Here is a 70470-nt window from a genome sequence, read left to right on the forward strand (position 1 = left end):
ATACTAGATATAGATATAATTTCACTATTAAAATAAAAAACAAAAAATATAATCGATTCAACTCGCGAGCTATTGAACTGAGTTTCTCTATACTCGACTTGACTTTGATAGCTCGACTAGGTTGGCACGAACTTAACGATTCGAACTTTAATCGAACCAACTCACGATTAGTTTGATTCGTTTGCAGCCCTGCACCGGCTGCAACGGAAGAATTGGGCGCATTTAAAGTTAAATATGATGGCAAGCGACTTTATCCAAACTATTGGACGTGGAACAATGGTGGCTACATCCTTCCTTTTCTCATTTTCTTTCCACATTTTCTGCAAAAAAGTTTAAAAAAGAATCACCAGGGCTTAGTTTATCTCGTAAAAACTAAAAGCCCAATATATTTGGGAATTTTTCAGTTTCAAATGAGATCTTTTTTTCTTGGGAGTCACCTGGATGGTAGGTTCTTCTACTCTATCACAAGACTATTATCTACATTGTGGGATAATTATGGCTCTCCCCAGAATTGGCCAGTTTGAGAGGTTTCCACAGTACAAGTCGCAAGATTTTTACATATATAGCTGGAGAAAGTTATGCTGGTCATCATATACCTTAACTAAGCAAATGAATAGCACTATCATCAATTTGATAGGCATACAATAATTTGCTTCACAGTTTTACTTTAATACTCCACTAGCAGTATTATAACTTTTTTTTTTGTGTGATTGACAAGTGTTTTAGTATTTTGATCTCTTGTGGATTTGGGATTTTCAGATTGGAAATGCATTGATTGATTATCAAACACTTCGAAAAAGGGAAGCTATTATGTTAAGAGTTAATCTGATATATATACATATATTATTGACAGACAGTGTAAATTTTAAATTTTAATTCAGATGACTGGATGAGTTGTTTTGCATTTAACGAAGATGGTGTATATATTATCAGTATATAGAAAATTAATCTTCCAAAATTAAATTATCAGGACCTCAATGTCTTGCCTGCATGAATTTTTTCGCACATGGTACATCAAAATAAGGGCCGACAAAATATTGGTTTTCAATTATGCCAAACAAAGTCCAACAGATTCCCTCAAAATTTATATATTTTGAAAAACTTTCCCCGTGGAGGATCATCACTAAAGATATTTCAACGGTAGTGGTCCAAATTAATTAACATGGGGACTATATTCACATGATACTATGAGGATGCTAATTTATTTTTTCAAAGGCTAAAGCCACAAGGTTGATTTATGCATGTGGCTTGATTGAAGGGCCTGATTGGAACAGTCCACCAGCTTTTCTCTTTGGCAGTCAATAATTGAATGAACTTTTTAGGTAGAGGATACACATGAAAACTATTTATTAGTTTGACTCTTTGCTACTACTTTGTTAGGAAAAGTTCAATAAAGCAGATGTCCAAGCTGCTATTCACGCAATACCCACAAACAGGGGTCTTTGCAGGTAAATTGAAGAATACAATGAACTTGTATAGCACAAGTCCACTACTTATTTTTATACCTTAATTTGTTAATGTTATAATTGAATTGCTCATAATTTTCAATTACCAAAACGTGGAGTTCAATCGACTCATGGATTGAATCACCAATGTTCCATTCTCCCAATTATTAAGGAGCTCACCAAAATGGCATTAGGGTTAGGTTGTACAGGTAACTATCAACTGTTTAAGAATTGGATAACTTTTTTACGCGTTGTCAGTGTATACACTTGTCAGTCAAGATGTACGTCACAAATTCAAAATTTAGTATTTAAATTTAAAGTTAGATGATGTAGAATGCATTTCGACCCGTCAATATATACACTGACGATGCAAGCAAGATTAATTCATTACAATTTATGTGATAAATGAAAATCCAAGGATTTGTCATATGTTGTTCTGCAACTTATTTAGAAGTAAAAGAAAGGCCAGCCCAACTAATTTTGGCAAAAATTTCTATATTTGCGGTGGTGACACTGATGGAGTTATTGTAGTTACAGCAAATAGTGTGCTATAAACACTCTTGCTATGCTGATGATGATGAGGTACTATTTTTCTGTGTTGCACCATAACTTTCTTAAGCTTAGACGGCTTTAATTTTTTACTGTTTCTTGGATGTTTCTCGTTTTAGAAACCTCAATTCCATGATATTTTCTGTGCTAATTGGCAGGTGGGAGGATACATAGCAGATTATGGTCAAGGGCAAACATTTGCAGCTTGTGAAAGGAGCTGGACAAATGGGTCCATTTGACAAGCATCTGAGTGCATTGGCAGCTAAACTGATCTGGTTTTGCTTTGTCATGTGACAATGCTAGTCAAGAAATGTGTTTCTGAGCTAGTGAAAAAATAAAGTATAAAGCCCTACCCCAAGCCGCTAGATCCACCTTTACTAGTAACATGCAGTGCATCTTAGGTAGGTTTTGTACCGTCGCAGGGGATTATTTTTGTCCAACAAACGTTAACATTTTTATAGATATTAACAATTGATAATACAAGAGCTAATTACAAAAAGGGGTAAATACCCCCTATCTTTTCTGACTAAATCTAATAGCCATGTTGGGAAGGATTCTTCCCACTCAATATTCCTAATCAACTTGATTGCAAATTGAGCTAGCAAATGACTACAACCATTTGCAGCTCTGGGAACACGAGAATATGCAATAGTCAAAAATCTGTTTTAGATCCTCAATGTCTTCCAGGATTGTTTGTAAGATAACAATCCTGAACATTGCCTGTGTTAATTTGGCTTACAACACTTTTGCAGTTAGATTGGACCTCTATGTTTGTCCATCCTGCATCTTTTACCATTTCCAGTGCACTTCTTATAGCTAGTGCTTCCTCTTTAGCTGCTTCCCCTCTCCTACTTTCAGTGATTCCTTTCGCTTTCACAATCCCTCCACGCCAATTCCTAGCTATTATCCCCAGCTCTGTTCTTACCATTTTAGCTGAGATTGCTGCATCAGTATTTATTTTGATCACCCCTTCCTTAGGTGGTTCCCAACCATGTTGCAGCTGTTTGTCCACTTCTGATGAAGCATTTGTTCTTGTATCTGTTTCAGTCTCAGCTTCATATTCAGTCCATTCCTGCTGTGCTTTGTCTACTATCAGTTTTGTATCCACGTTCACACTCTGGAATGTCATCCTATTCCTAGCCTTCCAGATTTGCAATAATATATTGACCGTAAGCTTGATTCTGTCCATTCCTTGTTCCTTCTTAGCAGATTGCATCACTGCATCCTACCATCTCCATATGTTACTTTGCAACTCAGTTATCCCCTCCCAACTCACAGGAGCTATCCTCCACACCACTTGAGCCTTTGGACAAAAGAAAAATATGTGCTCAATGGTTTCAGTATCCTCACTGCAGCAATTACATAGGCTGCTTCCCTACCCAATTCTCTTATAGATGGCTTCATTACCTGGCAAGCTATTCTGCTGGCACCTCCAAAAAAATGTTTTAGCTTCATCTTGATGTTTAGACTCCATAGACTCTTCCACACACTGTTTCCTAATTTCCTAACTAGTTTCTGAGCCCAGTTCTATCCTTCGACTCTGAGTCTCACCTTTCACTTTTGCTACAGCATATCCAGTCTTCACTGTATACACACCAAATTTGCTATGTTTCCAGTAGAGTCTGTCTTTTCTTCTAAATAGACTGAGGGGAATGCTAGTTATGTATTCCACATCTTTTGCATTAAACCATTTTTGCAGGCAATCCGTCTTCCACTTCCCTCCCTCTATCAACTCATGAACATGACATAACTGGCAATCAGCAGGCCTTATAGTTAATACTCTTCCATTCTCCAAGCCAAGGATCCATCTATCCTGCCAGATCTTCACTCTCCTTCCATCTCCCACTCTCTTCCACAATCCCTTTTGCAATAACTCCCCCCCTTTGTGGATACTTTTCCAGCACCAGGATGCAGTATTTGGAGGGTTCTTCTCTAGCCACTCTTCATCTTTCATATATTTAGCTTTCAAAACTTTGTTTACTAACAAATTTGGATTGGTAATAACTCTCCATATTTGTTTTGCAAGCAGAGCTAGGTTGAAAGCTTCCAAGTCTCTAAAACCCAACCCTCCTTTCCCTTTAACTTCTGACAGTTTACCCCATCTAACCCAATACAACTTGTTTTCTTTATCCCCATCCACCCACCAGAATCTGGCAATTCTAGCACATATCTCCTTACACATACCTTTAGGTAATTTAAAGCATGACATAATGTATGTTGGCATTGCCATGAGAATTGATTTGATCAGAACCTCTTTCCCCCCATGACTAAGCACCTTCTGTTTCCATCCTTGTAACTTACTGTTTATTTTATTTTTCAGATATCCAAACACCTGGTTTTTAGCCCTCCCTATAGTCATAGGTAAGCCTAGATATTTTCCACTGTGTGCCTCCCTCATGCTATCCAAAGCCTCACTTATCTCCCCTCTTATCTGGTTGGGAGTGTTTCTGCTAAAAAACATTGTCAAAGTTAACTACCTGTCCTGATGCTTGTCCATATTGCTGGAGGATTTCCTTCACCTTCAGTGCTTCCTGCTTACTTGCTTTGCAGCAATAGTGAATCATCTGCAAAAACACAAGTGAGAGACCATAGGGCTATCTTTGCCAATTTTAATGCCAGTTAACTGCTTCCCTTCCACAACTTTCTTGAGTAAGTTAGAAAGCCCTTCAGTACAGATGATAAACAAGTAAGAAGATAAAGGATCCCCTTGTCGAATTCATCTGGAAGGCTTTATATATCCCACCTTATTCCACAATTATTCAGATTAAAGGAATAAGAGACTGTGGAAATACAAGCCATGATCCAGTGAACAAAAGTAGGACAGAATCCCATGTGCATCATAAGCCTTCCTAAAAATTTCCATTCCACCCCTATCACAGGCTTTAGACATATCTAACTTTAGGGTCATGAAGCCTAAAAATTATCACTCTGATGAAGCTATAGATATATTGCACTTTGGCCCGATCAGTGTTGAAAATGATCAAAACATGGTCTAGTGGATAGACTAAAGAAAAGGACGAGATAATTATTATACACACATGTATACTATCAATATAATTATATAACATATATTATAAATATATTAATATTATACTAATATATTATATAATATATATTTATAAATATATAAATATATTATAAAATTATAAAAATATATATTTATAAGGTTGAGAGCAAATTATATAAATTTAGTGCAGAGAAAAGGAGGAATTGAAAAAAATAAATGAGAAAGTTCCTTTGCACTATTTTTTGTTTTAAATTGGAGGTATATTTGAAATTCTTATTTTTATTTGGAGTAAACGATAAAGTTAATGATTGTAGTCTTCAAGTATACTTTTGATCAGCACATGTTGAAAAGCCTAAATTCTTTGCCATCAACTTTACTATATTGACTTTGAACATGACTTGAAAAACACATTAGAGGTTCACAGTGTGAAATAAGCACATCCCATGTCCCACCTTTCTCTTTCTCTTAATAATAAAAAAAAAACACACTTAAAAAAATATAGAAGAATGGAATGTAATGTTTGTGGGGTAAAAAAGTTATTGAAAATTGTATAAAAAAATATCAATTACAAAATTGTGCTTGCTTTCTTGCTTGTGTGTTTGGCTGTATTTTTCCCTAAAAGGGACAGTAACAGTTGGTACTATCAAAACTTCTTTTAACTCGCCCTATATGGATAGTTATTTTTAAGACTTTTTGTAAGAAGATGTATTGTAGCGATTTGATGTATGCGAGATAAGAAGGTGATTAAGAAATGTATTCACGGAAAACTTAAAATTTTTTTTTTTTGTAAAAAATTACAATCCAAACAAAAATTAAACCCATTTAGATAATCTCCTTATAAACCAGCTTGCTTGTTGCTTTAGATTAACCATTTGATATCCATATTCACTAATAAAACCTGTCGAATACATGCATCTAAATAGTTTTAAAAATCTCGAACTAAATTTTATTAAACTAAAATTTTGTTGCATCAAAACAGACACACTCATAAGAAAAAAAAAAAATAAATTACAACCATAGTTCAACAACGTCATCACATACAATTTGGAAATAAAAACATCACTTCAAAGATGGTGTTCAAATAGTCACGACCAAATATGAATAGCAAAATGATACACAATAACTTTGAAGATGGACTCGTGTATTCTTTATTCTAATCCCACAGCATGAAGTCTTGAACATTTTCAAGAACCTAAAAACCTACAAATCAAAGAACATTGAGAAAAATGAGGAGGATTTGACTCTTGTTTTTAGTAATTGCCATCCTATGGCGTAAATTATATAAATACATATGTATAAGTATCGAGATTTTAAGAATGTCTTATTAAACCCAATCTAATTACTTGTTACTGGCTTAACTTTTTTTAATATCAAATTTTAGTGAATAACCCTTTAGTCGTTTAATTGGATTAATCATTGAGTCGAGTATAAATTCTTCCGGATTATTTATTACTAACTTCTACTAATACCATGTTTGTTGGGTTCAAAGAGATTGATATGATTTGGAATGGATTGGAAATTTATAAGGTAATAGTTATAATTTTCTCATATCTAGTGTCTCTGTATCATTTAAATCTAATATTTTTGTGATATGTATGACGATATATTTCATAGATGAAATGATAATTTCAATCAAAAAAATTTCACAAATATAAAATTCTAACGAATAACCCATCAAATCACATAACCGGATCAATCCACAGTACCTAATTTCATTATAGTGCATATTTCACAAATGAAATGATAATTTCTATAAAAAAAATTCACCAATACAAAATTCTACCGAATAACCCATCAATTGAATAATTGGATCAATCCGCAGTATCTGATTTCATTTCACTCGATTCCATTCTATAGAAACTTGCTGTCCTTTCGCAATCAAGAAAATGGAAACGCAAGAAAATGGAAACGTGGGGAGTGCGTGCTGCCTAGTGGACCATATGTGCAGACAACGATTTTGGACTTGGGAAGGACTTTCATCTTCTACTTCCAAGTTTAACCACCATTATTAGCATTCAACATTCAACATTGTCAAGCTGGCCTGGCCTAGTTTGGAGGAGAGGGCCCCTCCCAAGTCCTACAGCAGAAACAGGACAGGGACAATTCTTATTCCAATGCATCTTTTGTCTGTCATCCTCAATAATTCCTTCTAAAATACTCCAGACTTCCAGCTTTGATCAATTATCTGGACATCAACCCTCTTCATATTGGGTGATGATTTCTGTCTCATTCATCTCCAAGCTTTCTTTTTTCCTTAATCAAGCTTAATTACCCCCTTTCTGAAGTTCAAGAAATTGAAGCATCTGGGGCATAGCAATTGGGCTTCAGCTGATTAGGGAAATCTTTCAAGAATCCAAGGCAAACCCTTTTGATGTTGTTCTCAATTTTTCTCTCAGTTGGATAAGCTGTGAGAATAGCTATAGCTATAGCTTTTTAAAGTATGTGCTACTCTTTTCATCTTGAAGAGGTATGAGCTATAGCTTTTTCAGTCTGTACTACTCTCGAGTTCCTGGAGGTTTTTAAAGTTATAGATTTTTTGTTTTTCCTTTATTTGTTGCGGGATTTGCAATTATATGCCCAGAAAAGAACATAGCTTTTGTTGCTGAAGTTTGAAACCTGAAAGGGTATGATTACATTGCTTTTTTCATGTACAAAAGGGGATTTTTATAGCTGAAGTTTGAAGCCTAAAAGAGAATTTGTGGTGTTGTTTCGTCATGTTGCCTGATCAGTGTGGATCTAGCTTGCTTCTGCATCTACCAGATGATGTTCTAATCATAGTCACCAGGTCCCTCACTCCCAAGGATTTATGTAATCTTGGTCTTTGCTGTCGAGGGCTGTGTGAATTAGTGGCCTGTGAGAAGGTCTGGCTTGCACAGTGTGATAAGCTGGGGGTAGTTCCTTATAAGGATCTTAGTGAGTGGAGGAAAGGAGTTTCATCCTACAAGGCGATTTGCCGGTTTCTTGTTGGTGTCTTTCCTCTGCTTGGAATATGGGTTCACCAAAATCCTGAGCTTGGCAATGTAGTTTATGTCATGCCTGGTTTTGTGTCGGTTGTTGGGTGCCGAATTATACCTCAAGAAATTGGACCTTTAGGGATTGAAGATGGCCCAATTTTATGGGCGCCCGTATTTGAGATTCTTTGTGATTTTGAGGGCTCTGCTGAATTTTTCTTGCATGGAAGGGAGAGAGACCATGACTATGTCTATCCTGGTTCACTCAAGGCAGTTGATAGGACTTGTAATGTGCTCTTACTTGAGGTTGAGCCTCGGCAGCAGAGGAATGTGGGTATATTGGCCCACAGCAAAAGTTTTGCCCATGATTTGGATAAGGATTTCTCACGGAAGATTTCTCGGTCGGATAGTGGTATTTCAAAGTCAAACAGAATTGTTGGACACAATGCCTCAATGGTGCCTTTTAGCAGAATGGCATTTGGTGATAGGAGAAAGCTTCTAGACCTTGTCACTGGTCAAGTCCGGCTGCAGGTCCGAGACGCAAAAAATTCACTCCTGTTTCCTCGTTTAAGGGGTGATGTTGATTTATCAGAGGATATAGCAATCCTATCTGAAAGAAGATTGCTGCTTATGCAGATGTATAATCTTGGTAGCAGCCCCAGTGATAGGAAAGCTGGTGCCAGATTGCTGTTGGATCCTACTCAATTAGAAATGAGTGAAATCAGAAAGAATATGAATTGTACACATGGCTGTGAAACTTCATGGTATGGTGATGGCAGCCGGACTCAGTGCATGAAAAAGAAAACTCTTACTGGATATTTCAGGGATAGTTTTAGGCATATGCTTGGGAAATCAAACTCAATTAATGGTAGCCGTGAGACATTGAAAAAGAATTTTTCTTCCGGGGGAAACAGACATGCACAGCTTCATGAGTTTCTGCATTCTGGTGACACAATAGGACTGACGTTACATGCTTCAACTGTGAAATTATCGTCTTACAGGGCATGGCCTAATATGCATGATAGTCGGTTTGCTCTTTACAAGCTGCCCATGCGGGAGCCAGTAGCAGGCCAAGAATATTCTGGTCTTTGGGGAGGTACATTTGGTTGGCCTCCTGGGCGGCCTAGCGAAGACAAGCTTGGAAAGGCTCTCTTTTTCCTTTTGCTCTCTTATGAGAAGTCACAGGGCCAGACTTTACTCATAGCTACCAAGATATTAGAAGGTACTCATTACGTTCTTCATCCAAATGGCTCTGCTATGTTCATAGTCAATATTGATGAATCTTCACTGGAGCCATTTCCTTGGGAGGCTGATGAAGATGGCCGTGTTCTTAACGTAGAGTGTGCTTATAATGGGGAAGGTATTGCAAATGGGTACGGTTTCAGATATCCTGGTTCAAAACCTGGCTCTTTATTTGTGATTCAAGATGGACTGCTCGCTTTTGTATGGAGGGAGTCTAAATCAGTTTTGACCTTACAGAGGCTTAACTTAGAGAAGCTTTTGAAGAAAGGTGAACGGATGCATGCACTACCTCCAGTTTCCAATTTCGCTTATCTGACCCGGTCCTATTCCAATGTGTTTGCTGCCTTCTCTAATTCTGCTAATAGTTTGTCTTCACAAAGGTATGCATTGTGAGCCCCACATTTTTTGCTTCTGTCTCATTCTTGTCTTAAGTTAATTGGAATATCTTGCTTGACAGTATGCCGATATAATTGTGTGTCGACAATCCTATTTTATGTGTTTAAGGTGGCTTATATTGTGTACATGTTTGCCAGTGTGCATCTGTCACAGCTATACCGTTTGATATGTAGTGCTTACTAAGAAACTTACTTTGCTGGCCTTCTACGCACTTTTCTTTGTTGTTTTAGCTGCATATATGGCATTTTTAAATGCAAAACCTTATATTTAATTGACAATTCATCTATGTAGTTTTAGATTACAAACTCAACCTCCTTGTTCGCTCAACCTCCTCCTGCCAAACAAGTATCTATCGCTCTCCCTAAACTATATATGTTTCTTAATCTGTGATTTTGTTGATTCTCAGTCATGTTGTGTATCACTTAATAGTAAAAAATATTTAGCAGGTAAAAAAAAAATGTAGAAGTCGATATTTCCAGGCCAAAGGTGAAACTAACATTTAAGTAATCAGTCAAACCTATCTATAATTCTCACTCTGTCCCATCCCTTTTTTCTTTTTTTGTGTATATCTTTATTTTCCAGACTTTTGATTTTGTAACATTATAATCCCTTGACTCTAATCTTATATTTGACTTCAAATTTGCTTTTCTTCTTCAGGGATCAACAATTAGTAGTAACCATGGGATTCTGTAGTCTGTATATCTGTATTTTCCGCACTCTTTTGATTTTGTAACATTATAATCCCTTGACTCTAATCTTATATTTGATTTCAAATTTGCTTTTCTTCTTCGGGGAACAACAATTAGTATTAACCATGGGATTCTGTAGTCTGCTATTGTCATTTAATTAGATTTGTAGAAGGTGGACACTGCATCTCTAATCAGAAATCTTATTAACTGATTGCTTCGGGTGCTAGAAAAGGAAAAAAAACTAATTGTCCACCTAAAACAGAATATCTTGAGGATCAGAGGAGAGGGGACATAGAGATAATAGGCATAATCGGTTTTCAGAGGCATTCCTTCCTAAATAAAAAACTAATGAAATTGCTGCTAAGTTTGTGTGATTGTCTCAACCTCCTGTATATTGGACAACAAGTTGCTCTATAAAACAAGGGAAAAAATGGATTTCATTTTCCTGTACCTCCAACATCCTCCAATTCTTTGTTGCTTTCTTCTTATTTTCTGCTTCCAAGTGCCATGTTTCCTATACTTTCTTTTGATATGTCTCTAGGGAAGCAAAATTTAAAAAGAAAGTTTAATGCTTGGCAAATTATGGAGCAGGGAAGAATATCCTTTGAGCATTGCTATTGTCTATATTATAACACAATTTAATGAACTTCAACACTACTTTAAGCTGCTGATAAGTTGTGAGAAGTTAGAATCAACAACTTTTCAGGAAAACAGGGTAGAGTAATTCCTTCTCTATCTGATGTTGAATCCTACACATCAGCAATCCACTTGAGGTAGTATAATGTTAACCTTAGGATCTTAAGCTTCTCTAACCCTGTATTACCTTATCAATATTATGGCTTTAAAATGGAATTAAATAGAAATTCCAGCTTTGTCCAGTGCTTAAACTGGTTGCAGTGACTGGACAGGAGAAACTTGGTTAGAGCACAATGAAGTGGTTAAGGATCTTTGAAAAATAAGATATCCGTTGTGTGAATAGCAAATTGTCAAAACTTGAAGTTAAAGAGTGATACTGCATAGTAATTCTATTTTCTTCTTATTAGCAGACAAGATAAAGCAAATCTAACCTTTACTTTATACTTTGGTCGACCTCCTTTTCCCTCATCTTGTCCCGGTTTTTTATAATGATTTAGTGTCTTGTGTTTTATCAGGGCAAAGAAAGAGCACATTAAGGGCTTTATTTTGTATTCCAAAATATAGAAAGTCATCATGTAAGAATTGAATTTAAAGTTGATGATACTCAAATAAAAGGGGTGTATCCCCAGAAATCAACTTTCACCTGTAATATTTTAGAAGTGAGACAACTATTTTTCTGTCTAATTTCCTAATAGCTGCCATGACTGTTTAATATCAGTATATGGGTACTTGTGGCATTTTCTTTTTCCTTTTTTTGGTGATTATTATTTCTTAAAGTTTCGATCATTACACTCTTTTCAACCAAGGCTTTACGGTTTACCAGATTGAATCTTAAGATGCTTTCTGTAACAACTGTTTTGAGCATGTGTGGTTGTTGATTTGGATGGAGTACTATAGGTACAGTTATGTTGGTGTTAAATTTGGGAGTGTGAGAGAAGATGATATTGAGGAATTGGAGAGAGGAAGTAGTCCAGATGATGGAGAGAGAACTGAGGGTTCTCTGCAAGGGGGGAAGAACTATGGTTGAGAGAGGGGGAGAGATGAAGATATATGATCTTATTTAGAAGTCGATCTCTAAAGATTAATTTTTCTATCTAGCATTAAAAAAAAAAAGAATAAGTGTAACTATTTTTGTCTATATAATCCCTCTTTTGCCCTTAAGTGGCCTTCCATTGGGTTGCTTAGGTTTCCTTTACCAAGGTGAGAATCTTTTTGAATTCTTTCCATGATGAGCATTTTTTCCCTTCCTTAAAGCAATGCTTAATAGTAATTTTGGTACTGATTCTGGTTGAATTACTCCCTTCCTTCCAGAGTTGGCGCCAATAATTAGAATGGAATGAGACCTTTTCAACCACGGTGTTTGCTATTGTGTACATTTGGAATTTTTACCACGAAAAAGATACCTGTTGGACATAACCTGCTGTGCATGACAACTATACACTGAAGAACATAGTGGTGCCTGCCATAATCCATCATCATGGATTAGTGGATTGATGGAGGTACTGGCATTTGGAGGGAAGGGAGCAGGGTGGAAGGGAGTGCCATGGATGGTGGAAGGCAGTGAGAAGGATAGGATTGGGGGGTGGGATGAAACTGGTCTTTGTCATAATTAGCTTTAGAGTCGGGAAGAAAATTGAGAAAAGAAGAAAAGCAAAGGTAGGAACAAAAAGAATAGAGAAAGGAAACATATGTGAATTTACATTTATGATAATAGGTTCGAAGTAAATTCTTTTAAGGCTTTTTAGTGCTATAAAAAATTACATTTAAATTCTGAGATTTTATAAATGAGTCCCTGCATCATTTTAGCAATTTAGCCTTCACCCAAAGATAAACTGTTGAAAAATCAATAATAAACTGTATAGGATCACAAACATTAGAAACTGACTAGATAAGCATCAAAAGATGGAATTGCCTCACAATGCTGACCTTCATTTGTACTAGTGTTTAACATTTTGCAAAGTACCACCTGTTTAATCAATGAATTCCTGGTTTCTTTTAACACTTTAATCTTGAAACATGTTACTCAGAAACTAAGAGGTATATCAGTATCTGGAAAGTACTTCCCAGGGCTTCTTTTCGAGTTCTAATGTACCGGTCCTCCTATATGCAGGTAATGTCTTATACTGTAAATTTAGCATTGCCAACAATTCTGAGACAGCTTTGATTACTGTTGTTCAAGATATGCAGCAAAGACGCTGATGCATGTAATGTATTTAGGGCAGGGTATGATGCTATTTGGGGTATGAGCAAATGCCAATTCCTGTTATACTTTAATGAAGCAATTTTCCAGTTGTTCTATGGTTGTCTAGATTAATAGCGCTGATTCTTCAAATATGTTAAAGTAATATTTAGTTTCGAGAGCTTGAATTTTTGGCATTGAATGTAAAGTCATCTTCTTTTACATCGTGTAGGTAATCATGGGTACCGTGCATGCTAGAGTGAAGTTGATTAAGCTGCAACATATCTCTCTCGGCTATATTCTGGAAAGGCAACGAGGATATACAGATAGTTAATGACTTCCAAAAGCACTTACTGATGTCGAGGGTCTACTATTTTTCGTGGGACATCATAATAACATTGAGAAGTTAAGCTGACCAGTACAAAATTCCCAATCTTGGTAGTAATACATAATTTGGTATCTGTCAATACAATCTTCCGTGTATTCTTGCATTTGTTGGGGTGTCTCCTTTGCTTTTGACAAGAGCTCCTAGTTTGGGAAGGAAGTTTGCTGTTAGAGAATGGTAGAAGTTCGAGTTTGTTGATTTTTCAGAGCACATGAAGGTGCTCATTCTGTACGTCTTCTAGATGATCAAATACAGTTGAGACAGAAAGTACCATGATGTAGATGTTATCAGAGTGACAATTCTGTTGAGATTTATATGTATACTTTCCAGAACAAAGTTGTCAATAATATGCTGCTCCTTGATTTTGCAACACTCATAATATTCCCCACGTTTGAATTGTGGACCATTATGGATTCTGCCCAGCAGTTATAGCTCAACAGCTGAAGGTAGGCCTAAACAGCCTTCCTCCGCTCTGCAGTCACTTTACTACCAAGATTAAGTCTTCTCTTCATTGTTTAATTACTTTCATGAACTTTGGTACAAGACAAAGCCCTGTTGAATTCCATTGGTTTCTTCACTTTACTTTCATTGTTGACAGTAGAAACCTTCAATAGTGTAGATGTCCTATGCTAGCAGCAAGATACTCAGGCCCAGGTGATAAAACCTTGAGAAATGATACCTCTGAATTAAACCAAAGATCAGTAGCTCTCTCATTACTTCTGTCTGAGAACTTAAAAACACTCTTCAGCTGAACGTAATTATTTTTATCACCTAAAAGATAATTATTCTCTTTGCTAAGCAAAACTAATTTCTCTTTTGCAACTTGGATGATTAAAAAAAGTTGCCTGCTCGGATATTACATGTCCTCTTTAACAAAAGATTGGGGATTTGGGGGTTTGAAGAAAAGTTACACTTAATTGAAATGAAAGGATATGGTTGATGTAGTCTGCTATAAGAAATTAGCAAATGCAAAGGTAATTAAAGTTGAAGTGGTAGATTGCACTTGATCCAAAAGAAATATGGAACATGCAAAGATAAGGTATAAAAAAGAAAAGGGAAAAAAAGCCAGCAAAGAAAAGCAGTCTTTGTTTTCATACATATAAATATCATGGCATGAGATGATGGCAGGAATGTATATGCTTGCCCAGCTGCCACCAAGGAGAGTACCAATATTCTTGGAGGAGTATTAACAAAACAAAGAATAGTTCCACTTTAGCCATGAAAGCTGCAACAAGAGAATTAAACTAGTAAAATTATACGCTCATAGAACATGAACAGATAAAGCAATCATGGTTAGCTGTTTTGCCTTTCCCACAAGTAAAAGTAATAGGAACATGTCTTTTTACAAAAGAAAAGCGGAAGGTATCAAACAAAGAAAGTGAAGATATAGCTAGTAAGAAAAAAAAAGTGTATGTATTAAGTGAAAATTGTATTAAAAAGTTATATATACATAGATGAACCGACTGGCTACACATCCCATTCACCACAGGAGTCTTTAGAAACCAGCTAATCAATATACATGTATCTTGAGTGAAGAAAGCAAGTCCAAATTCTTGAATTTACTCGGGGAATGGAGGCTGCTGCACCTGCATCTCTCATGTATGAAGAAATTGAACCACTAACTGAAACTGTGGAGGCAAAAGATTGTGACACCATTCTTCTCCATGTACCTGGTATATATAGTCCTTTTATTTCGCCCCACCCCCCCCCCCCCACCTCCTCACCCTAGTGGGATTTTCTTCTTCCTTTTTTCCTTTTTTTTTGGGACTTTAACACCTGTTTCCTAACATTTTATGCTTAATTGCTATGAACCATTTAATTAGCATATGACTTCATGTTCTTTTCTACTTCGGGAAATGTTATGCACTGTTGGATTATTCTTTATGTGAAGGTTTTTCATGTTCACAATATGTATGCTTGTGAAATCTAGTTTTGACAGACAATGTCCTCAATGGACTGTAATCTTCCTGCAATTTAGCTGATTATCTTGTTTACCAAATCTTGTGAGTTGTGATTGGATATATGCTACTCTTAGAGGCTAATGTATTTTGATCAACCCCAACTCAGTCTCTTACATATATTACATTTGATCTTTGACATATTTCTCCTGTATTTCTATACAAGAAGATAGAAGATTGATATCAGCTTTTCATGTGGAGCAAACAAAAAACTAAGATGAAACCTGCTATGGTTTCTACTCTTTGATTTAATTTCATTATTTTTGGAGTATAGAGTGAATTTTACTCACTTTGCTCCCATGTCCAGTTCATTCTGATATTTGAAAGGTTCACAAGTACTTTAATTCAGACCATAGAAACTTACAAACTGAATCCGGCAGGTTTCAGAAAGGAGGAACTGAAGGTCCAACTGACTTCAGTAAATACTGTAAGGATCAGAGGACAGAGAGAGGATGAAAACAATAAAACTATCAGCTTTCGGAAAGATTTCTCTGTTTCATCTGATTATGATTTAACAGAGTTAGTGCTAAGTTTGAAGATGGCATCTTGTATGTTAGACTACCAAAAGTCACCGCTCCAGAAGGCAAGCAAGATAGCAAATTGCCTATCCCTGAGCCTCCAACACCTCAGACTCCTGCAGACAAGCCAGAATCTTGGATGCCTGCAGATAAGCCACAGCCATCCCAGAAGCCTGCAGATGAGGTTGACAAAGGAACTAATGAAAATGCAAATGGATAGAAAATTACATGAGGACTGCACTTGATCTGGCAGCAAAACTGAAGATGTCAAGGAGAGTAAAGAATGTGGTTTTGGTTGGTTTTTTTGGTGTAGTACTTGGTCTATACTTCCCTAATTTCATCAGGTCTTTCTGGAGGAAAGCTCAAGACTGAGGCTTATTTATTGCTGTCTAGTGGTTGCGCTCGTGCACGACAATTGCAGTTTTATCTTTTTAGTTTGCTTTTTTGATTGATTTTTGAGTGGTTTAATTTAGTTCTTTCATTGTACCGATTGGACATTAAAGTAGAGCTTACAATTTGGACAATAAAGTCTTGAAACATGTTAGAAGGTATAGCAAAACTGAAGTAATTGAAGAAAGAAAGAGAAGGGCAGAAGAAGAGAGGTTAAGACAAGAATTAGCTCCATGATCAGATGCTCTGCCTCTGCCTGACATGTTTGATAGTGGAAGGGCCAAATGACTTGACTGACTGCATTCGCCATACCACTGTCCAGGAAGGCGAAGCTCGAGGCATCTAGCAACAAATTGGTGCGAACATGTGTTTGCAGAAACATTATCCAGTCTTGACCAAACCAAGGAACTAGAGCAACTGCATTTGTAGTGACCAAACCACTACTAGCGCCATGGTTATTAAACTCCTGATCCTGCTGTTACGATCCTAATTCAAAATTTATGAATTCGATCACGACACTAGTAGGATCATTAGAGTTTGTAGATTATAGTTAGATCACTAGAAGATTAAAGATTTAAATACATAGTATTTGAACCAAGAGATATCCTAATAATTTGAAATTAAAATTTTTTTTTATCTGATGAGTTTGTATCATCTACACTTGGCTAAAGTTGAATCAATTTTGGAGTGACTTGAACTTTTGTATTATTGATTGTTCGAATTAGATAAACAGATTGATGGAAGGACAAAAAATGAAAGACAAAAGAAATATCATGTTAAAAGGAAAGTCAAAATGAAAAACAAAAGAAATATGGATTAATGAAAGATCTACGTCCCAAAAGAACGCACCAAGTAAAAAGATGAAACGGGAGAAGTACTTTGTCATGGTAGATGGCAAAAGATTCTTTTATGGAGTGAGAATTTAGAAGTTGTAAGCACGAAGATTTTTAGAAGTTATGTGATGTTTAGCTGTTTAATTTGATATATAATTGGGTGGTGAGGAATTTATAATCGTAAAGAAGTAGTTGTGTAGTTTAAAGAGTTGGAGTACATCGACAATTAAGCAGTTAAGATTTAGTTGTATACATGATTATTGGTTAATAGTTAATTCGAAGGATAAAATTGAAATCACAAAAGATGGCACTAAATTGTTTACATCAAACCAAACTCCCGCTCTTGTTTTATTATTGTAGAGATATGATGATAGAATTAAAAATCCTAGTTGAAGAAATTTATTTTTTTGATGCATTTTTCATATCTATTTCTATGTGTTCATGAATTATAAGCATACAATTGAACGAAATGTTGGCTGTTTGCATTTTTAGTAGGGTTGTACGATTTTATGATTCCACTAATATAGAGTTTTGTTGCCATTATTTCAATTGACTAATGGAAAATGTTTCTTTAATAAATGTTTGGAAGGTGCTTCGTTGAAAAATATTTTCTATTCAAAGCATTGGACTTTAATTTAGACAAATTTTGATGTCCATTTTGTAATTACCACAAATTTCAGGGGACAACAAATGTGATTAACTCAAAGTGTGCAAGGGTGACAGAGAGATTAAGCTCTAGCATAAATGTCATTTAGCTTGAACTTAATAGATTTCCATTTACTCCCAATACTACTGGTAATTTCATTAAAGGACTTTATTTATGCTTAATCCATCACATAGATTGCCAGAGCTATTAGAATTATAAGGTTTTCCACAAATCACTTATCCAAGCAAAATCACTAAATTTTCTAATTGATATAAAATGTGGACACGAACATTGCACTAGTTAGGTTCGGGGAACACTCATATCTCTATTATTTTTCCAATTCTGTCAAAGGTCCTACGTTACTGATTTTTTGTAAAGATAGGGGACTAATTAATATTTGATGATAGATGAAGGATCACATTGCTAAGAATGGAGTTAAAAAATATATAATTTTACTAAAACTAGTAGTACAATTATACCCTCAAGGAAAATGAATTGCTCAAGCAATCCCGTTTTGGCTCTTTGCCTTTCCCCTCAAGGAAAAGTAGTGGGAACATGCCTTTTCCCGAGGAATAGTGGAAGATTATCAAACAAAGAAAGGGGAGATGTAGCTAGCAAGAAAATAAAAGGTATATTTGACATCAAAGGAAACTCAAAATGTATAAAGCCCTGATGAAAAATGGATGTATAAATACATAGATTATCTGACTTGCTGTATATTCAATTGATCATAAAAGTCTTTAGAAACCACCAAATCCATACAGATACATATTTATATATATTTATAAAAGAAAGCAAATCCAAAATCTTGAATTTACTCGAAGGATGGAGGCTGCTGCACAAGCAGTTATCAAGGATGAAGAATTTGCACCATTAGTTGAAACTGTGAAGGATAAAGATTATAGTACCATTCTTCTCCATTTACCTGGTATACTCCTCATTCTCTTAGATTCATTCTTTTCTTTCTTTATTTTTGGCTGACTATCCTTTTTATTTCTTTTTTTTTTTTTATCAACCTTAATCTCTCACATGTATTCAATTTGATCTTCCAACACATTTCTCTTGTATATAAGAAGATTGATACCATTTTCCTGTTTGAAGCAAACAAATTAATTCAATGAAACCTTGAATGCAAAGTATATTTTGCCTTAATTTCCTTTGATGAGTATTCTTTTCGGATATTTTTTTGGGGCAAACAATCAGTAAAGTTTTTACATGTATTGTGGAACATTTGCTGTCCCTTAAGTATGATCTTATCTTGGAATCTGAGGATCATCCAATAATAGCACCCAGATAAATCACATGCTTTCCTCCTGTGTCCATTCTAGTCTGATTCATGGAGGGTTCACAAGCACTTTTAAGTCTTGAAATCTTACAAACAGAATTCTGCAGATTTTAGAAGGGAGAAACTAAACGTCCAGCTGACTGCAGGCGCAAAGTTGAGGGTCAGTGGAGAGAGAGAGGCTGAAAACAATAAAGTTATCCGCTTCCAGAAAGAATTTCGTATTTCATCTGATATTAACACTAAAAAAATTGCTGCCAAGTTTGACGGAGGCATATTGTACGTTAGACTACCAAAACTCATCGCTCCAGGAGGCAAGCAAGATAGCAAATTGACTATCCCTGAACGTCCCACACCTCAGAAGCCTGCAGATCATAAGCCTGAATCTTTGAGGCCTACAGATGAGTCACGAGGATCCCAGAAGCCTGCAGATCATAAGCCTGAATCTTTGAGACCTACAGATGAGTCACGAGGATCCCAGAAGCCTGCAGATGAGCCACAACAATCCCAGAAACCTGCAGATAAGTCTGACATTTCGAGGCCTACAGATGAGTCAACAGTATCCCAGAAGCCTGCAGATGAGCCACAACAATCCCAGAAACCTGCAGATAAGTCTGACATTTCGAGGCCTACAGATGAGTCAACAGTATCCCAGAAGCCTGCAGATGAGCCACGGCAATTCCAGAAGCCTGCGGATGAGGCACGACCTCAGGAGACTGTTCAGCAAAAAACTGCAGACAAAACCAGTCCAATAGATGGTCCATCTAAGCAGACTGATGTTCAAGATGTTACTCAGAAGAAGCCAGAGAAAGAAGAAGCAAAGGCTGCAGATATGAAGGACAAAGGAACTAGTGAAACTGTGGACGGAAGTGGAAAAACAAGTGTAGATAACTACAACCAATCTGCAGTTGATCCGGCAGCAAAACTGAAGATGTCAAGGAGAGCAATGGATGTGGCTGTGGTTGTTCTATTGGCTGTTGTAATTGGCCTATACATCATTAATTGCCTCAGGTGTTTCAGGAGGACAACTGAAGACTAAGGCTAAGATATTTGCTGTATCGTGATTTGCGCTTGTACTTGTGTTTGTATAATTCTGGATCAATACCTGTATTTTTCTGACCCTAGAAATGAATAAAAGATTCTAGAATTGCATTTCATTGATTACTACCTGCAGTAACATCATTTTTTTTAGTTTGTTTATGTTATTTTTTCTTGGGGGGGTTAATTTAGTTCTTTCAAACGTCAAAGTAGAAGGCTTAGAAGTTATTGGACAAGAGAATCTTTGAAACGTGTTGTGTCAAGAAAGAGTAGCAAAACTGAAAGAAATTATAGAAAAAAAAAGGAAGGGGAGAAGAAGAGAGCCCAAGACAAGAATTAGTTCCAAAATCAGATGACATTGCAATCCTGGTTGTGGATGCAGGGGTTGGAGCCGCAAATCACTCCATCTTGTGAAGATCTGAGGCTGAAAAAGCTTTTTTAAGAGAAATTCATTGGGTGCTTTATAGAGCAAGTATTATTGTTGCCTTTTTCTTAAACCTTTAACCTGCATCTTCTCTTATTCATCTCCAGATGCTTCAACCAAAGCTAAAATTAATTTATAATGTTAAAATTGTGTTTAGGACATAATTAGTTATTCTATGAATGAATTTTATTTTTGTTTCCATTAATGTCTAATTGTGTGAAATGCACTTATATGCATATGATTAGGAGCGGATTGTTTAATTGCATGAAAAATATTAATATGATAAGATTATTATGGTCATTTTATAGGGTCGAGGTAGGCAAGTATAACATTGAAAATCTGTGAAATTGTCATGGACTTGGAGGGAGGTTACTGAAACTATCCCTTTCTTTTAATCACTTCCCCATGCAGTCGCTGCTGACAGTTTTGTAATTTTACTTTTCACTTGCAACACTCCCACGTGCAAAGAAGAGGCAATAGACAGTTAAAATCTTAATAAATTTAAACAGAATAAAGTTGTTATTTTGATGTACAAATCTTCCATCTGGAGTTGTTTCATAACTAGATTACGAAACAAAAAAAAATTAAATTGAACTTTCTTGTAATAGGATTAGCCAAAAAAATCATTAAATTCTGAGATTTTAAGGACAATAAATGACCCAAATCACTTGAATATTCGATAATCAGTTTAGAAATAAGCACCCTAAGGTGGAAAACCTTAGGCCATCATGGGAGAACTAGCTAAAATTAGTGAAAAGATTGGTCCATATGATACAAAACTCCCAAGTCATAATTTATTTATAGAATATAATTGAGATTTTAAAGTTATCTTCTTCTTTTTTTTTTGACAAAAATATCATAATTTCATTAAAATCTGTACTAATGGCAGAAATTACATCATCAAACATACACAGATATCAAAGAACAGATATAAAGAAATAGAGCAAAACTCTTCTCCAATTCTCGTCCCAATCAAAGAAATTAAACTTTGGTGTCAATGTGGATTAACTAGGAATTAGAATAAATGTCCTGTAAAAAAAAAAAAAAAATCCATCTAAGAATGAGTACTCCATCTCTTTCTTGTGTTATCTTATCAAACATAAATGGTGATATTATTCATCTATATATTGACATGAACAGAAAATGAGAAGTGTTTCAACAATCGAACCATTTAAACCTAATAACGGATTATATAATTGATGCATCGGACCTTTCACATAGAAACATCAAAATTTACATAGAAAAAAGGAAAGGAATTAACACTTGAATACATAGAAACATCAACCCTAGGCAACCTGCTTTAAAACTCTCCAAAAACCCTGGAAATTTAAGCAGGAAAAAACCAAAAAGGAAGTGAATTAACACACTTAATCCTTGAAACATTTATAGGGCAACTTCTCCCATAACCTCCCCAAAAAAGAAAACATAAAATTTGTTCCCTTTTCTAAAGATTGAACATGACCTTGATAGCGTTACTGCCACGAGCACTCGTCTCAAATGCATCTACAACCTCCTCCTGAGAGAAGCCATACCTATGGGTTATCAATGGCTTCACATCAATTTTGCCACTGCTCAAAAACTCAAGGCATTGAGGCCATGTGTTCTTGTAGCGGAATACCCCAAGAATATCAACTTCCCTGTTAATTATCAACACAGAAAAACCCCATCAATCGAGTTGTTTCAAAACATTTGCAGGAAAAAAAATAATATGCCAGATGCAAAGTTGATAGAGAAAGTTACACAAAAGTAACTTTGGAAAACATATTCGAAATATTCCAATACAAACATTTTTCCAAAAGAACACTTATCCAAATAAACACCAACCTTGCTGCAGCTGGGGTGAGGGGAATAGTCATATCACAGTGTCCCATTCCCACAAGGCAAACTTTGCCACCACTTCTCGTGGCAGATAGAGCTGTGCTCATAGTTTTGCTGAAACCAACACAATCTAGGGTTACATCGATGCCAACTCCTCCCACTGCCTTTTGGATTTGTTCCACCTCTTTCTCAATATCCTTCCATATTGCCCAAAAAAAAAAGGATAAAAAAAATTGCATTAAGACATAATTAAATTGGATTAATCTTGTATATTGGTTGGATATAGAAGCATGTCATCTAATCCCAAATTGAATTTGAACTTTGATTTTATATAAGTGACATGCATCCACACTGATTGAAAAATATACTGTCAGTCCATGCAAGATTTATTGTAACGTGGGACAAACCTCAGTTTTGGTTGAAACTTGTACCGTCGCAAATGCTCCAAGCTCTTTTGCGACGGACAGACGGTTGCGATCAACATCAACAACGACAATTCTTGGAGCACCAAATGCACGAGCAGCTAGCAAAGAGACGAGGCCAATTGGTCCTGCCCCCATCACCAAAACATTCGTCTCAGGGCCAATCTGAGCACGACGGCAAGCGTACACACCCACACTTAATGGTTCACACATGGCCCCTTCCTCCAAGCTCACATTGTCCGGCAACTTGAAACACAAATCCGCCGGATGCACAATCTATTGGGAGAAAGAAAATGTTGCAAAAATCTTTAGTGTTCAACAAGACAAGGCTGGAAATCAAATAGGATATATTACCAAGTATTTTCAACAGGCAGATACCTTATTGGCAAGAGAGCCATGGATTGGTGGGGTGGCGAAAAATTTCATATCAGGGCAAAGGTTGTACCGGCCTTCTTTGCAACGATCACATCGCCAACAACCAGTTCCGGGTTCGAGTGCAACGCGGTCGCCGGGGGCTAGTGTTGTCACCTCCGATCCAACTTCATCTATGATTCCAGCGCTCTCATGACCAATTACCATTGGTTCTTTCACAAGAAAGTGCCCACAACTCATAGTCTAGGAATATATTTTCGTTATAAGCATTAAGATTAATTTTTTCTACATTGACAACAGTATTAAAAATTTCTATATAATCAAATGTCAGACAACTTAAAATTAATCGTTGCATATGAAATACAACAAGGATTTGTGTATTGCTACAATGGGATCAGTGACCAAAAGCTCCCAACAAATAATTTCATAAGTTTTAAAGCACACGAAATAAATTGGTGACTGGACAATTCCTCTTATATAAGGGATGTCAGCCCTTTAATTTTATTGATAAATGTTTATACAAATAGAAAAAAAAAAAGAGAAAAGAGAAAGTTATAGTACCATAGTTAAGGGGGTTTTACCTTGAGATAATGAACATCACTCCCACATATACCAACAGCTTTCATACTGACCCTAACATCACGAGGACCTGGAACAAAATTTAAAAAAAAAAAAAATTAGCCAAAAAAAAAAAATGAAACAATGCATGTTCACAAAAAAGAAAGGAATAATAGACTGGAAAAAAAAAAACTTTTCAATATCTTCACCTAATAGAATTTGGGAAGGACTTGCTAAAATACTGTCATGAACAGATTCTCATGGGAAAGTACTAATTAACAATAATTCATCTGGTAAATTAGGAAAGAACAGATTCAAAAGAACACAAATTAAAAGTATCACCAAATTGAAAAAAAAAACAAAGAGATGAATTACCAAGGGCAGGGAGTTTGTATGGCAGGACTCTGAGATCATTAACACCATATAGCCAAGCAGCCATGTTTTCTTCACAGCTACCCATATTGATCTTCTTGATTTTTTTTTTCTCCTTTTTTCGTGTCTAAAAAGCTTTAGATTTTGGAAGCTAGGAAAGTAGGAATTATGCAAGTAATTGAGAATAATAAATGCTTGGGTTACAACATATTTATATATGTTTTGAATAATCTTATCCGGAATCCTATCGTACTTTTAAATGGATAAATTTACTTTACCTTTATTCTAAAGTAATCTACTTTTTGCTTTACATTTTTATCTTTTGCTCATCATCTCATATTTATATAGATGATTGAGGTGCCCTTTTTTCCTTTTCTTTTCTTTTCTTTTCTCTTCCTTTTCGAATCCAATTTATTCTCCAAATAAAGCTGGATTCCGATTCAAACTATATCAATTTCTCCTCGTCTTGAAAAAGAAAAAAATAATAATTTCTTCTACCAAACTTATCGTACTGCTGCAAATAGGGGTGTGCATTCGGTGCAAATTCGGTAATTCGGTGCACTGAATTCGGTGAATTCGGTTATTCTACCTGTAAAAATTTAAACCGTTTTCAATTTCGAATTGGGCATAACCGAATTCATTCTGCAACCGATTTCAAATTCGAAAACGGTAATGAATTCGGTTTAACCGAATTCATCTATGATTTATAAATTATTACTGATTTGATCCTTAAATTTATTCATAATTGAACACATTACTTATGTTCTAATCATTTTGTGGTTAAATTGGCATTTATTTGATCACTTATATCTAGAATCCTTAGTCTATGATTTAAGAAACACATAAAAAGTGATTAATTTAAACTAGAATAAACCTTAGACTATACAATGATTGATGATAATTTATGAATTTATAATTTACAATGATTAATTATAAGCAATATTAGTTAGTAGTTACAATGAATTTATAATTTACACTGATTAATAATAAGTAATATTAGTTACAAACTTACAAATTACAATGATTAGTGATAAGTTATATTAGTTACAAACTTATAATTTATTTCAAATCAAAATAAAGACTTATTTACTTACACATGTTATTGTGAAAGTCAATACACTAATACATTGATTTGCAATTCACATACATTCACTTCCAGACACTGCTTAGTTGTCTTGTCTATATTTAAAACCTTAAGATTAGTAAATAGATAATATGAATTTTAACTTATTTGATAACTTATGCCTAAAATCATTAGTCTCTGATTTAAGGAACACATAAAAAGTGATTAATTTAAACTAGAATAAACCTTAGATTGTACAATGATTAGTGATAATTTATGAATTTATAATTTACAATGATTAATAATAGTAATATTAGTTACAAACTTATAAATTACAATGAGTAGTGATAAATTATATTACTTACAAACTTATAATTTATTTCAAATCAAAATAAAACTTATTTACTTACATATATTATTGTGAAAGTCAATACACTAGTACATTGATTTGCAATTCATATGCATTCACTTACACTGCTAACTACTTAGTTGTCTTATCTATACTTAAAGTCTTAAGAATTAAGATTAGTGAATAGATAATATGAATTTTTATGTTAAATATGTAGAGTACACTAATACTTGCAAGTTAGAGATTACGCATTCAAATATTCAATAATTCAAACATGAATGATGTATCAAATTACCAATATCTAAATTTAATTACTAATTATGTTTATTGTTTAATATTTAGTATTATACATATATGTATTAATTATTATCTAATTCTAGTCATGTTACTCATGTATAAAATAATAAGTATTATAGTTATCTTATATTGTTATGTATTACTATATATTGGTATTATTATAGTCATATAACAATTAACAAATACTAAAATAATATATTGTACATTATTATATATTATTATTATTATAAGTACATGATAGGATGATAAATTGATAATACCATATACTAATTATTATTAATAGCATTTACCTATATAATATAATAAAGTATTAGTAGTATATACTAATACTAAATAGCATTTATCTATATATTATATAATTTTATATACCAATTTGGTAATTCGAATGCGGTAATGTGGTACCCGATTTCAATTACCGAATTTGAATGCGAAATCGGTTATTACCTTATTCATAATCTCATTACCTATTTCATACCATATTAGAATTCGGTGAATTTGGTACGTACCGAATTTGTACCAAATTACTAAATACCCGATTTCAAATTACCGAATTGAATTTGAAATCGGTTATGAATTCGGTAAGAACCGAATTTGCTCACCCCTAGCTGCAAATGGGGCACGTCAACTAACGGCTCAGTTAGGGCTGCAAACGAATCGAGCCGCTCGCGAGCCGCTCGAGTCAAGCTCGAGTCGAGCTCGAGCCGGCTCGAGTCGAGCTCGAGCCGGCTCGAGTCAAACTCGAGCTCGAGCTCGAGCTCAGAATATTAAGCTCGTTAGCTCGCGAGCCGACTCGCGAGCTTGGGTATATATATATATATATTTTTTTTTATTTTTTTTTAATAATAAAATTACGTATATTATATATATATATTTTTTATTTTTTATTTTCATAGTAAAATTACGTATATATCCTTAATATTTTATTATTTATTAAGAAAAAAATATTATTTTATTTATTTTTTTAAAAATAAAATAATTATTTTTTATTTTTTTTCGAACTCGAGCTCGAGCTCGAGCTCGGCTCGACTTGATTCGAGTCGAGCTCGAGCTCGAAATTTGCCGGCTCGTCGAGCTCGAGCTCGAGCTCGAGCTTGGTAAAATTTAGTCGAGGCTCGGCTCGATTAGCTCAAAGCTCGACTCGGCTCGGCTCGTTTGCAGCCCTAGGCTCAGTCATATGATTTCCCATCACCATTTTTTTAAAGTTGGATTCTACCTCTGTGCATGAAGGCACAAGATAAAAGATTGACCACATGTTGTTTCATCTTATAGAGTACATAATTTAATTTCAACTTTTAAATTTAATTTCTACACGTGACATATATCTAAAATTGATAGTGTAAAAAAAAATTCTACACTAATAGTATATAAAAATTTAATTTTTTATCTTATAATCCTCGTCATCTCTTTTACACGATGGAGTGATGTTCCAAATTCAACTCGCATCATGTATATATATATATATATATATATATATATATATATATATATATCTTTCCTACTTAGCTTAATGAAAAAGTATGTAGTTACAACGTGCTCTAAAAATAAATGCCAGCTTGCTAATCTTTTCATCTTTCTCTTACTATCCACTAATCCAAGTAGCTTTTCCATAAACTCCTTCACTCGGCCTGTCTTTCAAGTTTCAAACAACAACCTAACAAATTCTCTATTTCAAAATTTCAAAATTTATAATCTGGATTATCCTTATCAGGCTAGTCTTCCTTATCCTATAGGTTTGTTTAGTTGATTACCCTTAATATCTCATTCTAGATTTGTTGTATTATTATTTTTTCAATTATCAATAAGCTTCTTGAAACAAAATTCTTACTCGTGCTTATTTGACGCTTTCTCATCTTCAACAAGTTACAACTATGTAAACCTCTTATCTTCATCGGTCAAAATCTATTTTTTCAAATCAAAATTTCAATATAAAGGTATCCTTTTCATCTTAAGTTCTATTTATGTGCTTTGATTATACAATCATCCTTATTAGTTGTCACAGATTGCATTGCCAATATATAAGAAGGTTTTATTTATTATTTTCTGCATAACTGTGTTACAGATTTTCTCAATGGTACGTACTGGCTCTTTTACCATATCAATTTCATAATTTCTTCGTTGTTCTAGGTTTTTCAAATTTTGATAATTGATGTCTTTTTTTTTTTTTAACTTTTGAGCTTATTTTTTGGTTAACTTTATATGATGATTTACTCTTCCTTTCATCTCCCAAAGGATGGGGGGCATGTCAAGGACCATTGTTTGTTTTTATTTTCTGCAAACTTTACCTAAGTCTGCACAAAAGATATGTCATGTTGATGCAAAAGGCATAAAGCTGTTCCCTAACTGCAAGAAGTTCAAGAGCATCTTGGTTTTGGCAAATGCACAATATATCAGAAAATGCACTTAATGTATATCCTCTCTGCAACTTGGGCCTATCTTAGTCTCATCCATCTAAGCAAATATCATCCATTGTTCTAAAACCTGCAGTTAGTTTCACTTGAATAATTAGATAGTAACAGAAATTAATGATACCAAGGCATATAAACTCTCATAATAGGAAGTAATGGCTATGCATCTTTTTCATTGGGGAACTCCAAGTTCACAACTGCCCACTTGCCCTCAGCAATTGGTAGTGCTACATTGCCCTTGGAAAAGTTCATCTCTGGAATGCATGTATACACTCTGACCCTGTTACATAGCAGGTATGTATTGATATCTTCTGTGGTCTTCTTGCTTGAAGAATCTGCAGTTAGCACGAAGCAAATGTAAGAAGGCATGATAGTATTTTAACACAATTGGTTCTTAAGTAGCACACTTAAGTCGGGCTTCAGAGAACATCTGATCAATTTTGTTATCATGCATAATATTGGACCTGCAATGACCTCCTGGTCATGATTGCTGGAATCAGTTTCTTCATCTTCATCTGCTAGATAGTGAATTTAGCCATTATCTCATCCAACCTTAATCCTAAAATGAAATATGAAAGAGCAAGAGTTTGTGAAATAAACAGGTACGAAACCAGTGATATTAGATTACAAATGATTTAACCTTTGCTTTCATCAGCCTGAGTTCCAGGATTGGAGTTCCTTTGCTGATCACTAAAGATGAGTGAGTCCAAGCTAGAAGCAACTTCAAGAATTTCATCCTTTGAGGAAATAGATGAATTATCATCCATCAAATAGGATTTTCCTGCATCAGGAAAGAGTTAATCAGTCAAGAAAGCACAAGGAATGCTTGTAAATCCAGAATAAACAAATATCAGAGTTGAATTACCTTCAAGTGCGTCTCCTAGTTTTCCTTATGTATTCAACCAGTTCAATATTTGACAGGACTTCATAAGGTATATATTTGTATATCATCTATAGAACTAGGTTCAAGTAAAAGAGCGTAACAATAAAACACAGTAATTTAAGCTTGTAAATACAATGTAGTTGAGATTCCCAATTCCCATTCAGCAGAAGTCATGTGGTAATATGCCACTAAAGTCTTCATTAGTTTATATCGTTAAGCTTGTGAGAGAAGTAGAACATATTAACAAAAATTCTTACACAAGGACATAGTATTAAGTTAGCTAATCTTTCTACCCCCCCCCCCCCCCTTCCTCCAAAAAAAAAAAACCAACAGAGGCTGCTTAGTTTTACTTGAATTTATAAAGTAGTCACTTAAGCTCAAAGAATATGATTCTTAGTTTGCCAAAAGTTCCATATGTTGTAATAAGCAAGAGAACTAATGTTGCAGGAGTCACTTACCCTGCATTAAAGCAGTGTGTGCAATCTTTGCAGCACTAAACTCTGCCAGCTTCTTGGACTTCTCCGGATTCCCATGGAAAATTTCTCCTTCTACTTCCACAGTTGAGAAGAATGTTGACTTATGATCCTCACCAGATTTCATAGTTTTGTATTTTGGCAAGAAAAACCCATTCTCCTGAGCAAATTCTTGCAGCAGATTCTTGTACATATTATCATCACTCTTCATAAATACAAAGCAAAAATGTTAACACAGATGCGAACAGATAGGACTAGGGACATAGAATAATGATGAAATACATTTCTTTATGGCCACCTCTCCTACTACATATTTTAACTGACTGTCCCTTTAGAGAGAATTAGAAGGTAGAATTGATAATCCAATGATAACTCACCTTGCGAAAGGCATCCATTGTCAGCGATGTTAGTGCAGCCTGTGCAGCAGCGTCCTCTGCATCTTTTGTAGTCTCATAGAATCCTGGACTTTCGAAGATATCTTCACCAACTAAAACTTTCGCTGTGAAGCAAAGAGCAACAGATTGCTCCACTCTCTTAGTACGGTATAAGGGCAAATCAAGTTTCTTTGTCTGAGCATACTTCTGCAGCTTCCTCTTGTAATTTTGTTGCACTTCTGCAAGCATGAAGCACCAATGAGCTTGCAGGTGAGCACTTTGCAGTGGCTGGGCAGAGATGAAATTTAACTTCAAGAAAGCTGTCTAAAAACAGCAGAATACAACATACTAATTTCAAACATATGAAAGAACAATTTCTGGGGACAATAGAGTGCATTCTAGTTGACCACATCCTAATTATATAGATGAAAGGATCATTTCATGCAAAGCAAATGTAAACTTCTCATCATAGTTTTGACTATGGAATTAAAATAAAAAAATCAAGCTGTTTCCACCAAAGATACCATAAAAGTAAGAAGATAATCGGTAAGGACCTCCAAAAGTTGGATGAAAAAGTGCGGAAAGATATGTAAAATGCAAGGTGGGACAAAGGTCACAGACTTCCTTACCATCTTCGCTACTATTTATAGCCCCATCCTTCAGTGCTTGTTCGATGTCTGGACCTGCATTAGTTGATTTATCATCCACCATTACTAAAATGTTAACAACATTGGACTGGTACAAATTTAGAAAATAAATCAAGTCATTCACATGGATATGAAGCTAAGAAAGGGATTAGAATGCCAGGAAACGAAAGTAAAAAAGGAACAATGAAGGCAGGCAAGTCAGAGAAGTGTCTGAAGCAAGGCAAAGGAGATGAATTTTCCTACCAGCTTCATTGCTCAAAGCATTTGAATTAATATCTCTGCCCTTCAACCTTCGTTCAGTCTTTGATCCTTCAACAATAGCTTTTTCATCTGCATTTCATGAAATGTGAAAAACCTTAAAGATGCACAAAAAAGGCTACAGCTTAGCGTATTGCCGTGGCTAATAGTCAGAAATATTTTAGGCAAAACTTTTTGGAAATTTCAACTTGAAAGATGGTCTACTCCAAGATATTATACATTAGATATTCTCTCCATTTAAATATTAGGCTTTCAATTAGCAATAACATAGCTCAGAAATCAAGTTTTGCGGGTTTATTTTCTGTTAGTAGCACATTTCTAATTATACACAGACTTATTGGGACTTAAACCACAATTGATCCACGTTAGTTAGACTTCTTTACGTGTTTAATCCTGACTTTCACCAAAGTTTCATGACTTGAAATTTTTTTTTTAAAAAAAAGTTGTCTATACGAAATGATACTTAAAGGAAGTCACATAATTTGATTTTACATGAAGCTCTGTTGAAACAGAGTCCTAGCACATAATTCATAGCAATTTGGATGAAAAAACTTTTAATACTGAAAATCTCTGAGCTCAATTGATTGTACTAGTAGCAAAAAATTGTTTCATCTAATTGCATCTTAAATTTAATGTCCTTTAGCCCTGAAATTTCAATGTCAAAATCTGACATATTGTATTCTGTCACAACTATTTCACATTGAATGATAAAACAAAACAGGAAACAAATTCACACAAAACTCAAGAAGAATCTAAAATTTTCTTGACAAGTCACCAGAAGTGAAGTGGAGGAAAGCCAATTTAGCAGCCTCATTATGTGCTTCTTTCAAGGACTTAGAAATGCTGGGTGAATCAAAGTTGATGCCATTAACAACAACTGAAGCTTTGAATTGTGGGCTATGCTCTGCTCCATCCTTGATGCATGAATATATTGGCAGAGCCCATTTTTTCTGGTGACACAATTCTTGCAACTTTGACTTGAACATTTTCTCCACCTTGATTTTCTCTCTTCTTCTAGTTTAATTAATGTAAAAATTGTTTATTTTTGGGAAGAAAACAAAAGGGTAGACATTTACTTGCATACAAGGAAAAAGATCAATGGTGTTATTTAATAGTTTACTCCTAGCCCTTGATATCAAAATTTACCAACAAGTGGTGTTCTTTTACGTTGCATACTTTTTTGTGTGAGGTGCCATTGGAGAGAGGAGAATAATGTGAATTTGCATGTTGTACTTGTCACTGCAAGTCATATTCAATTCTCATTTCTGCTTATAAAATGTTTCAGATTGTATGTAAAATTTTACCATTTTAGGTGCAGAAAAATTCTCAGAAATTGATAAACAAAATATTTATTGGTCATTGATGGCGGCCCCTCAAATTCTCCACCTATGTTTTTCAAGGAAATCCAATCAACCCCAAGTTTCCAATGCATGAATTGCTGGAAAATGTGTTGGATTCTGGGCATTGAGGAATACACCAGATAAGATGTATGTCTGATAGGTTTAAGAATGATAGCCAAGAAATTTCTCTTTCGATCAAATTTCAAAGAGGTCAACCGATTCAAGAAAATGTATACTGGAATGAGACCAATACATGATTTCTGATTTCAAGTACTGAGGTCGATATAATGCCAATAAGGGAGTAAAAAATTAAAGTTTCTCAAAAATCTTGTAGGGAGGAAAAAGCGCAACCTCCAGTTCTTTGAACCTTTGGTTGAGTCTTCTACCATTTCGCACGCAGAAGCCAGAGAGAGAGAAAATCAATATTCCTGCTTCGTTGACTGAAGCTCCAAGAAGATACTTCATTTCATCATATGCATCTCATCAAACTTCCCTGGCTGTTTCTTCAAAATGGTTCTCAAGAATCTAAGTGCATACATTGTGTAGTAATTTATTCCTGTTAGTGCATGATAGCCGGAGCTGAGTATCTGTATATATCAAAGATATTTATACAATATGTCCAACACCACTTGTTCAAGGGGATTTCTCAAAAGTCTAAAGCATATTGATTCAACTCTACTTCATACAAGCTTGAACAGAAATGCTGCTAATATTTTCTAACTTTTGATCATTTTAACATGACATATTAACTTCTCTTCCAGCCTTACATATCAGAAAAGTCTACATTGCTGAGGATGAAGTCAATTGTAGATGTGAAATGTCCAAAAGATGTTCTCTTATAAATCCGAAAAGATACAAAAATGGTAAACAGTTAGTTCAAACTAGATGACTACCTGAAGTTCGCAAAATGTTCTTTACTATAACTAGCAGTTGAACTTCATGACCGTTCTGACTCTGTAGTCCATGCAGTGAAACATGCTCTAAATAAACATGGATATATTGGACATTCAACATCAATGGCAGCAGGAGAGGGTTCTTTTGCTCTGACTGGGGATATAGCAACCACAGATGTTACTGATGTGCATAATCTGGATAGAAAACCAGGATTAGACATTCATGTTGAGAAAGATACATCAGGAAAGGTTGATGTTCATTTAAGTAGGAAACACAATTACGAGGGCATAGTACAACTGAATGCTGTTATGGATAATTTACAGCCTCAGCTGGATAGCCAGTACCTATGACCAAAGAATTAGTCCCGAACATGTCTGAAACAAGATAATGGTCTGGTGTCAAGTTCTCAGAAGTTGTCTCATTTGAACAGGATAAATTGAAATTGACAGGATTTCTTGAGCAGCAAGAGAATAAAACTGATGACTAGTTGACCAACCCCAAATTCAACTGTTGAAATGAGTCCAAAGTCTACTCTACCTAATAATTAGCAAAAGGTCAGCAGACTAGCAGATATTTTAGAAGTTTACAGATCATGCAACAATTGCTGAAGCAAAGATAGGACCTTTTCTGTTTACCTTCTAATGTTTAAACAAAAGTTGATTTCCTGTAATCCACTTCTCTTTGAAAAACAGAGAACCGGTAATCCTATTCACAAGGGGGGAGGGATGGGTCGGGTAGTTCAGAGGGAAGGAGTGTTAAGTGGCAGGTCTTGGGTTCGAACCCTCCCACTTACACTTTTGAAAAAAAAAAGGTAATCCTATTCGCAAATATTGCAAGGGCATCAACATGTAAAAAAAACCTGGATGGAGCCATCAAATTCTAATTCCCATACCCTCCAGAAACACCCAGTTAAGAAACTACGTTCCAGTTAGAGATAAAGAGACAAAACAACAAACATAATTGTCAATAGCAGGTTACAACCCTAATGTAGTTCAGTGCTATAGTGTACAGCGTAACGACTTTTGAATAGCACTCAGTATGTGTGTGATAGCGGATACCGCTGAATAGCATGCTTTTCTAAAGTCTTGTAGATTTGTAATCTGGGCTATTTGACTATTGTGGATCTTAGCCTAAAAAATTAAACCAACTGGTTGTACATCTTAATTTGTAACTCATGCAACCCTATTACATAAAATCATTACATTTCTAGACTAAAAGAAGGGGCACATGTGTTGCAAATTCAAGGACAAAAGCAGTGATCTTAACCCTCCCCCCCCCCCCCCCCCCCCCCCCAAAAAAAAAAGAAAAAAAGAATCTCTGTTATGTAGCTAATATATCTCTTCCTTCTCTTCTTCTTCAATACCACCTGTTTGCCTCATTGATGAAGTGGATGAACTTTGATACTATTGATGATGAAAAGGAAGCAGAGTATGTTAATAAATCCAATGATAAGACAACTTTATAGGAGATGGATGAAATGACTAGTACTCTACTCTAGGGTGCTGCTTATTTTGAAATGATTCTAATGTATTTGACTACATTTGTATTCGATCTTTTTCACTCTGCTTTGTGCTTAAGAACATTGAAAAATTAATCAGTAAAAATGAGTGCTTTTACTGCAGAATTACTATATATAGGACTAATTGAGATTTAGAGCATTAAGTGTGCTTCCCTTCAATATAGGGTGCTGTGCGTTATGCACCATGAACCACAGCTCCATGGGGACCCTATAGGCAATTGACAAATATGCTAGGAAGTGCTTCAAATATTTCATTTCTGCTCTTTTTTTTTTTCTTTTTTTAGTTCTTTAAAGTACATTTCTTTGACTTCTTAACAAGGCACTTTGTGCATGAACTATAAAAGAGAGCACAGGAGATATACATTTGAATAAAATGTATTAACATTTGACTGAAAAAGAAGAGTCGTGTTTAAAAAGTTAAATTATTTGTCAAAACAAATAAAAAGAAGACTACAAAATCAAGCAAGGATCTACAGCATGACATCATGAAACGGAAAAGTATATGTGAATGTGTGTGTGTGTGTGTGTGTGTGTGAAGCACAATATAAAACATTTCCTGAAATGAGTTTTGTAAATGCAATGATGATAATGTTCAAAAATTTCAGGTAAAATACATATTAGCTAGAGATCAAAGAATTCAATTCTTCTCTGTTAGACACAATAGAAGTATAAAACAAAGCAGAACAAGAAATTCCAATTGCTGTAAGCTCTATTGCTGGAATAAAAGGATATTAGTGAATCTAATCCTGGATTAGTACCTTATTTCTCAGCAATATACATATTGAATTGGTCTGGTTTCATGTCATAAATACTGAAGCTAGGTCACAAACATTCCGTGAATAATGTAAGTGCAGATTACTAAGGGTTCAGCTAAAAAGATAATATAGCAGATGAAAATTAGAGAAGCCTTTCTTACCTTTTTTTCCCCCTTACAGTCCCTTTGAACTCCATCAACGGCATCAGGGAGAAATTAAGCTTTCAACATACACATCTGCTCCGTAAAGACCTTCTGAGTTACTAAACTGAGGATAATGGTGTGAATTCTGATTTGGATCATAAACTCCTAACTTCAGATATGACCAATTCACGAACAGAAGTTGACCATCCTTTGATAAAATCAAAGGCTTTCTGAATAAACGACAACCAGGTCCCTGACAACCAGAAATCACAACCATTTTAGTCCAAGATCCTCTTACTCCATACTCCTTCATGACCCACAGTTCCACCTCATCCTGATTCCCTATGGAACAATGCAACAAAGAAAGGCATCCTCCTAGCGTTCCTAAGTTCCACTCATGACCGAAATTCTCATCTTCAGGCGTTTCTATCTGTCCATAAATGTCATCTGCCAAATCAAGACTAACAATTATTCGCTCAAAATTTGTACCATCAGTACCACGACTTAAAATCTCATATGCAATGAAGTGGAACTTCCCATTCAAAAAGTAACTTCCAGAACAGATGTCATCAATCAAACTATACTTGAAATGCTCAATCTTCTTCCAAGAATCCGTCTTCCCACTATAAACCTTGGCCACAGTCTCATATTCTAGCCTATCATTGACAACACAGGAAAGTCCAAGTATCATGTAATCACCATTAGACTCATCATAACCAATCGCAAATGACAAGTCCTGAAAATTGATAGCTTTATGCTCCTCTTTCCAACCACAATGAGGCAATTTTCTAGATTTTCTTGTAGCTGGATTCCACAAAAACATATTTTCTGCAGCAATCGTGATTAAAACCAACCCATAACAAGAACCCAGAATCTTATATCTACACATGTCGTCGGAGACAATAGCGGGACTGATAATAAAATCGTAGGTTACCTGATCCTCATTTTTCTTGGATGATGCCCAGGAAAACGCAGTTTGAAAGGAACACTCAAACTTCTTGAGTCTGAGCCCTTTCCTCTTTTGCTCCTCATCATCCGTAACCGTAACCAAAATGAGCCTATGATGCTCATTTTCCTTGTTTTCAGCACATTTCTTGATATGGGATTTGATGAAATTGGGGTCGGACATCAAGGAATGCCAAGATTTTGAAACACAGCTGAACCTCATCAGGGATTTGACTGGAAGCCTTGTGAGTATATCAGCCATAATTTCATCAGGAAAAATACCATTAATTAGTTCGGGTTGGGACTGGAATTCCTTTCTCTTGTGTTGTGCTAATAACAATGGCTCCAAAGCTGAAAATTCAGCTTGGTTTGCAGAAGATTCAGCTTGGCCTTCGTGGGTTCTTTCTTGCATTTTTGGGGGTTTTGCTGCCGATGGCAGATTGGATTGGAAGAGAAACAACAGAGATGACCGGGGAGCGAGCAGCGTTTTGGGCTGTGGGAAGGTAAAGTGAAGATTTTGAACAAAAGTGAATTATCATAAGAACAGGAAAAAAAAAAAAATTCTTTGTAGCAAATTAGCATAAATATGTGCTTTTCAGAACCCTCTGTTCCTTTTTTTTTTTTTTTTTTTTTGTGCACAAATTTTGCTGATGGCAATTTCATGATTTCTTAACCAATCTCAATCTTATTTAGGAAGAGCATTAATTAATTAATTGATCATAGAATCCTTACATTTGTCTTGTCTTGTCCTTTTCGTCTAGCTATGCTTAACGTTTGTAGTCTCATTTTGTGCATTACATTCATATGTATCACGGATTTCAATTCAAAATAATGGAGGGTAGAATGATATTATACTATCATCTAAAATCAATGTCAGGTATATGTTTACTTTTTTCCTTTTAATTTTATTCTTATAAGATTTAGGCAATTCACGAATTATTCGCGTAAAATCATTCGTGTTAAATTATATTGATAATTACCCATCATTTGTAAGTAAGTGCCATATGAACTACTAATCCGTATGTTTCATTTCTATTGTATACATTTTACATTCATAAAAACTCTCTAACAAATTATTATGCAAAGTGTAAAACTAATTCTTTTCCAGAATATTTGCAATTCCTTCTTTAGTATCTCCCTCTTCATTCTAGATGGAACTTGCTGAATACTATGAAAGATCAAGAACAACATGAAGAAACCTGCAAAATGTCCAAAAGATGTTCTGTAATAAATCATAAAAGATTTACCACAATGGCAAACATTGAGACGAACTGCATAACAACTTGCAGTTTGCAATACATTCTTACTCTGCAGTCTAAGAAAACCAGGTTTTACAAACAATCATATTGTTTGGATAGAGTATTATTTGAAATATTATTTGAAATAATTATTGTAACACTTTTTATGATGTGACGTGTGTAAAATAAAAAGGTGATTAAAAATATTAAAAAATGGGTTAAAAAATGTGTTTATAATGCAAACAAAATATTATTCGAGATAATTTGATATCCAAATACTAGGTTTTCCGGTGTGAAGATTGATTCTGGATTTGGACCATTTATACGTCCAAATAAAAAGCCTCTAGTGATTAACATTTTTTTCTTGCAGACTTAAGCTCACCAAATTTAGATTAAACATTCACATAGGATGTGCTGCCATTAGAGCTGTTAATCGAGCCGAGTATTTGGCCGCCGAACTCAACTAGGTGGACGAGCTTTGAAATGTGTTCGGACTCGACTCGCCAAATGGAACATGTGGTTCGAGCTCGACTCGTTTATCACAAACGATCTGAGCTTGCATGAGCTCGAACTCGTGCAAATTAACCTCAATAAAAACTTATAATTTTCAATTTTTATACTTTTGAATTGTGAAATAATACATATACCCTTCCTTATTGAGGCTAATCGAACTATTCGGATAACAAACGAGTCGAGCTTACTCGACTTGTTAATTAAATGAGCATATCTCGAGCTCGAGCTTGACTCATTTACCACAATTAATAAGCGGAGCTCGAGCCTTATCGAGTCGAGCTCAATCGAGAGCTGCTCATTCCATTTAACAGCTCTAGCTGCCATTGAGTGGATTGCTTGACAACTATGAGGGAAGTACTCATTTAGACTTGTTAGAAAGCCTGAAGAGACGAGGAATGAATTTCCTTTCCCATAATTACTTTAACATGATATATCTGTAGCCTTGTAGATCAGAAATGTCCCATGTCATTAAAGCGCCTTTGATAAAATTGAAGTATGAAAACTAAAATTTAAATCCATTTAATTATAAATCGTTAAATACTAAACTTGATATATTTGAATGCATATCACATTAAGTGATAAGTAAATTGCTTATCACTTATTTTTTTTATATCAAAATTTGTCTAAATAATTCAATGCAACTTAATTAATCTAAATGTTCTATTTTTTATTATCAAATATGTATAAATCTATTAATATCTGAATTCATTAAATTTAAATTTTGAATTAAATAATCAATTAAGGCCCAAGTAAATAGTCACTTGGACTACACTCACTATATCTCCAACACCCAATAAGTCATGATAGGCATTTTCGTTCTCATTTATATGTGAAAATTTCCTTTCACCATCAAGCTCATATTCATACATCACATTGAAATCTCTTGTTACAACTAATTAAATACATAATTATGATCTTCAACATTCATCATCTACTGCAGCATTAGCCTCAAGATTGACTCTTCAATCTTGATTTCCTCTTTTGAGCCACTATCTTCATTCAAAACGCCAAGATTGGAACCCTGACTAGCACTTCTATTACCATCATTCATGTTGAGCTCTTCATTCAAATTCACTGCACTCTCATCCAATACAATCAAAGAAGCAACACTAGTTTTTTTCATATGGATGATACCTTTGAATTTTCTATACACGAAAAACATCAAGCGCATATCTTCATCACCAGATACATCCAGCAAATGCGATGTACCAAGAAACTCACAATTAACTATACCATAATGGTCTCATTCCCAGGTACATCATGAAGTGCAGCCTCACAAGACATCATTCACAAGAGGGAGAAAAGAGTAGTTGTTAGGGTCCACATTCCCAATCATTGCATTTTCATTCTTGTAATGCAAAACAATGCCATAAGAAGGGTCTGCCATCTACAGAAAATGGAGAAAATAAAGTACAAATTATAACACAGAGAAAGAAAATAGGCTAACCAACGAAGAAAAAGTAATAACCAAAATGAATAGCAAAGTAAAGCTAATTAATGATCAGGATGTTATAATTCCCCCAAGGCAAACCACAAGCTTTTAACACATGATTCAACATACTCTACCAAAATTAGCCACATCATATGCAAATATTTTTACTTAAACAATTAGACATATATTAATTAGCAAGGATGGAAGCATGCACGTATCTAATCAATCAAACAAAATGCCATTATTAACAAACTATAAGTGTGAAACCAAGGCTTAAAATGTTAAGTTCTTTTCAAAATACTGCTGTCATAGTGCAGTTTAACACCCCCAACATAGAGTAAATCTTGAGAGACGAAAAAGAAATTATGGAAAAAGAATGATGATGTTAGTTACAAAACCTGTGAAATGAATTTCTAACTAATTATGGGGGAAAAGAAAAAAAGAAGCAAAGCATTTGAGAGGGGAAAACTAATCATAAGATTAGAAAACAAAAGTACAAGAAGGTAGAGACAAGCATGCATACCAGTAATAAGTAAAGATAGAACAATATGAACAAATCAGATTGGATCAGAGAGAATTAAAAGAGCAAGTTTGGATGATAAGCTTTGATTCACGAGCTCCATGTATAGTAGGTAAAAATATAAACGAGCAATTGCATTTACAGTAACTCTTGCACCTAGACATTCATACTAAATTGAATTGCATATGTTAAAAGTGGACTTCAATAAATTGATAGCTTCAACATCTTACCCCTCAGAATTCAAATGGGAATTACCATGAAAGTGGACTTCACAGATGAGCAAGGTTGGATTATTTAGTGTGAATGCACAAGATCAGCTTTCAAAGAGAGAGATTTTTAAGACATCCCTAGAAACAAAAATAATTAAAACTGTGCCATAGTAAAAATACTTTATTGACTAATCAATTGACCAATTTTTAACGTTTTGTGAGTGGCACTTTGGTCAAAATATTGAAACACCCACAACAATATGGGTTAATTTTAAAGGTTAAGAGAGACTTCTCAAAAGAATAGTGACAAGTAAAAAGAATCCAGAAGGGGGATTCTCTGATTCACAAATATAACAGGGCCATCAAAATTGGTCGAGAAACTCTAAATGAAGTTATTGCATTCCTGATTGCAGCCTCGAAGCAAACACTTAATTACAAACTACCATGTCAATTAGAGATACCGATGATTAAGTAAGAAACACAGCTGTTGAACATGGGCTACATCCCCAATTAGCTCAGTGTTAGTATAGGGGCTTTCCAATAGTGCTCACTAAGTGCGTATAGTGCCCACACTAAATAGCATGCCTTCCTAACGTTTTGGAAATGTATAATCTGGGCAATTTGATTACCATGGATCTTTAACAATATCAACTGGCTGTACTTCTTTTGTTGTGACCCGTGAAACCCAAATACACATTTTATTACAATTCCAAAGAAAAAGAACGGGCAAATGTGCGGTGCATTATAGACAAAAACCAGAGTTGTTGATGTGAACGTAGGACCTGATGGTTCATGTTCAAGTCATACAGGGGATTGGTCCATTGGAGTTCTCAACAATATGGGTTAATTTTAAAGGTTAAGAGAGACTTCTCAAATCTAGATCCCTTCCAGCGTTTTAGTGTGTTTATGTTAGTTATTAAGTTGTTGGTTAAGTGTGTCGTTTGTGTTAAATTAATTCCAGCCGTATGTCACCAAACTCCTCTCATTTCTTACCACAGTTCTCTCTCTCCGACCTCTGCTTGTGTAGCTAACATCTCTCTTACTGCTCCTCTTCTTCAATTCAGCAGTTTGCCTCATTGATGAAGAGAACGAGTTTAAATACATGATGAGAAAATGGAAGACGAAGATGTTCAGTGTTACAAGTCCAGTGACAAAGAAGATGACTTCATAGGAGATAAATTAAATGACTATCACTCTAGTCTAGGATGTTGGATGCATACAATTGCTTATTATAACGTGATTCTTTATCTATTAGATTTATGTTTGTACTGCAAACTTATCTTAAACTTTCTTTCCTTTTATGCATAAGAACATTGACAGAATCATCAAGTACATTTGGCAGACAACAGGAACATAGTGCTTTTATTGCAAAATATGTATGTATATACATATAGGAAAATTCAGTTTGAATGTATTGTGTGTTTCCCTTCAATGTAGTATAAACAGTGCAATGTGCCATGCAGTATAGCTCCAATGGACCTCTGCCATATGGGCAATTAAGAAATATGCTAAGATTGATTCAAAAGATTTCATTTTCTGCTTCTTTTCTTCTATAGACTACCTTTTTTAACTGAGTTCTTGAAAGGCAATTTGCATTTGAACGATAAAAATGGGCATATAAGATACACATTTAAATGCAATGTTTTAAATATGGGCCGGAAAAGAAAAACAGTCATGTTAAAAAAGTTAATTTATTTGCTTTCTCAAACAAATAAACAGAGAACACTATTAAAATGGATCAATATCTACACCACGATAGCATCAAATTAATGATACATATGAAGCACCTCGATAGAAAAAACGTTTCCTGGGATGAGTTTTGTGAAATTCATCGATCAGAAAGCTCAAAGTATCAGGTAAATACAATAATGGCTAGAAATCAAAGGGTTCCATTCTTCTCCCTTGGACAAAAAACAAGCAAAAAGTAAGCAGAGCAAGAAAATTCAATTAATGCGAGCACTATGGTTGGAATAAAGCAAATAACAGAGAAAAGCAAATCCTAGATAAATACGTACTTTATCAGCAATACTTCTCCTTCGGATGGTCTTGCTTCATATCATATAGACCGTAAAAATTTAGTGCATAATGTAGGTGCAGAAAACTAAAAATTTAGTGAATGGTGCAAGTGCAGAAAATTAAGCGGTACTGGAGGGAGATCAGCAATCAAAAAATGATTCAGCCAGGTGAAAATTAGAAAAGCCCTAATTACCTTTATGGCTGAAGTCCCTTTTAATCCATGAACAGCATTACGGAGAAATTAAGCTTTCAACACACACATCTACTTCATAATGATATTCCAAGTTAATAAACTGAGAATAGTGGAGTGAATTCTCATTTGGATCATAAACTCCCAACTTTGGTCTTGGCCCAGTCACAAACAGAAGCTGACCATTCTCTGATAAAATCAAAGGCTTGCTGAATACATTACCATCAGGATACTGAAAACAAGGAACAACAACCACTTTAGACCAAGATTCTCTTACTCCATACTCCTTCATGAGCCATACATCCACCTGATTGCCTCCAGAATAAAGGAACAAAGAGAGGCATCCTCTTAATGTTCCTATTTTCCACGTACAATTGGTAATCACCTCTTCAGGGAGTTCTATCTCTTTAAAAATGTCATTCGCCAAATCAAGACCTACAATTTTCCGCTCAGAAGCTATATTCCAAATACCACGACTTTGAGGATCATATGCAATAAAGTGGAAAATCCCATTCAGACAATAACAGCCGCCTAGCTCAATCAAAGAGTACTTAAGATCTTCAATCTTCTTCCAAGAATCCGTCTTCCAGCTATAAACCTTAGCCAGAGTCTCATTCCGCATACCACCAACTGAGGAAAGTACAAGAACCTTAAAATCATCATTAGACTCATCATAACCAATCCCACATGACAAGCGAGAAGAGCCGGGTAACTTATGCTCCTTTTTAATCCCAGAATCAGGCAACTCTCTATAGTTTCTTGTAGCAGGATTCCACAACAACATACTTTCTCCCTCAACCATGATCAAAACCAACCCACGACAAGAACCCCAAGTCTTGTTTATATAATACCTGAATTTTTCAACAGGAATACTAATAATAAAGTCGTTGGTTACCTCAATTTTCTTGGGTAACACACAGGAAAAAGCACTATGAAGGGAACACCCAAACTGCCTGAGCCTAAAGTTGACCCCGAGCTCGAACCCGTACCCGAGCCTTTCATCATGTTCCAGCTCAACCTTAAAGAACATGATCCTATGATGCTCGTTTTCCTTGTCTTCCGTGCATCTTTTGTAATGGGATTTGACGAGATTGGGGCTGAAGATCAAGGAATGCCAAGATTTCGAAACGCAGCTGAGCCTCCCCAGGGATCTGACCGGAAGCCTTGTGAATATTTGAAGCAAAATATCATCAGGAATACTGCTGATAATTGGCTGGAATTGGGGTTCGGGGCTGGTTTTGATTTTCTTTTCTCGGGTTCTTTCTCGCATTTTTGAAGGGGTTCTAGAGGAATGAGAGATCTGAAGAGAGAGCTCCAGAGAGGGGTTCTTTCTTTGCTGAGTGTCAAGTTCTGAGAAGTTGTCTCAGTTATGTGGCCGGAAGCGGGGCAGGTTCGGAACCGTGTAATTTTTGTCACGTTTTGTAACTCTTACCTAAACTTTCCGTGCATCCTCGTAACAGAAATATGATATTTTACAAGTAATAATTATATTTCTATTATTAAATTTTATAAATAATTCACATAAAATTATACATAGTTTAGAATAATTATTACTGACAACTATTGATACTTGGGACGGATGCGAGGTTGGAGCAGTTGTCAGAACAATTACTCCGGAAGGTGGAACACCATTTGTACATGGTGTAACATCATCTGTACAAAGTGTAACAATAGAACAACAGCGAGTAACATTAAAACAATATTTTTGTGAGTCTCACATTACGTGAAAATCGAATTACAAAACGTAATCTGAGCCGCATAAATTTTTGAGACCTCCTCAGGCCATGAGCTGCCTGGGACGGCAGGCCCTCGTCCGCTTGGGACAAGGGGCAGGTCTGTCATGACCATCTGCACAAAGGCGGCGTTAACCAAGTGGCCCACTGCCTTGGACAACTTGTGGGCTTTTTTTCAAAAAAAAAAATCACAATTCCATCAACATCTACCCTAATAATAGAAGTTATATCATCGAAGGTACGTAGATTTGAAAGAATAGAAAGGGTTAATTCCACTTTGTCCCCCCAAACTTTGGACGATTATCCACTTAAATCCCTAAACTTCAAAATGAGACACTTAAGTCCCTAAACTTATAAATACCTCCCACTTAAGTCCTTGAACTTATAAAATGGGACACTTTAATCCCTAAACCCTTATAAAATGGGATACTTCGACCACCAACGGCATTCAGGATTTGTTAACAATTTTCCTTAAGTGGAAGGTATTTATAAGTTTAGGGATTTAAGTGTCCCATTTTGAAGTTTAGGGACTTAAGTGGGTAATCGTCCAAAGTTTGGGGGGACAAAGTGGAATTAACCCGAATAGAAATAAAGAATAGATACTATAAATTTGAATAGCAAAAGGAAGTGCAGCAATTTATCTATTGGAAGACGATTTTAAAATTTGTTGTACCTTTCAGGTTTGTTCTTGATTTTTTTAGATCTATTGTATCTGTTAAATTGTATATTTGTAATTTATGGTGCATGTTTAATTTATTATTGGGGCAGCGATATAAATTAAAGCATGTTAGATAATTAATTTTCAACAATCTGTTAATGAAATTTGATTTCTATCAGAAAAAATTGGCATAATTGAAATTAAGGTAGATATTGTAGTTCATTTTACTTTTTGGGTTTTGTGTAGCATGGAACTAAAATTTTTTCAATGAAAAATTAATGTCTAAGCATTTGAGGTATAAAAGTTACGGACGTTAGGTTGAAAAAGATTTGGCAAATTGGCGGTCAAGTAATATTGAAAAATTTTGAAATCACCCTAATTGCACGAAATTCTAGAAGTATATATTTCAAATCTGAAAATTGAAATATGAATATGAGTACATGTGAGTTGATTCCTTGTTTGAATTGTGATTTTTTGAAAAAAAAAATATTACATTTTTCTTGAATATATTTTCCAATCACTACTTTTTATCTCACATGTGTCAAATCATTACAGTACATTTTTCTACAAAACTCTCCAAAATAGCAATCTAAACAGGGATGGCATAAGAGTTATCTGCCTAAGTCTACGTCTTTAATTTGACAATATGTATGATCAAATAAATAATGATGAATAAATTCAGCTAGAGGGCAAAACGATGAAAAGTAATCTAGAAATGGAAGTCCAAAAGAGGAATACTAAATTTTTTGTATGTATTTACATATATTTTATGTAACATAATCTGGAGTTTCTTTTTTTTTTTAAAATGGAGTATTTAGAGTGGTTTACAAGAAAATCGTATATTCCAAAATTCGAATAGTGGGTTATTTTATGTCCAATACTCTGGCCACATAAAATTATAGTGGGCTTAGGCTAAACGCATGTGGGTCAAGCGTTGTCGTAATGGGCCGGAGAAGTAGGCGAAAATAAAACAATTCCATTGCATCTATTGCTACTGCAAAATATTCAAGAATGCCTTCTTATGTCATCTGTATAAAAGGCTCTATAAGGAGTTAGTATACTTTTTTTTTTTGGTCGATACAGGGGGTATCTGAGTTTTCGGCCTGACTATTCCCCCTGCAGCCAAAGAGGAGAAGCCCAATATCCCCTCGAACGCGTTATCCCCGGAACTCAAACCGTGGTCACCATATCCTAAAGAGGAGCAACGAATCATTCGAGTTATCCCGAGTTGGGCATATAAGGAATTAGTATATGAGGATGTCTTTTTGTATAAAGGGGTGCACTGGTGCTCTAGCATTTCTTTTGAATTTTTTTCAAAACATACAAATAAGTATACAAAACTGACTTAGATTAAAGGGATACTTTGATATTTCTTTTGAACTTTTTTATTGCAGATTACTACATGTAGAGGTCAAACCCCCTGACCTACATCACAAAAAAGACCTTCATCCTTTTTTTGTAGCCAATGAGCCAAAACTCAGTGGTTAGCTTAACTTTTATTCTAAAAAGCTTACAATTCTGTTTGAGCCTCACTCCTCACTCAAGTGAGGCTTTAGCAAGTCAATCTCTAACAAGTTGAATTTCTTACGCGTAAATTTCAAGTTTTATCTATATTGAACTGAACTTCAAATCTTAATCAGTGCTAATTATTGTTCATACTTTTTATTGCATTAGTTGTCTATCAAGTTTCTTGGGATTTGAGAATGTATTTGGCTCAACAATGCCACTCATATTGTTTAAGGGAGAGGTCACGAAAAGCTAGGTAGGAAGAAGAGAATTACGTAGCCTAAAGTTAGATGTAAGTACTCGTTTAGGCTAGTAGACCAATATACCAAGTCAAGTAGAAGTGTAAAGAGACAGTGAATGTATTTCTTTTCCTATAATTACTTTAACATGGCATATCCATTTTCATATCCATTAAGCAGATAGTCACTTGTATTAGACTCGTTATATTCCTAGCAATCCAACGAGTCATAATAGGAACTGTTCTTTTCCTCATTTATATGTGAGAATTTCATTTCACCATCAAAGCCTATAATCATATATCACATCAAAACCAAACCTCTTAATACAAGTAATTAAATACATAATTATGATCTTCAACATTCATCATCTGGTGCATCATTGGCCTCATGGTTGACCCTTCAATCTTGATTTACTCTTCCTGTTGAGCCACTATCACTATCTTCATTCACAACGCCAAGGTCGGAAGCAAGGTTTTCATGACTGGCATTTCTATCACCATCATTCATGTTTATCTTATCGTTCAAATTCAGTGCACTCTCATCTAATACAATCAGAGGAGCAACATTACTTATTTTCACATGTAGATTGATGACTCTGATTTTTCTATACATGAAAAACATGAGTCTCGCATCTTCATCACTAGACACATCCAGCATACGTGATGTACCAAGAAACTCACAACTAAGGTCTATCATAATGCTCTCATTCCCAGGTACATCATGAATTGCAGCTTCACAGACTTCATTCACAAGATGGAGAAAAGAGTAGTTGTTAGGGTTCACATTCCTAATAATTGCCTTTTCATTCTTGTAGTGCACAACTATGTCATAAGGGGCGTCAGCCATCTACAGAGAGAGAAGAAAATGCAACTTATAATACAGAGAGAAAGAAGATGAGGTAACCAACAAAGAAAAAGTAATTACCAAAATGAATGGCAAAGTTAACTAACTAATGATCAAGATATTATAATTCCTGCAAGGCAAACAACAGGCTTTGACACATGATTCAATATATTCTACCAAAATTAGCTACATCATATACAAACACTTTTACTTAAACAAATAGATATATAGTGATTATCTAATTAATCAAACAAAACGTCATCATTAACAATCTATGAGCATGAAACCAAATAATAAAATGTTAAGTTCTTTACAAAATATTGCTGTCATAGTGCTGTTTGACACCCCCAACATACAATAAATCTTGAGAGACGAAAAAAAAATTAGGGAAAAAATAATGACGTTACTTGCAACTCCTCTGAAAAGAATTGCTAATTAATTACAGTGGAAAACAAAAAGGAAGTAAAGACTTTTTAGAGAAGAAAACTAATTATACAATTAGAAAACAAGAGTAAAAGAAAGTAGAGACAAGCATGCTTACCACTAATAAGTAAAATAGAACAGTGTAACCGAATGAGAATGGATCAGAGAGAAGGAAAAGAGCGAAGTTGGGTGATAAGAATTTGATTCACGAGATCTATATATACTAGCTAGAACTATAAATCGGTAATTGCATTTAGAGAAGTTTGTTGCAGCTCAATACATGCTAGGCCATTTATTGAATTCAATTGCATATGTTAAAAGCGGACTTCAATGAATTGGAACCTTTAACACTTTAGTCCCTCAGATTATCTCAAATGAAAATTGGTTGAGTATCTATTGAGATCGGTTTCTTCTAGCAAAACTTTAAATCTTGCTATGACAATAGTATAGCATTCAGAGAATATAGAATTCTAATTAAGTCAAGAATGCCATGAACCAATATGAATTGAACTGAAAATTCTTCTAATCAGTAAACACCGAATCCTATATTCTTTTGGGAAATTAAAGGAAAATAATCCGAGACATAGAAGAGGGACACAAATTTCTTAGAGTTCCTAATATGTCTGTGTTTGTCCACACACCAGTGTGAATGCATGAGACAAGCTTTCGAAGAGAGAGATTCAGAAGATACCACTAGAAACAAAAATAATCAAGACCTTTAACACTTTAGTGGACTTCAATGAATTGGAACCTTTTAACACTTTAGTCCCTCAAATTATCTCAAATGGAAATTGGTTGAGAATCTATTGAGCTCAGTTTCTTTTAGGAAACCCTTTTACCTTGTTATGACAATAGTATAGCATTCAGAGAATATAGAATTCTAATTAAGACAAGAATGCCATGAACCAATATGAATTGAGCTGAAAATTCTTCCAATCAGTAAACACACAATCCTGTATTCTATTATGAAATAAAGGGAAAATAGTCCAAGCCATAGAAGAGGGACACAAATTTCTTACTGTGTTCGTCCGCACGCCAGTGTGAATGCGTGAGATAAGCTTTCAAAGAGAGAGATTCAGAAGATAACACTAGAAACAAAAATAATCAAGACCTTTAACACTTTAGTGGACTTCAATGACTTGGAACCTTTTAACACTTTAGTCCCTCAAATTATCTAAAATGGAAATTGGTTGAGAATCTATTGAGCTCAGTTTCTTTTAGCAAACCCTTTTACCTTGTTATGACAATGGTATAGCATTCAGAGAATATAGAATTCTAATTAAGTCAAGAATGCCATGAAACAATTTGAATCGATCTAAACATTCTTCCTATCAGCAAACACACAATCCTGTATTCTATTGTGAAACTAAAGGAAAATAATCTGAGACATTGAAGAGGGGACACAAATTTCTTAAGAGGTTCCATAAATATATCTGTGTATATCCCACACTAGTGTGAATGCAAGAGATAAGGTTTGAAAGAGCGAGATTTTCAAGATATCACTAGAAACAAAAATAATCAAGACCATGATATAGTAGAAATACTTTGTTGATTAATTAATTGAACAATTTTAACTTTTTGTTAATGGCACTTGGGTCAAAATTTTGAAAGGCCCATAAAAAAGTGGAAATTTTTATGGTTCAAACTATACATCTGAATAAAATAGTAATAGAGTAAAAATCCAGAATGGCAATTTTCTGGATCACAAATATTCATGGCCATCAAAATTTGTAGAAAAGCTCTAAATGGAGTTATTCTATTCCTAACTCCACCAACCTTCAAACAAACACCTAGTTAATAAACTACCATGTCAATTAGAGATACAGATGACTAAGTAAGAAACATAGTTGTTAAAAGTGAGCTGGATCCCCAAATAGTCCAGTGTTATGTTTGTGCATAGTATACGGACACCAATAGTGCTCGCTAATTATGCTATACCACCTACAGCCAAATAGCTTGCCTCCTAAAGTTTTGGAGATGTCTAATCTGGGCCATTTGAGTGTTGTGGATCTTTAGTCTAACAAGTAAATCAACTGGCTGTACATCTTCTGTTGTAACCTGTGAAACCCAATTCCAGACAAAAAGGGGAAAAGGGGCAAATGTGCACCAAACCTAGGACAAAAAACAGAGCTTTCTAGCAACACTCCTCTCTCATTTTTTACCATAGGTCTCTCTCTTCGACCTCTGCTTATGTAGGTAATATCTCTCTTCCTCTTTTCTTTAATTCAGCAGTTTGCCTCATCGATGAACAGGATGAGTTTAAAAATATGATGATAAAAAGGAAGAGGAAGATGTTGAGTGTTATAAATAAAATGAAGATAAAGACAACTTAATAGGAGATAAATTAAATGACTATCACTCTTGTCTAGGATGCTGGAAGCATATCATTGCTTATCATAATGTGATTCTCCATATAATTAATTTACATTTGTGATGCTAACATGTCTTCAAATTGGTTTCCTTTTATGCTTAAGAGCATTGATAGATTCATCAAGTACATTGGATAGACAACAAGAATATAGTGCTTTTATTGCAGAATTACTACATATAATTCAGATTTAGCGCATTGTGCACTTACCTTTAATGTAGGACAAACCATGCAATGCACTATGCATTATAGCTCCATGGGACCTCTGCCATACGGACCATTAAGAATACATGTAAGAATGCTTCAAAAGATTTCATTTTTATCCTTCTTTTGTTCTCTAGAATACATTTTTTGAGTTCTTACCAAGGAACTTCGTGTTTGAACTATAAACGAGGGCAAAGAAGATGCACATTTGAACACAATGTATTAACTATGGGTAGAAATAGAAGATAGTCACGTTAAAATAGTTAATTTACTTGCTTTCTTGAACAAATATATACAGAAATTACCAAAGTGAAGCAACCATCAGACAGCATGATAGCATCAATCAGGTAAAATATGTATTAGCTAGAAATAAAAGAGTTCCATTGTTCTACCTAAGACACAATAGAAGTAAAAAAGCAAAGTAGAACAAAAAACTTCAATTGATGCAAGCTCTATGGTTGCAAAAAAAGAAAATTAGTGAAAAGCTAATCCTATATTAATATATTGCTTTCTGAGCAATAACTCTCCTTTGAATTAATTTAGTTTTACATCATAAACAATAAAAGCAGATCATACACAATAAAATCAGTTCATAAACATTTGGCAAATAATGTGAGTGTAGATAACTAAGTGGTATTGGAGGGAGATCAGTAAAACAAAAATAATTCAGCAGATGAAAATTAGAAAAGCCCTTGTTACCTCATTGATTCCAGTCCCTTTGAACTCCATGAACAGCATCAGGGAGAAACTAAGCTTTCAACAAACACATATGCTCCATAAAGATCTTTATTAAAGTTACTAAACCGAGAATACTTGAGTGAATTCTGATTTGGATCATAAACTCCCAACTTTGGGCTTGGCCAAGTCACAAATAAAAGTTGACCATCCTCCGATAAGATCAAAGGCATACTCAATAAATTACTATCAGGATCTTGAAAACAAGAAATCACAACCATTTTAGTCCAAGATTCTTTCACTCCATATTCCTTCATAATCCACAGATTCACCTGATTGCCTCTGCAACAAACCAATAATGAAAGGCATCCTTCTAATGTTCCTAAATTCCAGTTATCATAATTATTAACCTCTTCAGGGAGTTCTATCTCTTTAAAAATGTCATTCACCAAATCAAAACCAACAATTTTCCGCTCAAAAGTTATATTCCAAGCAGCACGACTTAGAAGATCATAATGAGTAAAGTGGAATATCCCATTCACATAATAACAGCCCTGCTCAATCAAACAGTACTTAAGATCCTCAATCTTCTTCCAAGAATCTGTCTTCCGGCTATAAACCTTAGCCAGAGTCTCATGCTGCATACCAGCATAGAAAACACAGGAAAGTACAAGTACCTTAAAATCATCATTAGACTCATCATAACCAATCCCACATGACAAGCAAGAATAAGCGGAAAACTTATGCTCCATTTTAATTCCAAAATCAGGCAACTTTCTATATTTTCTTGTAGCTGGATTCCACAACAACATAATTTCTTCATCAACCATGATCAAAACCAACCCATAACAAGAACCCACAATTTTAAATGTACTAAAGCCGTAGCGTTCTGCAGGAAAACTAATAACGCAGTTGTTGGTTACCTCAATTTTGTCGGGTACCGCACAGGAAAAAGCACTGTGAAGGGAACACTCAAACTGCCCGAGCCTAAGGTTGAGCCCGAGCCTCATACTAATTTGCCTCTCAACCTTAACGAACACGATCCTGCGATGCTCGTTTTCCTTGTCTTCCGTCAATCTTTTGTGATGGGATTTAACGAGATCGGGGCTAGAGATCAAGGAATGCCAAGATGTCGAAACGCAGCTGAGCCTCATCAGGGATCTGACCGGAAGCCTCGTGAATATTTCAAGCAAAATATCATCAGGAATACTGCTGATAATTGGCTGGAATTGGGATTCGGTGCAGAGCTTGTTTTTCTTTTCTTGGGTTCTTTCTCGCATTTTTTAAGTAGTTTTTGGGGAATGACGTATTGAAATTTGAAGGGCGAGCCGGAGTGGGGAGACACAGGGTTTAGTGTTTACGGTGGGATGCTGACACCTTTCGGAGATACTGAAGAAGAATATAAAAACAAAAATGTAGGAATCTAACCCACGGGATAAAACAAAAGGATAATTTCAGAAACCTCCCCTGAGGTTTCTGACAGTCTCACTCACCTCCCTAAACTTTGCAAAATATCAGATACCTCCCCTGAACTTATAGTTGGAGTGACAAGATCAGCCCATGTCAGAAAAATGAGGATTAAAAAAATATTTTGAGGAGTGAGATGATATTTGTGTTCCATATATGCCCTTTTTGCTTATCCACAACTTGAGCTAAAGCAAAAGCAAAAAAATAATAATAATAATAAGTTGAACCAGATAGAGATAAATGCAGATGGCCTCTTCAAGCAATATTACAATGCTATTTATATTTTTTTTGTTTTAGCTATTAGACATTTATTTAGCTAATATGATCATTCAATTAATTGAAACATATTTCTGGTGATATAAAAAAATGTATAGTTTTATAATTTGAGTGATTAAAAGTATAAATTTTTATTAGTTAAGTCATAAAAAAAATATTTGAGTGATTAAAAGTATAAATTTTTACTAGTTAAGTCACAAAAAAATTTCACCATTTGGTTAAATGAGTGAATGGCAATTGCAGTTAAATAAATAGTGTAACGATCAAATAACCAAATTCTCAATAGTTTAATAACTCTTTTTGCGATTTTCTCTGTGGAAAATGAAATGAAGTAGCAAAATACTTCATTTCATTTAGTGCTAGATACTTTAGTTGTGATTTTTTTTTAAAAAAAAAAATTAGTTCACACTGTAGTTAGTCGAATTTATTCAACAAGCTTTGTTTGAATACCAGAATTTAGGTAGATCCGATTTTCAAAAAATTCAATAACCCAAATCGTGTCGCATCACTTTATGAGATGATGTAATATACAATTTACGTCATTGAATTTTTGAAAACCAAATTTACCCAAATATAAGTAATGAATTACACTAGATAATTGTCTTACAAAAAAAAACATGAAATACATGACTTTAGAGAAAGGTAACACTAGTGCTAAACTCTTCATTGGTGATTGTACTACGAATAAAAAGTGTAAAGTGGAATAGAAGGTATATCATAAGTTATATCAAAAAGTTATATCTCTATTACTCATTTAACTAATTCTGTCAAAATAGCTTCAAAATATATCATAAGTTATGAGGGTATATCTGTCAATTCATCATCAATGATATCACAAATAGGGCCCAATAATCTGACAAGGGAGGTATCTGATATTTTGCAAAGTTCAGGGGAGGTGAGTGAGACTGTCAGAAACCTCAGGGGAGGTTTATGAAATTATCCCTAAAACAAATCAAGACAAATATCAAAGTCAAAGAAATAAGCATGACAGCGGAAATGACAACCAAAGGAAAAAATAACGACAAGAGACGGAAACAAGCAGAGCTCTAGGAGGCACCAGTCAATCATATTCTTCTCAACTCACGGCGCGCTAAACAAGACTACCAGTAGTGGTGTATATAGATCAGCTAGTTTCCTGAAACTTAGCTTCAATCTTTTATACAATTGGACTAGGACTTAAAAACACTACCGACATAACTAAGAAACCAACTGTAACTAAGAAACCAGAACCAATCACATAGGTATTAACAAATAAAAATAATTTTGATTTAACTCCAACATTGCCTCCCTTAAATTAAGGTCTTCAAATTTCACCATGCCGAGCATCGTCTTCAATTTCTTGAACATCTCCAACTTGAGCGGCTTTGTCAAATGTCAGCAACTTGATCTTCACTTCTGCAATAATCAATAGCAATTTCTTGCTCTTGAACCAACTCTCGAATAAAATGATATTTGATGTCAATATGTTTGCTGCGTCCATGAAAAACTGGATTTTTTGTCAACTCAATAGCAGACATGCTATCACAAATTATTTTGGTAGGACCATCTTGCTTGCGTTGTAAGAATCCAAGCATTCTCCACAACCAAAGTGCTTGAGTAGTACTACTTGTAGCCACCATGTACTCTGCTTCTACTGTGGACAAAGCAACCACTTGTTGTTTATTTCACATTCTTCCCTCCTTAAGAAAATTTCGTCCTTGAAATTTCACACTTTTAATCGTAAAAAGTTCCGAGTATTCTTTCCGTATTTTATCTTCTATTTCCACATCATTTCGTCTAATCATTCATGTTTTCCACAAAACCTTGACAAAAGAAATTTGGTCTTAGCATTTTCTCCTTTCCAATTTAAGTGTTGTATCGACTACTTCCCCAAGTATATAAAATTCCCCAAGTATATAAAATTCAACTACTTTAATTTACACTTCAACTGTAACCCAGAAACACATTCACTCCATATATATCATTACTACTAAGCAATTCATGATTAATTAAATTATGCCACATAACAAGGTCAATTACAACATATATCAAGCTCAAGTACACTTTAATATGAAGTCAAACAAGTCTTTAGTATAAGTACATTCAGTATCCATAAAAATACGACAAAGTTCCAACTCAATCATCCATACAAAAGTTTTAATCAAGTGATTTATTGGGTCAGTCCATAATAGAGCTGGCAGATCCAGTCTCTTTAGTTGGTTCAACTTTATTTTCAACCCTAAGAGCTTTTTCTTTTGGGTTTTTTCCTATCCAAATTCATTCCCACAACCTCTTCAATCACGACCTACATTCTGCCAAAATCCCTTCAATTTTGTCCATTGCCTATCTTGGTACCCTAATAAGGCGGTCCTTAGTCTCCTGCAACTGATCATGTATTACGTTAGTTCACTCTTGCTCCTCTATCACATTAGTTTACAGCTCTAGAATCCTTACTTGAACTATTATTTCACTTAAATTTCAAGTCTGAAAACCACATTTTTAGGCAATAGATAGTTTATAATTCATTTACTATTGAAAGGCTAGTAAAGTTATTCACCTTAAGATGGGGGGTTTGCACTAATCTTCAATATCTCACTACTGCTTCTTTACCTTTAGCTCTCAAAAACTAGCCTTAGTTCGATTCTCCTTCCCCAAATTTAATCATGATTCCTATTTACATCATAATGCAATATACTAACTCCTGCCAATTTGCAAATACACCAATGTATAAATATTTAGTACTCGGATACAAGAATCCGAAAATAGGATAATTCACAACTCAAGTCAACCGGTCCCAAGAGTAAATCATCCATATTTGAGATTCCTACCCGATGTACATATCTAGACCAAGAGAATACACTAGATCCCAAATAAAATACATAACCAGAAATGCTCCTCCTTTGTATTGTGTCACCAGCCCAATCACTGTTTGTATATCCAACAAGGTTGCTACCATGTGAAGATGAATAAAATATACCGTCAGATTACGTACCTTGAATGTATCTCAAAATTTTCTTAGCAGCTTGCAAGTGAGACTAGCGTGGAGATTCCATGAATCTACTAATGAAACCAACTCCATAAGTGATGTCAGGCCTCGTAGAAGTTAAATACCTAAGACTCCCCATCAACCCCCTAAAATAAGTAGCATCAACAAAATCACTAGTACCATCTTTGGTTAATTTCAATATTTCTTCAACCGGGGTCGTCATTGGTTTAGCCACATTCATCTTAAACTTTTTCAAAATATCACCTGCATATTTCTTTTGGAAAATGAAAATTCCACCAGCCAACTGACGAACCTCAATACCATGAAAATAAGACATCAATCCCAAATCTGTCATCTCAAATTGATTAATCATGGCCTCCCTGAATTCAAAAATTAGTTTGGAACTGTTGCCTGTAAATATTAAGTCATCCACATACAAGCATACAATAAGAACATCTCTTTCAGGGTTGAATTTGATGTACAAAGTATGCTCATATGGACATCTCAGAAAATCATGCTCAACAAAATAAGTATCAATATGAGTGTACCAAGCTCTAGGAGCTTGTTTCAAACCATATAATGCCTTTTTCAATCTATATACTTTGTCTTCTTAACCCTTTCTAACATAACCTGCAGGCTGCTCAACATATATCTCTTCTTCAAGAAAACCATTTAAAAATGCGGATTTCACATCCATTTGATGAATTTTCCAGCAATTATTTGCAGCGAGTGATATATATATATAATCATACGAATCGTATCAAGCCTGGTAACTGATGCAAAAATTTCAAAATAATCAATATCTGCTTTCTGCTTATAGTCTTTGACAACCAATCTCGCTTTGAAACGATCCACCTCTCCTGTTGGCTTATACTTGGTCTTATATACCCATTTCACTCCAATTGACTTTTTTTGAGGTGGGATAGTGGTCAACTCCCATGTATCAATTTTCTCAAATGGCATGAATTTTTTCATCTATTGTACGAACCCAACGATCATCTTTGACAGCTTCTTCAAATGAGACAGAATCACAATCTATAAAAAGAGCAAAATTCACAATTGTTTCATCAGTTAAATCATCATCTTTGCCAACAACATAATCATCAAATCGAGCTAGCATGCGGTGTTCTCTCTGTGGTAGGCTAGATGTCTCAACCTGAATAGTAGAAGTTGAGGGATCACCATAAGAGTGCACAACTTGCTCCACCACTTGCTTACTAGCACTTGGTCCCATAATGGGAGAAATGGATGGATATTTTGGCGATGTCTCAGGATCTTTTCTAGACCAATCCCAGATTCCATGTTCATCAAAAGTTACATCTCTGCTAACAATCACATTTCTTGTGTTTGGATTGAATAACTTATACTTCTTAGTCTCATGATTATATCCAATAAAAATACACTTATCTGCTTTATCATCCAATTTCTTTCTCAAATGATCTGGAACATGCGCATACGCAAGACAGCCAAATACCTTGAAGTGAGAAATATCCGGTTTCATACTAGTCCAAATTATTTGTGGAGTCTTTCCAAAATTACATCTAGTAGGACACCTGTTCAAAACATAAATAGCACAAGATATTGCTTCTGCCCAAAGGGATTTAGGAATACCTTTGGATTACATCATAGATCTCACCATGTCCATCACAGTCCTATTCTTTCTTTCTGCCACACCATTTTGCCGAGGTGTATATCTGGTTGTCATTTGATGTTTTATACCACTTTCCACCAAATAGTCATCACAAACAAGATACTCAGTGCCTCTATCAGTTCTCAAAATTTTAATAAAGTAGCCACTCTACTTCTCTACATAATATTTGAACTTTTTAAACACATCACATGCATCAGATTTATTTCTTAAAAAATACACCCATGCCTTCCTACTGAAATCATGAATGAAGGTAATAAAATACTTACTACCACCATTGGAAGGAACTTCAACTGAGCATAAATTTGAATGAATCAATTCAAGCGGTCGATGGGCTCTCCAAGCCTTGCTTTTTGGAAAAGGATCCCTGTGTTTCTTTCCCAAAATACAAGACTCACACTTGTTATCAGGAAACTCAACAGAAAGCAACCCAATAACTAATTTCTTTCTTTCAAGAAATTTCAAACTCCCAAAATTCAAATGCCCAAAACTCATATGCCATAACCAAGAATCATCACAAGTCATGGAATTACAATAAGGTAAATCACCACAGTTAAGAGAAAGAGGCCACAAACGACTACGGTTCATTTTTATCATGGCAATCAATCCCAATTTCTCATCACTTATGGTGCCATCACCATATTTAAGATGCAGATCGTAACTTTTCTCAGACAGTTGTCCCAAATTCAACAAATTATGATATAAACTTGACACATAGAAAACATCAGAAATATAATTTGAAGACCCATCTTGCAAGATAATTCTGATTTTTTCTTTTCCAAGGACAGGTACTTTTTCATTGTTTCCAAATCTCACAGATGTATGAAAAGATTTATCCAAGTCAGAAAACATCTCCTTTTTTACCACACATGATTACTACAACCAGAATCAATAAACCAATCATTCTTCATAGACTCTTCAGATGTAGAACTAGAAAACAGCAAAATCTTCTCTCTATCACTACTATTTTCAGCCACTTTAGCATGCAACTCTTTATTGGACCAACATTCATTCTGATAATGACCAATTTTATCACAATTATAACATTGGACATTAGATCTATCACGCATTTGAAAATTATTTCTTTGACTTTGCTGTGATTGTTTTTCTGATCCCTATTAGAATTATTTCTGGGTTGGTAAGAATAATTACCTCTTCCACGACCACGAAAGTTACCTTTGCCTCAACGTCCTCTACCTCTGAAATTCTAGCCCTTTTGATTTGTGTCCATACGATTCACTTTCTCTTTTCCTTTTGGGTGATCCACCTTGGCTTGTAACACTTTTCTATTGTATCCAATGGCTACTGATTCAGGGACATCTCATAAGTCAGCAATTCACCTTCCAATTCAGCAAGTGACAAATTGTCAAGGCCCTTTGTGGCTGTAGACACCAAATTTTGAATAATTTTATGTGGCATCTATTTCATGATTTTCATTTTAGATTGCTTGCATTCGTTGTTTACTTTTAGTTTTAATTTTTAGTCTTAGCTTTTAAGTTTAAAATTAGCGTAGAGTTTTTAGAAAAAAAGGGAAAAACATCAAAAATATGTTATAGTCATTTTATTTTTATTCAATGCTTTCTTGAAAAGAAAAATTCAAAAAAATAGGCTTTAGTTAGATCGGAAAAATGAAAAAAAGAGAAAAAGGAAAAAGGAAAATTTGTTCACAAAAATATGTTTATTTATTTAAATTCAATCTTTGGGCACTTTAGTTATTTTTATTAAGTTATTTTGGGGAAAATGGAAAAATGAAACAAAAAGAGATGGAAAAATGGTCATTTTTGTTGTTTTTAGTTGTTCAGTTTTTAAATTATTTTCATTATTATTATTATTATTATTACTTGGTTTTTGGCAATTTGTTATTATTATTATTTATATTTTATCATTTCTGTGTTTTATTAAGTCGAAAGTTGTAAAAAAAAAAAAAAAAAAAAAAAAAAAAGAGATATGCGGCAGCAAGCTGCGTTTTTCGCAGCTTGCAAAGAAATGTTCGGCAGCTCCTTGGGCTGCAAATATAGAAGAGCTGGCTTGAAGTTTAGGGTTATTGGGATATAAAAGGAATGATCTAAGGGCAGCCGCAAGAGAGGAGGGACAGAGAGAGAGTTAAAACGGCAAAAGGAAAAACACAAAAAACAGCAAAGGAGAAAAAGAAAGGGAGGGATCGAGAGTTGAGGGTTTGGTCTGAGAGAGGGCAGCAGCCAAAAGGGAGGAAGGAACCCACGAAAAGAGACCAGGTGATGGGCTGAGCAAGAAAAAGAGAAAGCGAGAGGGTGAGATAGAGAATTAAAGTGAGAAGAGAGGCATCGGGTGCTGTTCTTCCAGCAATAAAGCAGCAACTGGAGCTGATGCTCCTCGCGAAGCTTTCACCATTTTCACTCTGCCATCGTTACCCGTGAGCTTCACCGTGAGTCAAGAGCAAGAAGAGGCAAAGGGCGGCTGGATTTTGAGGGAACCACGGTGCAAGGCTGCGAAGGAAAACGCAAAAAAGGTCTGTCCAAGCACCACAGTCCGCATCTGCCGCTGCTTGCTGTCCTCATCGTTCTTGAGAGCTGCAACCAGGGCTTCATATTTGGTGGAGCTCATCTTCTTGCGGACAGTCATCTTAGGTTTCAACCTTACAAGGTGGTCAGGTAAATATAACTCACGCCCCTGCTGATTCAACGTGTTTCTCACAAAATTCGTACCTACGATACATGAGCAAATCAGATTTAGGTCGCCAGTCCTGTTGAGTTATTTTCTTCCCTGTCCCATGCTGAATTTCATACAATTCCCTGGTCGAATGCTTCTTGTTTTATTGATGAATTTCTGATGTCGGATGATGTAAATAAAACCATGAGTTACATGATCTTGTTAGATGAACAAAACCAGAAAACTGTAGAAAGCCCTCGGCTTTATGATTCTCATTATGTTCGGATCCTAATGCTCCCTTGGTTGCTGCTTCTTTTTGTGTTTTTGCGATGTTAATGATGGGTTTAGCAGTGAAAGGCTCAGATAACACGGTGTTTGTTTGGTTTGGAAATGGGTTGGGAATTTCTGGCTTCGCCTTTTGCATAATTGAGCAGCCAGATCACGCTACATTGTGGCATTTTGTGTCCAAGAGTTTTTGTTAGATGCCTCCACTTTTCCTTCGCCTCACTTTTTCTCATTGCTGGTCTTGGACAAGTTGGAAACTGCATTTAATCATTTCTTTGATATGTTTGAATTGTATAAGAAACTAAAGGCTGCTGCATTTTCTTCATCGTTTCTTTCTCCAAGCAATCCGCAGGGCCGAACTTCCTATTGTATGCTCAGACACCAAGCTCCAATGGGTTTTTGTTTGGATCAAAGTCGTGATGCTTGGGTGAATTTGTTTTGTTCGAAGTTGTGTTTTGGGGCTAAAATCTGTGCTTGGAAATCGAAAACTAGTGTCTAGTTTGTTGTAGAAATCCCCTAGCAGCTGCCGAGAACTTTTGCTGCATTTTTTTCCTCTCTTGCTGATCTTTCCGTGGCTGCTATCTGAGTTTTTACTTCAGCTGCATGCTTAATTGTTTTTTGAAGGGAGAAAATGGAAGGTTGGGTGTTGGGTTTGAGTGTTTAAACATCTAAGATGCGTGAGCTGAAAAAATGGGAAAGCCACGGCTGGAAAAGAGAATTGCAGAAAGTGTTCATTGCAGAATTTTGTTTCCTCGTATGCATGCATGTATTAATTCTTCAAAATTGCCCCTTAACTCCCTTAAGTTCCTCCTTGACCCACTATGACCCAGAAATTGGAAGGATTAATCAATTTAGCCCATGAGATTTTGCAGCAATGCTACAAAGACCCGTTTGCCTTTCAATCGTTTGCATCCAAGTTCTAAAGTGTTTGCAATCTGAGCTATTACTTGCTTTTGTCTTTGCCCTTTGAAGTTCTTGAAAGTGTTTCATTAAGCTTGAGTGCTTTGTTAATATTTGCAATTTGGTCCTTGATGGCTTTAATTTTACAACTTCATTGCTTGTTTGTTTCGATTAATTAATATGCTTTGTTTCAATTGAATTTAAATCATAACTTTAGGGACTTTATGGCTAAGTGAGCTTTGTTTTGCCCATTTCCTTTAATTTTTCTTAAATAAAGTGGTGCCTTGACCTTTTTATTATTTTGGAGGGTAATTGAATAATTTCACCTCATTGGGGCGTCAAATCGAGGGAGGTACACTCTATCCCTCATTTGCACTACATTTGATCTTACGTGCTCCTACGTGTTATGTGAATATGCATGCCTACCTCGCTTTCCTACCTCCTTGCGTGCATTTACTTGCTTTTTACTTTTATTTAAGTTTTTATGGGGTATGTGTACACCTCTTGGCTTGTAATAGATAGGGCTCGGAGAGCATTTGGTCCACTTCCCCTTCCCCTTGGTTGCTTGTGTTTGTTGCTACATGTTTAATTGCTTTATTAGGCTCTTGCATCTAGTCGAGCATGCTAAATGCTATGTGCTATGTGTTTACGAGTATTTTGGCATGTCTACTTGCTTTCATAGCCATGAATGAATGGAATGGATGAATGTACGTTTCCGCTAGTCCAACGCTAGTCGGAATTCATAGAATGGGCTAGTCCAACGCTAGACCCTTAGGGATTTCCCCTCATTAGCATATCATTTGCTTGTTCACCACATATCATGCATTTTTCTTAGTTTTATCATCTGGCATGCTCCTCGATTCCCCTTTCCCCTCACTTTAGGTTTTGCATCCCATACTAGCTATAGGGTTCATTTTGCTTGAGTGTCCCCTTCCGATAAGGGAAACGAGCGAGTGTGGCTACTCGATAGCCTTAGCACGCTAGTTTCGCCTTCTAATCAAAGGGAAAATTGAAGTCGAAAAGTTAGGAGTCATTCCCATACCCGACCTGATGCATTCCCTTAGGTTCATTCATTCTCATTTATCACTTACTCATCCTTTTCAATTCACATTTTTCTTTCCTTATTGTTCATTTTGATTTCTACTTCACAAAATTGCACTTAATTACACATATATGCACTTATCACTATATTTCATACACTTGCACACAAACACTTGGATTTTTAATTTCTTTCATACACTTTCACACTTGCACACTTGAGTCTCATTTGCATTAATCGACCTCTATGAGGTTTTCCTTTGTTGGCCGCCACAATTCATGTGGTTTGGGACCAAAAGCCTCACGAGAGACATCGTAGAATTTAGGATTGCATTTTTCTTTCCGTTTTGCATTCATATAGTCATATCCAACGTGCGAACATACATTGGGTAGAAAATTAGGAAAATTGGCTTAAGTCACGCAACTAGCCTTGGCTAGGTCGAAGGGGTGCCTTGGATTTTTATCCTTGCCTTCCCCTTCGTCAAATGTGACCCCCGATCCCTCTTTTGGTTACGCAGACCCAAAAGTTCTCAAAAAAGGGTTTATTTACTTTTTATTCAAAAACAAAATCATTTTTGGGTGACTTGGTACACCCTAACTCTATACCAAGTGGCGACTCCATTTTTGATACAAAAAACCCTTTTGAACTTCACTTGGCCAAATCGTCGCATTCTAAGTCCCATGGCCTTTTACTTTTCATTTTGCACACGTTCACACCACACTTCACACACACATCACAACACAATTCACTACGATTCAAAAAGTGGGGCGCGACAGTTGGCGACTCCACTGGGGACCTCCTAAGTGGGTCCGAGCATTTGACTTAGCCATTCGTTTCCTTTTTCTACCCTTTTTATGCATTGCACTTGGATATTAGGGTTGCATTTTTTTTATTTTAGGCCTTTTTGCCTCGCGCGCGTATCCAACTATTCCCTCACTCACATACGTGTGATTGGTTGATTGGATGTATGTTTACTTGTTTATCTCGCGCTTGCATTGCATTTGGGGGGGTGTGTGTCACCTTTAGAGTCTCGCGTGGTTCTCACCCCTTCCCTCAAAATAGGGGAACACTTCATACGTGCACGTTTACTTGCTTTTATCCCATTTTATTTTATTTTTCGTGGGCGCCATCCCACACCGCCTTGTAGGATTAGGATCGATTGCCTTGGGTAGGCGGCTGGTGTGCTCTGCGCCCATAGCGCTACCTAAGGGATCACTCGAGCCACCGACCAAAGGCCCTGGGAGTGATGACCCTTCGCCTTTAGGTCTGAAGGCTTGGGAGCCGAAGCTTTATCGAGTCTAGGCATTAGTGAACCCCAGCCTCATGCATCCATATTAGAATAACCTAGGGTAGAGTCGGCCTCACCCTTTATAAGCACATTAGGCACGAGGGAAGGGGTTCTACCCCTTTTACTCGCTTTATTGTATTTCTTTTCTTAATTGCTCCCAATGTGTTATGTGTACTATCAATTGCACTAACCATTTCTTTGTTTCTTGGCTTGCATTCATATGCCTTAGCGATAAGAGGCCCTTTTGGCACTCTTTTAGTGACTCACCCACTAGATAGCTCACATGTCTAAATTTCAGTCTTTGCACTTACTTTTCAGTAAATACATTTCATGTTTAGACCTTTTCTTCCCGTTGCGTTATTTATATCCTTTAGGCCATATTTGTTGCATATTTACATTGCTTTAATAAATGGCATCATGCATAAACCATAGAAAGGGAATGCCACATAGGGAATCCCGTGTTTAGGAATAAGCCACCCCATGTCTCGGATATATAATCCAAATGAGACTTGCACGTTTACCTTTCTCGTACCATCCAAAGGGGTAGTGCACAAGGTAAGGTAGGATCCGATCATGTTCATAGAGTGATCTTTTGGAATATGAACATCTAATAATCACTTTTTGGCCATTTTATCAAAAATTGGTAAAAATCCCTTGCGTGAAGGACATTAATTTGAAGAAGTTCACAAATGATTCCTCCTATTGAGACGAAAATAAATTGAGGCCAAAATTTGATTTTTAGAAGGTCATAGACTAATGCACCTCAATAATTTTGAAATGACCAATGGCCGGACAATTCAACCAATCCATTTTGCCAATTCATTCAATTTCATTCATTTGACCAATTTACCCATTTTTAGGGCAACCGAGCCGATTTTGAATAAATCAAGTTTCACTCTATTTGATCAATTTACCCTTTTTAGGGTGATCTGATTAATTTTGGATAAATTTCATTCAATTCATTTGACCTGTTTCCCTTTTTAGGGTAATTCGGTCGATTTTAAATAAATTGTCAATTTCATTCAACCCATTTGCCCTATTAGGGTTTCATTGTCAAATTCCAAATTGGGAAATCTAGTCAATTTTTGAGAAAACCATCCATTATATCCAACTATTTAATCAGTTGGGGTTTTTGACTCATGCTTCACTGAGGAAATTTGTCAACGAATTCCAATCTCTTCGATAGGAGTTCGTCAAGGTTAAACCCATGCGTTTTGCAAATCAAAAGTGATCCATCCATTCGGACGTTGACCTCATTTTGATAAATATCTCTCGTCACCCTAATTGACCAAATTCTTTCAAAATTATTTTTCGCTCAATGAGTTGATCAGATCCATCAGGTATGGTATGGTGCCTACCTTAGAGGATTGCATTTTCATGCTAGGCCTACCCTTGGCATAAAAAGGGTTCCCCCCATAGGACATGCATACCGATTTTGCAGTTTTGTCTACTAACTCGGGGTATTTTTCTTTTGTTTCCACCTCCCCTGCATTCATAAAAATGTTTCAATAAGACGAAAATATTCTTCTATATCTGATGATAATTTTAATCCAATAAAGTTTGAAGATTACAAGTGTTATTTGATTCTTTGGCAAATCCTACAATGAAAACATAAATGATCTATCTGGAAGCTCTATGCTAAAGCCTCTGAGAGATTTTGTAATTATTTTCCAAAAGGAAATTCTGTTTTGTTAATACATTTTGTTCCAAAAGAAAAGGAGATGAAAAGTGTATATGTGGAGCCCTTTACAAGTTTCTCTTTTCTCATTTGTATCATAATTGAATGAGAAATTTTGTTTCAAACTTTTTCAGCAATAAAATTTTTGGACAATTATTGTTTTGTGTATATTTATGTACATTTCATTCTTTATTCTTACTCATTGGAGATTTCATGATGATTTTTGAGAAATAAGACCCAATTTGAGATTTTTCAACCTATAGCCTGAATTTCACAAGTGTATGCTTCCTAAAATCCTTACCCTCGATTGGTGTTCCAACCTGTACAATAAGAGTGCTCAGAAAGAAAGAGAGTGAACGGTCACTCAAAAGGCCCTATGAGATACCTTTCTCCTTCACTTAATTCCAAAATAAAATCAGTCACATTGATTGATAAATTGTAAATTGGGGCAACTTTTGCTTGAAAATGTTCAAGGTGTCCAATCTGGTTCAATCACATCTAAGTGAAAGCAAAAATGTGCATTGTTCTTATTTGTTTGGGAAATTTGGAATGATACTTCAAGCAATCGTTTCATTACCTATACAGATTTTTATCATTTGCTCTCCCATTTGAGCCTCTAAAAGAATAATTTCGTTTCAAATAAGGGTCTTAATGATCACTACCCTATGTTGGAAAATTTTCAAATATCAAATAGGGGAATGGATTTTCAATAACCGTTTCGTTACTTTGGTTGTCATGAGGTGTAAGAATGATGCTTTGGCCGTCGTTTCTACAACCTAAACACTGATCACCCCTTGCATCCCCATTTTGAGCTAAAATTGGTGGTTCTTTTCTAATGCACTCATGGTCGTACCCCACATTGGGGAGGGAGATTGGAGAATTTTCAAAAAAAAAACAAAAAAGAAAAAAGGAAAAAAGGGAAAAAGCAAAAATGCTAGAATAAGGAGGGAACTGCAAATTGGGGAAATTTGATTCCACTTGGGTTCCAAGTTTGAAAAAAGAAAAGGAAGGGTTTTTGTCCATGTGAATCGCCTATGTTTCACAAATATGGATGAGCAAGGGTCTTCCTCAGTTAATTAATTCAGACACACGCAAAAAATTTCGCATTAACGAAAGTTTCCTTTCAGAGCTGCTGTAAGGAATGAAATACAAGTCAGGCCATCTTCTTTTCCAATCGAACACTTTATCCCTAGTTATCCCTTTTGAGCCATCAGAATAAATTATTTCGTTTGGCAACCCCTGAGAATCGCAAACCCCACACTGGGGGCGAGTTTGAGTTGAAAAGAAAATTTCAAAAAAGTGAAAAGCAACAAAATCAAAAACAAAAGAAGAAAAGAGAACCTCAGTTCAAAATAAACTGGGGCAAATTTTGTGAAAGTTCAAAAGAATGGCAAAAGGCCGAAAAATCAAAAAAAGAAAGAAAATGAAAGAGAAAAAGCCTCAATTGAGCAAAAACTGGGGCAAATTCTGATTTTACCCTAAAATAGGGTTGGCGCAACAATGCGATCTCAGATTCTTCAAACCAGTTTCGAAATCCGTTTTCAAGCCTTAACTTTTCTAAGCACCCCACCTGACCCCATTACAAAGCCGAAAGTCCTGACTTCTGTTCTTTGCAATGGCCCTGTCAAGCAAATTTCTGATGCCGGAAAATTTTAGCTGTATTTCTGAATTGCTTGAGTATGAGTTTGACGCTACTCACCATGTGAAAACCCATCAGCTCGAGGGAAAGGGAAAAGAGGCAAAAAGCGAAGAAAGAAAAGTAAATGCAAGAAAATGCAGAAAAATCGACGCTGAAGTCTCTGGTGAGTAATGAGAAAAATGCAAACAAAGTCTGAGATCTTTTGATTTCAAAATAGGGGCAATTTTGGAAAAATGCGATCTATGGTGCAATATCCTTGAAAGTCTTAAACTATCGTTTTCAAGCCAAATTACAAGCTAATAAAGTCCATCGTTGACTTATTCTTTCATGACAATCCAAAGTGAGGATCATGCTCATAAGAAATTCATCAAATCATTTGTGATCATAGGGGCATAACCCGTTTCCACATGTTTTAGCTATCACTTCTGTCCATACGTTACAAGCCTAGAAAGCTTGTATGTTGACTAAGTTTTCTTGAAAATAAGGGTAACAAACTCTTTGCTTTCACTAAGATGTGACATTGAATGGATTACATACAACTGGGGCACAAAAATGAGACAAATTCTTATCTCCCATTTCCTTAGCCATTTCAAAAATAAAGTCACCTGATTGGTCCTGAAAAGATGAGTCAACCAGAAGTGGTGACCCATTACCCTAAGCACCAATGCTAAAAGTAAGGAAGAAATCTTCTTCTTAAATTTGGTGTTATTTCGAGGAATTCATCATGAAATTTCTGCATGAGTTCAAACTTGACGATTAAAGTTTCTTCACATTGTTGTATGTGCATTCTTTTCTAAATTTTAGAAAGTGCGGTTTTTCTTTGTTCAAGTAAATGGGAAATCATCTAAACCAATTTTTGCAATCAAATGGGCCCAAACTGGGGCAAAATTTTTATTTGCAAAATTTCGCAAAATAAGCCCACACAGGGGCAAATATTTTTGTAAGTCCAATTGAGGATTTCGTCCAAGAATCAAAATAATGCATTTTTTTCAAATCAGTCACGCTCATTTGAGTGCACGTAAGCCCTGTGCAGGTATTCACAGTTGAAGTCGACGAAAAGCATCTGGCGATGTGGAAGGCCGATGCCGAAGAAAGAGGAGAAAGAAGGGAGAAGGGCCCTACACTGGGACAAATTATTTGTGAAAAAGATTCTCTCGAAAAATCAGAAAAATTCAAAAATCAAAAAATCAAGTTCAAAATTTTGTTTCTTGGAAAATCAAATTTAATCTTTTGTATTTTGACGAATCAAATTCAATTTCTTCACCAATTGGATGGCAGGATTGGGTCTTATCCCACTGACCATTCTAAAAATCACGTTGGGCCTGAGTTTCGTGCCGCCAACAGTTCAAATGTCAAGTTGGGCCTGAGTTTCGTGCCGCCAACAGTTCAAATGTCACGTTGGGCCTGAGTTTCGTGCCGCCAACAGTTCAAATGTCACGTTGGGCCTGAGTTTCGTGCCGCCAACAGTTCAAATGTCACGTTGGGCCTGAGTTTCGTGCCGCCAACAGTTCAAATGTCAAGTTGGGCCTGAGTTTCGTGCCGCCAACAGTTCAAATGTCACGTTGGGCCTGAGTTTCGTGCCGCCAACAGTTCAAATGTCACGTTGGGCCTGAGTTTCGTGCCGCCAACAGTTCAAATGTCACGTTGGGCCTGAGTCTCGTGCCGCCAACAGGTCAAATGTCACGTTGGGCCTGGACTTCGTGCCGCCAACATTCCAAATATCACGTTGGGCCTGGATTTTGTGCCGCCAACATTCCAAAGATCCCGTGGGTCTATCCAAATTTTACATTTCTGTCCGGGTCTATCCCGTGGGTCTATCCCAATTTTAAATTCCTGCTCGGGTCAGTCCCGTTTTATTTTTCATGTTTGGGTCAGTCCCGCATTCAAATTCTTGTTCATTGGAATCCTTTTGCAGCCAAATAACACAGGTAAGTATTTGGTGTCTACTTCTTTGTCTCAAGTTTTTTCAAAACTCAGACAAAGAGGGGCAAACTGTAGACACCAAATTTTGAATAATTTTATGTGGCATCTATTTCATGATTTTCATTTTAGATTGCTTGCATTCGTTGTTTACTTTTAGTTTTAATTTTTAGTCTTAGCTTTTAAGTTTAAAATTAGCGTAGAGTTTTTAGAAAAAAAGGGAAAAACATCAAAAATATGTTATAGTCATTTTATTTTTATTCAATGCTTTCTTGAAAAGAAAAATTCAAAAAAATAGGCTTTAGTTAGATCGGAAAAATGAAAAAAAGAGAAAAAGGAAAAAGGAAAATTTGTTCACAAAAATATGTTTATTTATTTAAATTCAATCTTTGGGCACTTTAGTTATTTTTATTAAGTTATTTTGGGGAAAATGGAAAAATGAAACAAAAAGAGATGGAAAAATGGTCATTTTTGTTGTTTTTAGTTGTTCAGTTTTTAAATTATTTTCATTATTATTATTATTATTATTACTTGGTTTTTGGCAATTTGTTATTATTATTATTTATATTTTATCATTTCTGTGTTTTATTAAGTCGAAAGTTGTAAAAAAAAAAAAAAAAAAAAAAAAAAAAGAGAGATATGCGGCAGCAAGCTGCGTTTTTCGCAGCTTGCAAAGAAATGTTCGGCAGCTCCTTGGGCTGCAAATATAGAAGAGCTGGCTTGAAGTTTAGGGTTATTGGGATATAAAAGGAATGATCTAAGGGCAGCCGCAAGAGAGGAGGGACAGAGAGAGAGTTAAAACGGCAAAAGGAAAAACACAAAAAACAGCAAAGGAGAAAAAGAAAGGGAGGGATCGAGAGTTGAGGGTTTGGTCTGAGAGAGGGCAGCAGCCAAAAGGGAGGAAGGAACCCACGAAAAGAGACCAGGTGATGGGCTGAGCAAGAAAAAGAGAAAGCGAGAGGGTGAGATAGAGAATTAAAGTGAGAAGAGAGGCATCGGGTGCTGTTCTTCCAGCAATAAAGCAGCAACTGGAGCTGATGCTCCTCGCGAAGCTTTCACCATTTTCACTCTGCCATCGTTACCCGTGAGCTTCACCGTGAGTCAAGAGCAAGAAGAGGCAAAGGGCGGCTGGATTTTGAGGGAACCACGGTGCAAGGCTGCGAAGGAAAACGCAAAAAAGGTCTGTCCAAGCACCACAGTCCGCATCTGCCGCTGCTTGCTGTCCTCATCGTTCTTGAGAGCTGCAACCAGGGCTTCATATTTGGTGGAGCTCATCTTCTTGCGGACAGTCATCTTAGGTTTCAACCTTACAAGGTGGTCAGGTAAATATAACTCACGCCCCTGCTGATTCAACGTGTTTCTCACAAAATTCGTACCTACGATACATGAGCAAATCAGATTTAGGTCGCCAGTCCTGTTGAGTTATTTTCTTCCCTGTCCCATGCTGAATTTCATACAATTCCCTGGTCGAATGCTTCTTGTTTTATTGATGAATTTCTGATGTCGGATGATGTA

The 70470-nt window shown here is 35.5% G+C and overlaps 8 protein-coding genes across 13 annotated transcripts; 3 read left to right on the forward strand and 5 right to left on the reverse strand.

The window, feature by feature from the left end:
* Positions 1 to 7105: 7105 nt before the first annotated feature.
* On the forward strand, positions 7106 to 13851 carry LOC113764667 (F-box protein At5g39450). Of its 3 annotated transcripts, none has more exons than XR_003467676.1 (3): positions 7106 to 9574; positions 13026 to 13155; positions 13327 to 13851. XR_003467676.1 is itself a non-coding variant. In XM_027308642.1 (2 exons), the coding sequence occupies exons 1-2, from the start codon at positions 7716 to 7718 to the stop codon at positions 13328 to 13330; spliced, it is 1863 nt and encodes a 620-aa protein (XP_027164443.1). In that variant the 5' UTR covers positions 7107 to 7715; the 3' UTR covers positions 13331 to 13851. The 3 variants fall into 3 exon arrangements, 1 of the variants encoding a protein (XP_027164443.1); XR_003467667.1 differs by lacking the exon at positions 13026 to 13155 and adding an exon at positions 12943 to 13025 and having other exon boundaries at positions 7108 to 9574; XM_027308642.1 differs by lacking the exon at positions 13026 to 13155 and having other exon boundaries at positions 7107 to 9574.
* A 1129-nt stretch (positions 13852 to 14980) lies between these two features.
* On the forward strand, positions 14981 to 16200 carry LOC113772560. Its single transcript, XM_027317186.1, has 2 exons — positions 14981 to 15152; positions 15818 to 16200. Exons 1-2 carry the CDS (start codon positions 15050 to 15052, stop codon positions 16198 to 16200), a joined length of 486 nt encoding a protein of 161 aa, XP_027172987.1. The 5' UTR covers positions 14981 to 15049.
* Positions 16201 to 18566: 2366 nt separating this feature from the next.
* LOC113779289 (translation initiation factor IF-2-like) lies at positions 18567 to 20270 on the forward strand. Its single transcript, XM_027324841.1, has 2 exons — positions 18567 to 18752; positions 19217 to 20270. The coding sequence occupies exons 1-2, from the start codon at positions 18650 to 18652 to the stop codon at positions 20143 to 20145; spliced, it is 1032 nt and encodes a 343-aa protein (XP_027180642.1). The 5' UTR covers positions 18567 to 18649; the 3' UTR covers positions 20146 to 20270.
* A 1468-nt stretch (positions 20271 to 21738) lies between these two features.
* LOC113763740 (sorbitol dehydrogenase-like) lies at positions 21739 to 24274 on the reverse strand. The gene is made up of 6 exons (XM_027307652.1): positions 24114 to 24274; positions 23762 to 23829; positions 23187 to 23423; positions 22794 to 23084; positions 22393 to 22583; positions 21739 to 22205 (listed from the first exon to the last, which is right to left on the reverse strand). Exons 1-6 carry the CDS (start codon positions 24196 to 24198, stop codon positions 22013 to 22015), a joined length of 1065 nt encoding a protein of 354 aa, XP_027163453.1. The 5' UTR covers positions 24199 to 24274; the 3' UTR covers positions 21739 to 22012.
* Positions 24275 to 28325: 4051 nt separating this feature from the next.
* LOC113772569 (double-stranded RNA-binding protein 1-like) lies at positions 28326 to 31845 on the reverse strand. The gene is made up of 7 exons (XM_027317197.1): positions 31635 to 31845; positions 30845 to 30931; positions 30584 to 30637; positions 29958 to 30193; positions 29566 to 29785; positions 28865 to 29005; positions 28326 to 28559 (listed from the first exon to the last, which is right to left on the reverse strand). Exons 1-7 carry the CDS (start codon positions 31843 to 31845, stop codon positions 28384 to 28386), a joined length of 1125 nt encoding a protein of 374 aa, XP_027172998.1. The 3' UTR covers positions 28326 to 28383.
* A 583-nt stretch (positions 31846 to 32428) lies between these two features.
* Positions 32429 to 36952, reverse strand: LOC113750831 (F-box/kelch-repeat protein At3g23880-like). Of its 2 annotated transcripts, XR_003464689.1 has the most exons (3): positions 35529 to 36952; positions 33438 to 33630; positions 32429 to 33287 (listed from the first exon to the last, which is right to left on the reverse strand). XR_003464689.1 is itself a non-coding variant. In XM_027294793.1 (2 exons), the coding sequence occupies exon 1, from the start codon at positions 36865 to 36867 to the stop codon at positions 35572 to 35574; it is 1296 nt and encodes a 431-aa protein (XP_027150594.1). In that variant the 5' UTR covers positions 36868 to 36952; the 3' UTR covers positions 32429 to 33287; positions 35529 to 35571. The 2 variants fall into 2 exon arrangements, 1 of the variants encoding a protein (XP_027150594.1); XM_027294793.1 differs by lacking the exon at positions 33438 to 33630.
* A 2064-nt stretch (positions 36953 to 39016) lies between these two features.
* Positions 39017 to 43949, reverse strand: LOC113750190 (F-box/kelch-repeat protein At3g23880-like). Of its 2 annotated transcripts, none has more exons than XM_027294156.1 (2): positions 42577 to 43949; positions 39017 to 39593 (listed from the first exon to the last, which is right to left on the reverse strand). In XM_027294156.1, the coding sequence occupies exon 1, from the start codon at positions 43841 to 43843 to the stop codon at positions 42614 to 42616; it is 1230 nt and encodes a 409-aa protein (XP_027149957.1). In that variant the 5' UTR covers positions 43844 to 43949; the 3' UTR covers positions 39017 to 39593; positions 42577 to 42613. The 2 variants fall into 2 exon arrangements, with proteins under 2 accessions (XP_027149957.1, XP_027149967.1); XM_027294166.1 differs by lacking the exon at positions 39017 to 39593 and adding an exon at positions 39611 to 40505.
* A 3530-nt stretch (positions 43950 to 47479) lies between these two features.
* Positions 47480 to 52553, reverse strand: LOC113782291 (F-box/kelch-repeat protein At3g23880-like). Of its 2 annotated transcripts, XR_003469801.1 has the most exons (3): positions 51247 to 52553; positions 50554 to 50608; positions 47480 to 47555 (listed from the first exon to the last, which is right to left on the reverse strand). XR_003469801.1 is itself a non-coding variant. In XM_027328185.1 (2 exons), the coding sequence occupies exon 1, from the start codon at positions 52500 to 52502 to the stop codon at positions 51285 to 51287; it is 1218 nt and encodes a 405-aa protein (XP_027183986.1). In that variant the 5' UTR covers positions 52503 to 52553; the 3' UTR covers positions 47490 to 47555; positions 51247 to 51284. The 2 variants fall into 2 exon arrangements, 1 of the variants encoding a protein (XP_027183986.1); XM_027328185.1 differs by lacking the exon at positions 50554 to 50608 and having other exon boundaries at positions 47490 to 47555.
* Between the last annotated feature and the right edge of the window lie 17917 nt (positions 52554 to 70470).

The sequence above is a fragment of the Coffea eugenioides genome, chromosome 1 (assembly GCF_003713205.1).
Source record: "Coffea eugenioides isolate CCC68of chromosome 1, Ceug_1.0, whole genome shotgun sequence".
In the NCBI taxonomy this organism is placed as follows: domain Eukaryota; kingdom Viridiplantae; phylum Streptophyta; class Magnoliopsida; order Gentianales; family Rubiaceae; genus Coffea; species Coffea eugenioides.

What these genes read in the sequence shown, in the direction of transcription:
- LOC113764667 (XM_027308642.1), top strand. Translation starts at nt 7,716, where the DNA reads ATGTTGCCTGATCAGTGTGGATCTAGCTTGCTTCTGCATCTACCAGAT.
- LOC113772560 (XM_027317186.1), top strand. Translation starts at nt 15,050, where the DNA reads ATGGAGGCTGCTGCACCTGCATCTCTCATGTATGAAGAAATTGAACCA. An exon ending in CATTCTTCTCCATGTACCTG is followed by an intron (nt 15,153 to 15,817) that starts GTATATATAGTC and finishes TGAATCCGGCAG; the next exon opens with GTTTCAGAAAGGAGGAACTG.
- LOC113779289 (XM_027324841.1), top strand. Translation starts at nt 18,650, where the DNA reads ATGGAGGCTGCTGCACAAGCAGTTATCAAGGATGAAGAATTTGCACCA. An exon ending in CATTCTTCTCCATTTACCTG is followed by an intron (nt 18,753 to 19,216) that starts GTATACTCCTCA and finishes AGAATTCTGCAG; the next exon opens with ATTTTAGAAGGGAGAAACTA.
- LOC113763740 (XM_027307652.1), bottom strand. Translation starts at nt 24,198, where the DNA reads ATGGGTAGCTGTGAAGAAAACATGGCTGCTTGGCTATATGGTGTTAAT. An exon ending in ATACAAACTCCCTGCCCTTG is followed by an intron (nt 23,830 to 24,113) that starts GTAATTCATCTC and finishes ATTTTGTTCCAG; the next exon opens with GTCCTCGTGATGTTAGGGTC. An exon ending in GTGATGTTCATTATCTCAAG is followed by an intron (nt 23,424 to 23,761) that starts GTAAAACCCCCT and finishes ATATATTCCTAG; the next exon opens with ACTATGAGTTGTGGGCACTT.
- LOC113772569 (XM_027317197.1), bottom strand. Translation starts at nt 31,845, where the DNA reads ATGTTCAAGTCAAAGTTGCAAGAATTGTGTCACCAGAAAAAATGGGCT. An exon ending in TGCTTTGAGCAATGAAGCTG is followed by an intron (nt 30,638 to 30,844) that starts GTAGGAAAATTC and finishes CAACTAATGCAG; the next exon opens with GTCCAGACATCGAACAAGCA. An exon ending in TATAAATAGTAGCGAAGATG is followed by an intron (nt 30,194 to 30,583) that starts GTAAGGAAGTCT and finishes TCATGCTTGCAG; the next exon opens with AAGTGCAACAAAATTACAAG.
- LOC113750831 (XM_027294793.1), bottom strand. Translation starts at nt 36,867, where the DNA reads ATGCAAGAAAGAACCCACGAAGGCCAAGCTGAATCTTCTGCAAACCAA.
- LOC113750190 (XM_027294156.1), bottom strand. Translation starts at nt 43,843, where the DNA reads ATGCGAGAAAGAACCCGAGAAAAGAAAATCAAAACCAGCCCCGAACCC.
- LOC113782291 (XM_027328185.1), bottom strand. Translation starts at nt 52,502, where the DNA reads ATGCGAGAAAGAACCCAAGAAAAGAAAAACAAGCTCTGCACCGAATCC.